Source organism: Lissotriton helveticus, chromosome 7, assembly GCF_964261635.1.
Source record: "Lissotriton helveticus chromosome 7, aLisHel1.1, whole genome shotgun sequence".
NCBI lineage: Eukaryota > Metazoa > Chordata > Amphibia > Caudata > Salamandridae > Lissotriton > Lissotriton helveticus.
Window position 1 is genome coordinate 174,555,384 of NC_136068.1, and position 72,089 is coordinate 174,627,472.

Consider the following 72,089-nt stretch of genomic DNA (forward strand, 5'->3'; position numbering starts at 1 on the left):
ATTCAGTTTACCTGCTACCACTTTCCCAATTAGTAAAATATCCAGGCCAATAATGGTGAATATGGCTTTATGAAGCAGACATTAGTTTATCAAGCCTTTATGCGACACTCCTTCCTACAAATGCCTGTTGATACAATGAGACAGCCACATTGAAAACACTAACACATCACATAATCCACAACTTGAAAATAAATAAATATGACCAACTCATATTTTTCAGGGCCGCCTCAACTTTTGAAGTTGTTGCAGAACAGATGAGATCATTTTCACCTACATTACTCAGCTTGTTACACAGGAAAATGAAGTGTAATAAAGCGGTTCTGTTCAGCACGATGCCTCCCAGTGAGGGCACAATTTTTGAGCTAGATGCTCTATTTCTTTATTAGAACACTGTCTTCTTCACATCGATGTGTTATGAAGATATGACATAGTAATGTTAGGATAATTCGGGTTGTCTCAGCTTCTGGCTATGATTCACCTTGGTAAATATTGAATATCAATATTAACCTGCTGGGAACAAGTGAAAAATCAGCATTTTACATTTATATATATGTATGTATATATATATATATATATATACTGAAAAAACCATAGGTTATAGACCATATATAGTTAGGAATTAGCATTTACAAAACCTTGAAAATTCACTGAAAAAACCATAGGTTATAGACCATATATAGTTAGGAATTAGCATTTACAAAACCTTGAAAATTCACTGAAAAAACCATAGGTTATAGACCATATATCGTTAGGAATTAGCATTTAAAAAACCTTATTTTACTCACACAAAACCATTGAAATTCCATATATAGTTAGTTGCACTAACTATATATCGTGCACCCGCAATCCACTGCTGATGATGTCACATATTACATCATTCATGACATGGTCAGTGACATCACTGATGACATCACTGATGACATCTCAAATGACATCACTGATGACATCACTGATGACATCTCATTTGACATCAATGACCACATCACTGATGATATCATTCATGTGACAATACAATGCATCTCCTCACACTTTAATATATAGCAATGTGTATGTACATGAGCGGCGTTCATTTGTGTTCACAGTACCCCTTGTTGATTGTTTGAATCGAGCATTGAATTGTTCGAAGTTGGTTCTCTTAAGGATCTTCTCTGCCTGCAAACGAGGAAGAATAGGAATATTCTCTCTCCCTTTGCAGATAGTGAAGGGTAGGTAACGCAAACCTTTAACACGTCGTGCCTATTTCGTTCCTCATTGATTGATTGTTTGCCCGAACATTGACTGTTTGGGAATTGGTTCTTTTTGGAGGTATTCCCTGTTTGCAAATAAACGTAGGAAAATCTTTGCAAGTAGTGAAAGGGTAGGTAATGCGGACCTTTCTCCCCTGTTGTAATCTGTCATGCCTATCTACTCCCCACTGATTGATGCACCTGTTTCACCCGGACCATTTACTAGAGATAGGTCATCTGGCCCGACCAGAGAGCACCCCTAGTGAAAAGGACATATGCAATAATAACGAAGTGATCACTGTATCCTGTTAACAGAAACTTTAGCATGAAACAACCTGGAAAGAAAGGAATAGGAAAACGAAAATCAGTAGGCCACTAATGAACTTTTTATTAAATAACAAACAAAGAAACGATAACAATACGTAATGATAAAACCTATTATTGTCCTAGAAACAAGAAACGTTAGAAGTAAGCCCGTAATAAGAAACCTGAAAACAGTAAGAGAAACCAAGTGTGACATTGCAACGGCCACAAGGCAACGAGGCTTCATCGCCCCTCACTGCCCCAAAACGTGTCTGTCCCACCGCCTGCCACGGCCAAATAACGGCAAACTGGGAAAGATACAAGTCAGCAGACATCCGCCCCATTCTGGAAACTTCCAAAGTGCAACAGGTTTCCGGCTACGCCCAGCCGGAAGCAACACATATAAGGCGGGTCCTGCTGCCAACCGTCGGCAGAAGATCATCACGTAGGGTGTAGCCGGAGGAAAGGCCGAGGCCAGCGGGACCCGGCCAGGGAATTGACAACACTGGAGAGTTGCAGGGGGGGGAATGTCTATGTCCTCGACCCTCCCCTCTCTCTCCCAGTCCGGCCGCGGTGGCACTTGAGAGTTGCAGGTTGTCCCCCCACTCTCTCTCCCGGTCCGGCCACCAACGGCTAGGGGCTGGAGCCGACGGGATCCGGCTGCAGCCGATGAGCCAAGGAACCCGTTCATGGGGCCAGAGCAAAGGGCGTCCGGCCGCCATCCACCGGAGGTCCGGCCCAAAGACGGACGGGACATTTCTTCTTTCTTTTATAATGGCTGCGACAACACTGGGGGGGATGTCTTGCACATGCCTCCGACCCCCCCCCTCGTCCTCATCGCCTGGTCCGGCCATAACAAATGTCAAGCGAGACGCCGTGGGGTGCACTGGGTGGGAGAGACGGTGCGAACAGGCCTCTCCCGCCTCCCCAGGTGGAGGCTTCCCAGCTGCACCCTCAGCGCTCCAGGCGCCCGGAAAAGGGTTCTTCCACTGTGGCGATGCTGCAACGTCTCGCCCGGCAGGGTGGAGCCCGTCCGCTCATTTGACCCCGCGATCGCCAGTAGCTACCGAACTCTCAAAATGGCGGTCGACCTGGCAAGAGCGGGCCCAGCATAAAGAAATGGCCCGGTCGCTGGTTGACTCCACCACCGTAGTCCTCCACGACCTTGAAGATTCTAGAGGAGCCGCGGGAGTCCCCGACCCCCGCAGACACCCCCGATGGGGAATGACTGCCATGATCGCCCGTGGAGTGATGAACCTGTAGCCACGGGACGTCGGCGCTCCCATGCTGGCGCCAGCCTCAGTTTGAATGACTAGAATCCTGCAGACCTCAGTTCCGGTGAAAGCACGGTGTGACCCGGTAGGAAAAATTGTTGCACCCCCTCCCCTTTTTGACTGATGGTTCAAACCACCGATCCTTTCCTTTGCCCTTTTAACGGAACTTTGGACTGCCTCCCCCCCCCCCCGCGGCGCCCCACGCCGTTATTTGCTGGGCGGCAACTTACTAGACATCACCTTCGTGCCATCTAGATTTCAGCGCGTTCTGCTGCCTTGGAACTATTCGCACAACAGACCGCTACTGACGACCCACCCCCAGGCAACATCTTCTGAATTTTCATAATTTTAAAGAACTAGTAACATGTCCTCATCAGGAATTTCCTCTTCAATCATCTCATCAGGAATCTCCTCATGAAAACTCTGCAATGATGATTCTTGTAACTCTATGGTCTCCAAACATTCGATAAATTCGCCATCAAGAGATAATTTCATTAAATGTAGTGGATAATTCAAAAGAAATTGCCACGGTCTCTTCATTGTTTAAATGTTTTTACTGTTTTTGTTTTGTTGTATATATTTATAAGTTATTAAAGTTTTATATTCCTACTACTTTGTTGGAGTGCTATATATTTTTAATGTGACACATAATTGTAAAAACTTTGATGTACAAAGAGTCATCCCTGGAATCTTCCGCTTCAGGCTCGGTCCCCTCCCCAATCACAATACAGGATGGTTTTCAGATAGTAGGAACGCGTGTGGTTTGACGGATCTCATCGGGTGTGGGCCTTGATCTACTATAACTCCTTTGAAGAGGGGTGATTCTTTACAGCTGGGGCCATAAACTACATCTGCAGGGCTAGCTGATAGCCTGGACAATCGGACACAGAGGAAGAGGAGTGTCAGAGGGTGCGGTAGTGAATAGGGCGAAAGGGAGGTGTCGGGCGGGCACAGAGTGTGATTCTCAGGGAAGAGCAGCGCAGATGGGGGGAGGTTTATTGCCGATGCATAAGACAGAGAGCGGGGGTGACCAGTGCCTGGGGAAGATGCTTGCGAGGGTGGGGAGCCATACTACGGATCAACAGCGTGCAGAGAGTGGGTCTGGTCAAGGCATCTAAAATGGCTGCCGTGCACGACAAAAGTGTGGCATTTCAAAAAAGGCAAGATGGCGCAGACAATGTTTTTCAACACTTCCTCATTTCCTTCGAATCGAACGTTAACAGACGTTGGTGCATATTACCAAAGTTAAGCGATATTTATCGCTAACGATGCTTAGCAACGAATTTTTTACCGCTAAGCATCGTCAGAAATTATCGCAGATAAACCTTGCTATTATCAAGGTTTATCGCAAATGCGATAAAAAACGGCCGCAATGCATGAATATCGCTAAAAAGTCAGCGATATTCATGCATTACCGAGCTAATGCTCTTAGCCATGTTATCCACCTCCCATTGGATAACATGGCTAAGAACTGCTCAGGGCAGGTGTTAGTTTTTGGAGATATTCGCGCTTGGCGCGAATATCTACAAAAGTTGGTAATAGGAGATAGATATCTTGCATGTTGTAATGCAAGTTATTGTGGTATATGGAACTCATACCATAATCTCTCAGGAAAACAGAAACTGATCCTTTTGGGACCGCCTGAGAAGGCCTAGGGGGTGAGGGGTACTCTACTTTGCCCCCTTTTCACGTTCCGAACTATTTTATTTTACTTCTATAATTACACAAAATGGCAGCGATAAGATGCATCAGAGACAGACAGTGAGAGAAAGGAGGCCGGAGATGAAGAAGAGATGTCAAATACACATTGGAGATAATATAGTGGGAGAAGGGAAGTAAATATGAGTAAACTTACCATGTAACATAAAAATGTTGCACTCTATACTATAAGTCTCATTTTATACTACAATCACTTTGCTACAACCTCATAAATTAAAAATAAAAATGAATAATGTCTCAACCAATTTTTGATTTCTAAATATAAATTTATTCTTCTGAATTTTCAAAATTTGAAAGAACTAGTAACATGTCCTCATCAGGAATTTCCTCTTCAATCATCTCATCTGGAATCTCCTCATGAAAAGTCTGCAATGATGATTCTTGTAACTCTATGGTCTCCAAACATTCGATAAATTCGCCATCAAGAGATTGATCCAAAAAATCATTCAAGTCATCTCCTCCTTGTGAGAATACTTCATTATTGGTGCTGTCAATTTCAATAAATGTAGTGGATAATTCAAAAGAAATTGCCACGGTCTCTTCATTGTGAGCCATTTTATTTTGAAATTGCTTGCTGTAAATTGCAGAAAAAAATAATCACTTTCATTTATCGTTTTTAGTAATACATAATATAAAACTAACTTTATCAAGTATTTAGTATAACAGAAGGACTGTAAATAAATAACAGAAAACATTTTTCAAATTATCTTAAAGTGTACAACATAGTTCCCCTTACAAATTAACAACTCACCTTTTTAAAAGTAGGAGAAGTGTTAGTACTGTGTAAACCAAACACCAGAAATTGAGCACCAAAAATTCCTCACAAATGTACCTCAGACAGTAGTATCACAAAATGGCTGTGGTTTCCTCTCATTTTAGATATATACATAACCAATTAACTTTCATCACACACAAATACAAAACCAAAGTAACATTTTAATTGGTTCTAAATTTCAACACTTTCAAATGTGTTTTCCCCATGCAATTTTCCATAGGACATTTAGATACGTCTACAGCCTGAATGGCTGAACGGAATTACACCAAACTTGGCAAAATGGTACATCAAACCTAAGAGGTCAGGTAGGATCTACTATGCCCCCTTATGGTCATTTGCCCCTTCGCTTTGGCCTCCTCTTGTCTCTCGATCCTACCGAGAGACAAGATGGCGGCCGCTACGGACTGTTTGGAATGTTTACAGACGCCGTAGAACCAATCAGCTTCGCAAAGCTCCATAACGCGAAAAGTACGCGAAGCGGAGCGCTGTTACAGATATATATCTTTTTTTGAACGTTAATTTCTCAAAATCCACTGGAGCACATATATTGAGACCTAGCAAAGGCACATCGGGCTACCAGTCCCTAATATTTTGCCAAGTTTCGTGCAAATCCATTCAGCCGTTCGATTATTATTATTATTTTTTTTTTTTGCCCCGCGGGGCCCTTTTAAAACCTCCACATCAAACCTAGGGGGTCAGGGAGGATCTACTATGCCCCCTTACGGTCATTTGCCCCTTCGCTTTGGCCTCCTCTTGTCTCTCGATCCTACCGAGAGACAAGATGGCGGCCGCTACGGACTGTTTGGAATGTTTACAGACGCCGGAGAACCAATCAGCTTCGCTTCACAAAGCTCCGTAACGCGAAAAGTACGCAAACTGGAGCGCTGCCCGGTCCGCTGTTACAGATATATATCTTTTTTTGAACGTTAATTTCTCAAAATCCACTGGAGCACATATATTGAGACCTAGCAAAGGCACATCGGGCTACCAGTCCCTACAATTTTGCCAATTTTCGTGCAAATCCATTCAGCCGTTCGGGCTAAAAGTGAGGCCAACCGCCCTATGGAAAACTCAATGTTAAAAACACGTTTTGGGACCCCCCTTTTTTCTCGGCCCCCCCTTGACGAACCCCCCCCAAATTTTCAGGGGCTGCTCAGAAACAAAATGTTCCATTTTCCTGAAAATTTCAGCCAATTCTGTCCACAAACGCCAAAGTTATTAGACATAGAATTTTCAAAAATCCCATAGAGAAAAAATCCTAACTATAGATACCTACTGGCGACCGCCAGTAGGTAATATATATATATATATATATATATATATATATATATATATATATATATATACATACATATATATAAATGTAAAATAGCATGGCATGGCGAAGATTGCAGACCTGTCAAATGAAACATTTTGATAAATGTGTCAGAACTCCAGACTTATCCCTGCAGGAGTACATTGGGAAAGTATTTGTTATGGGGGACATTTGTAATGTAATATTGGTGTCACACATAAAAAGTTATCAGGATATTTAACTTGGCGAATTTAGTAAAACAAGAAGCAAGACCAAAAAGGCATAAACCCACAATAAATGGAAGAAGCAAAAGGCCGTAAGGTGCATGGCCACTCTCTAGAATCATATAGGATTCTACAAGAGCAAAGAAACAACAGGTATAAAAACTGTCAAATGTCAATTATACGCTATACATTGCAAAATGCTTAAAATGTAGAAGGCATCAAATTATGTGAAAGGTATGATGAATAAAGATAACAAATGAAGAGACATGAACATCTATATTCCCTATTATAATTTCCTTCTCTTTGCTTTGAGAAAACCTTACAATCTCCCTGCAACTATGGGTTGAACTGTCCTGTTCTATTGAAAACAATTTCCACATATTGTATGAATGTTTACAATCCTTCAAAGACCTGGTCAACTTTATGGTTCTCTGGCTTAAGATAGAATATCAGCCGCGCCCCGTGGAGGGAGTTACGTTGGGGCAGGAAGGCAGGGCGGGGGAGGGGCAGGGTGGGGAATGCTAAAAACCGAAATATGGAGAATTGGAGGTAAGTAAACAATTTTATAAATAAAACAAATTTCGTAGTGTGCCCTGCATCGAAAAATGTGATGCAGTGCGCGGTACGAAATTCGTTTTATAATTAAATTGTTTACTTACCCCCAATTATCCATATTCCTGTTTTTAGCACCCCCCCACCCTGCCCCTCCCCTGCCCCGCCTTTCTGCCCCACCGGAACTCCCTCCACTGGCCGTGGCTGTAGAATATCCAAGAGATTGAGGTGAAGGACCAGTCCAACCCCTGAAAAATGCCCTTCATTGTGGAGCTAAGGCAGAGGGTCTTTGCTGGCATGTATGACACAGTATCAAAAAGAACAAAATTGTCCAACTGTTCTATTGTAACCAAAGTATTGAGTTCAAAAGAATTGTGTATTTTTAAGTCCTATGTAAAATACCAAAATGACTACAATCAAAATATTGTCAACAAGAATATCATCACCATAACTATATTGTACCCAAGACATCAACCACTGTAAAAAATGTCCAACTACATAACAAAATGTTTTTTATATTTAAGAAACCTTACCTAAAATGCATTTAAATTATTTAAAAAAATGGACATCTCACTAATAATACAAAAGAACTGTTTGCAAAACTATAGATCAATAAACAGTTAAATTAGTTAACTAAATCAACACCAACAAACTAAAATGTAAAAATAAAAACGAGGAAAATCTATAAATTGAGAACAGAAAATGTCCCCTAATTTCAAAAGGTACATTTTGAAGGACAGGACACATTTTACTGCTCTAACAATTAAGCAACAGAGGCATCATTTATATAATTTAATTTAATTAATTGCGTGTTTCTAAAGCGCTAGAATCGACTCCCGAAGGAGTATCTCTGCGCTGTAGACCGCTGAGGAACCCGTCCTGGCTTTCCCTGTGAGATGGTCCCTACTGGGTATCTCCAAGGTGAAATCAGGCATCCCCGGCGTATGTGGGGGGCCGTTGTGGAGATGAGGCAAGCTAATGCCCAGAGTTGCCGAGTGTGATCCCTAGTTAGAGTAGGCACCGAGGCGAGAATTATCGAGTCCGTTGACCCTGGTCCAAGACCCTGCCGCGTCGGGAATCGAACCCTGGTCCCGGGCCATCCTCTGCTCCCGGGTCTGCCGCCTCTAACCAGTGAGCCACACCAATCCACATACAAAGGTAAAGGCCTTATTTAGAGTTTGGGGATGGGATACTCCATCAAAAAGTGGCACCAAAATTAGGGGTGGGCTCACTGAGCTCTGGCTACTCTGTATTATACACGTAACGTGGAGTTCCGGCCAAATTCCACCAACTGCCGCATGACAATGCTTTTTCTCATGCATGGCTCGCCAATGCTAAGTTGGCAAGCACGAGTGAGAATTGCCATCCCCTAGCGCTATTTTCGGGCACTAAGAGGGCACCCGCGATCTGGGGCGGAACGGAATTCGGTGGCATGAGGTATTAAACACCTCACCAGGAAGCACTTACATCTATTTTTTCCGACCTTTTCATCGTGCATGTACACTCCAACATGACGGTCGTTTGTTGATTTCCATTCCAATATGGCGGCAGATTACAGGCGTACTCTATATAGAGACTCGGTCTAGTTTTGTGTCTCAGCTGCAGCGCATTTTTCGAGTCTTGGCGCGCAACTTCCGTGTATTTAACTCTGTCGCCAGCAGCACCATTTTACAGCCCTCTATTAGGCGAGGAGGAGCTTGTATCTCCCATCAGGTCCCTAGACGCTGGTAAGCCTTGCCGCAGTCAGTGTGCGTTATTGCATGTTTTTCATTTAGTCCTTTACCTTACTATGGTGTTCTGAACTTTGTATTTCTGTACATGGGGTGTCTTCTCGCCTACATGAGCAGCGCAGGGGCCTCCCCTACTTGTTGTCCAAATGTGGGCACCTTCACGGTAATTTGGGGACCATGGAGCACACCTGCAAGAAGGCCCCCGTGTCTCATATTGAGAAGGCAGAAATATTGCATTGGGGACAACAGCAGATCAGCATAATCGCGTCCAGCTGCCATTTGATGATCAGCACTTACTGATTAGCCACTAGAAAGTACTCCAGCTGAGTAGAGGTAGTGCGCAAAACGGTGGCATCTTCTTGGATAAATATGGAGGGCAGGATTCTTTCTGTCACGATGCTTGTCTGCCCCTGAGACCCTGCATAGATTACGACAGGTGCAACAAGAAATCTCTGCGAGCATGCGGAATTCTGCGTGCTCGTGGAGATTTTTTGCCGTTTCTCGGAATTTTGTGTAGGGCAACTCCGCAAATTCCACCCACCCCTCGAACAAAGCAAACACAAGGAGGTGATGGCCGGAGCGCTGAAACTTTTCAGACACTCACCCCCAGTCACTGATCTGGGTTGAATCCATCATCGTTCTTTAGCTCACTTCGCCACCCCAGTTCAGACACAGCTGTATGCAAATCAGTCTTGACACTGTGCCTCATGTGAACAGTCCAACCCGAACTGCCAAGCCATATCTTCCCTGGACCAGAAACAAGCATCCTGGGACCACTTTCGGGCTAACAGCTCTCACCAGCCAGGCTAGCTTTAATTCAGTGGCAAAGTGAGGAGGGGACCCATGTCTGGGCATACCCTGCTAACTTAGGGCGAACAAACCAAACATAAGGAGATGATGGACGGAGCCCTGAAACTTTTCAGACACTCACCCCAGTCACAGATCTGGGTTGAATCCATCATCGTTCTTTAGCCCACTTCGCTACCCCAGTTCATACACAGCTATATGCACATCAGTGTTGCACCTGTGCCTCATGGGAACAGTCCATCCCTAACTGCCAAGCCATGTCTTCCCTGAACCTGAAACAAGCATCCTGGGATCGGTTTCGGGCTAACAGCCCTCATCAGCCAGGCTAGCTTAAAAAATGTCTCAGGAACAAGAACAAATAAATTACCATTTAAGGAAACCTATTAAAGTCCATTCCACAAGGCTATGAAATAATGCAGGCTAAAGAAAAAATCAATTAAAATGCTTTTTAAAGTTAACATTTCTTTTTTAGTAAAATAACTCCTAATTAAGTTCAAGCATGTTGAAATAAATCAAACACATCATATATGAGCATTTTATGAAGTTGATATACATTTGTAGGTAAGGCACGCACCGTAATTTTAATGTGTCAGTTGAGATAAATGGCAAGTTGTCGCGTGCTAGCCAGGGCTTCGCTGTCTGAACAATGCAGCGTTGAGATAAATACAAAAAGTAGCAAGTTCCCAATGGGAATTGTCCCCCAGCGCACTGCGTTAGATGATACCCGCAGGTATAATAAAGTTCAAGCAGACGAAAGTTTGTTTCCAAATTATTCTGTTATTATGATTTTCAAAAGGTGTATAATCACTCCATGCTTTAAATGTAGTATTTCTTCAACATCAGAAAATTACATCCACACTTTTTTTCATCATCAATCCCATCAGTCCCTATGCATTTCGGGCTTGTGCAGCCCTTCGTCAGGGGAGGGGTCTGTAAATTAAACAACACAAAACGAACTAAGTACCGAGAAGAATTCTCTGATTGCTAACATATTAATTAAACATCATAATTCCCATATTCTGTGTAAAGTTGCAAATTACTTACACATGCACTGTGTATCACAAATGACCATGAAAATCGTGCTACTGTTAAATTAATAGTCACATAAAAAGAAAACCGTAATCCAGAAAAAGTGTCCATAAGTGAAAAGACAGGATAAAACCGTGCTGAAGTTAAATCGTGGTCTAAACCCGTGTCCGTTCAAGGGTGCAGGGTAGCGTGAGTGACGAGGTATACAGTCTGGGCGTGCTCGTTAGACTATAACAGTGAAGACATCGGACTGTGATCAGTATAAAGCCAAAGTGGCGTGCCTCGAAAGGTTCAAGGTTTGTAAACATGCAAACATTAATTGCGATAAACGCGCCGCCCGAAGTCGGTACTTACAGGAGATTAGAGTGCGGTCCTGATCGAAGATTTCAGTGTGCATCAAGGTTACCGGTAGGCGGATGCTTGTATTAAAAGCAACCCGGTCGGTGCTAGTGGTGAACAGAAATGACGGACTGAAAACAGTCCGACATGTGGTGAAAAAATATTACAAAACGGCCGCCATTATAGAAAGGTAAAATCCACAGTGAAACGAAGGTAATTAAACTCCGTGAAGTAAAAGGAAAATGGTGCATATATTTAAAAGGAAAATATAAAAGAATCAAAAAAGGGGAACAGATAAAAATACATGTAACAGTCATCAATTAGTATGTCATGAAAAACAAAACGTTGTAGGGTCATCAAGAGTGATACATTCATGATTAAAGATAACAAAGAAATTCCATGCGATCCTTCAGCCCTGTGGGCTGCAACGTGCTCAGGTAACGTATCCAAAAGTTCTCCCTCTGTAGTAGTTTGTTCTTAGGGTTCATGCCTTCCTGGTTCATTACATTCTCCAGGACCATAAATTGTAGCTGGGCTACATTGTGTCTTCGTTCAAGAAAATGTGTGGCCACCGATGACTTGGTATTGACTGTTCTTATATTACTTTTGTGCTCCAGGATTCTGGTTCTTATTTTCCTCTCGGTATATCCAACATAACATAGGCCACATTGGCATTTCAGTAGGTAAATTACATTAGACGTGTTGCATGTTGCGTTAACTTTAAGTTTGATTTTGTAACCTTTCATCGGATGATGTAACACGTTGCCTTTGATCACATTGTTACAGTTGCTACAATTGTAACAAGGCTGTAATCCATTATATCTCAGTCGTGGACTGACAGGTTTAGAGTTAGTTAACAGTTCCTTGATGTTTGGACCACGGGTATATGCAAAAATGGGTTTTTCTTCAAAGAGTCCCCTAAAATCAGGTTCCTTGCTCAATAATGGCCAATGTCTCAGTATGATATTTCGATATTTGTTGCTCAGGGTAGAGTATTTTGTAACCACGGTCATACGTTTTTGATTGATTTTGGGTTTGGACTGCAATAAGTCTTCTCTTTTCATTTGTTCACATTTGGATCTAGCATTATTAACAATGGCCTCAGGGTATCCACGATCTTTGAATCGTTGACACATGACGTCCATTTGTTGTTCACCTTCATTGTCGTCAGATACAATGCGTTTGATCCTCATCAGTTGTGACAAGGGCAGATTGTTCCTGAGTTGATATCTGAGTTCAAGATAGCATTTTCAATAGCTTCAATTCCCAAGTCGTGCGGAATGGATGTATATAACACCTTTACGTCAACAGTACACAGCCAGTATTCTTCACTGTCTGATAGTTGTAAGTTCGCAAGTTTATTGAGAAAATGAGTGGTATCTTGTATATATGTCGGTGTTTTAGTCACTAAAGGTTGAAGATGTTTGTCGAGCAATTTTCCGACAGGTTCGTGAATACTGCCTCTCGTAGAGACAATCGGCCTGAATGGAGGTTTCTTGGAGTCTTTATGTACCTTCGGTAACATGTATAACAAAGGTGTTCTCGGATGTTCCTGGGTTAAATATCGTTTGGCTTTTTCTGTAATGATATTATCTTCCAAAGCTTTGGATAAGATGGATTCTAATGTTTGTTTGAATTCTTCCGTGGGGTTTCTGTCAAGTGGTGCGTATGTAGTAGAGTCTGTAACGTGAAGATATACTTGTTGGTTATAAAATTCACTGTCCATTATAACCAAGCCTGTTGACGTAAAGGCGTTATATACATCCATTCCGCACGACTTGGGAATTGAAGCTATTGAAAATGCTATCTTGAACTCAGATATCAACTCCGCACTTCAACCATTACTGATGGAACTACTAGGTTTCACCTTATACCAAAGTTACTTTACCTGGCGAGACACATGCTACCTTCAACTCAATGGAACGTCGATGGGCAATTGTGCTGTCCCTGTCTATGCGAACCTTTTCATGCATTACTTCGAACAGAACAACATTTTGAATCTACCAGAGTGGGCACAATTTGGTAAATTGTACATCCGTTATATTGATGACATTTTTTTGTTATGGTCTGGATCGGAAACCAGTTTGGTATCTTTTTTGGAACTATTGAACGCCATTAACGACCGAATACAATTGACATGGGTCTATGATTGTAAAAGAGTAAACTACCTTGATGTACAGGTGACGTTGGAGAACCTGAAATTTCGTACCATGGTGTACAGGAAAGACACGGATCACAACAGTACCCTTCATTATAAGAGTTTTCATAGGCAAAACCTCAGGAACAATCTGCCCTTGTCTCAACTGATGAGGATCAAACGCTTTGTATCTGACGACAATGAAGGTGAACAACAAATGGACGTCATGTGTCAACGATTCAAAGATCGTGGATACCCTGAGGCCATTATTAATAATGCTAGATCCAAATGTGAACAAATGAAAAGAGAAGACTTATTGCAGTCCAAACCCAAAATCAATCAAAAACGTATGACCGTGGTTTCAAAATACTCTACCCTGAGCAACAAATATCGAAATATCATACTGAGACATTGGCCACTATTGAGCAAGGAACCTGATTTTAGGGGACTCTTTGAAGAAAAACCAATTTTTGCATATACCCGTGGTCCAAACATCAAGGAACTGTTAACTAACTCTAAACCTGTCAGTCCACGACTGAGATATAATGGATTACAGCCTTGTTACAATTGTAGCAACTGTAACAATGTGATCAAAGGCAATGTGTTACATCATCCGATGAAAGGTTACAAAATCAAACTTAAAGTTAACGCAACATGCAACACGTCTAATGTAATTTACCTACTGAAATGCCCATGTGGCCTATGTTATGTTGGACATACCGAGAGGAAAATAAGAACCAGAATCCTGGAGCACCAAAGTAATATAAGAACAGCCAATACCAAGTCATCGGTGGCCACACATTTTCTTGAACGAAGGCACAATGTAGCCCAGCTACAATTTATGGTCCTGGAGAATGTAATGAACCAGGAAGGCATGAACCCTAAGAACAAACTACTACAGAGGGAGAACTTTTGGATACGTTACCTGAGCACGATGCAGCCCACAGGGCTGATTGATCGCATGGAATTTCTTTGTTATCTTTAATCATGAATGTATCACACTTGATGACCCTACAACGTTTTGTTTTTCATGACATACTAATTGATGACTGTTACATGTATTTTTATCTGTTCCCCTTTTTTGATTCTTTTATATTTTCCTTTTAAATATATGCACCATTTTCCTTTTACTTCACGGAGTTTAATTACCTTCGTTTCACTGTGGATTTTACCTTTCTATAATGGCGGCCGTTTTGTAATATTTTTTCACCACATGTCGGACTGTTTTCAGTCCGTCATTTCTGTTCACCACTAGCACCGACCGGGTTGCTTTTAATACAAGCATCCGCCTACCGGTAACCTTGATGCACACTGAAATCTTCGATCAGGACCACACTCTAATCTCCTGTAAGTACCGACTTCGGGCGGCGCGTTTATCGCAATTAATGTTTGCATGTTTACAAACCTTGAACCTTTTGAGGCACGCCACTTTGGCTTTATACTGATCACAGTCCGATGTCTTCACTGTTATAGTCTAACGAGCACGCCCAGACTGTATACCTCGTCACTCACGCTACCCTGCACCCTTGAACGGAGACGGGTTTAGACCACGATTTAACTTTAGCACGGTTTTATCCTGTCTTTTCACTTATGGACACTTTTTCTGGATTACGGTTTTCTTTTTATGTGCCTATTAATTTATCAGTAGCACGATTTTCATGGTCATTTGTGATACACAGTGCATGTGTAAGTAATTTGCAACTTTACACAGAATATGGGAATTATGATGTTTAATTAATATGTTAGCAATCAGAGAAGTCTTCTCGGTACTTAGTTCGTTTTGTATTGTTTAATTTACAGACCCCTCCCCTGACGAAGGGCTGCACGAGCCCGAAATGCATAGGGACTGATGGGATTGATGATGAAAAAAAGTGTGGATGTAATTTTCTGATGTTGAAGAAATACTACATTTAAAGCATGGAGTGATTATACACCTTTTGAAAATCATAATAACAGAATAATTTGGAAACAAACTTTCGTCTGCTTGAACTTTATTATACCTGCGGGTATCATCTAACGCGGTGCGCTGGGGGACAATTCCCATTGGGAACTTGCTCCTTTTTGTATTTATCTCAACGCTGCATTGTTCAGACAGTGAAGCCCTGGCTAGCACGCGACAACTTGCCATTTATCTCAACTGACACATTAAAATTACGGTGCGTGCCTTACCTACAAATGTATATCTATTTCTGACACGAAGACACTGCACGTTGAACAAAATGAATTTTGATAATATAACAAACTTAACAGATTCAAAAGCTGAAACCTTTACTTTCACAACTGATGATGCTACAAAGATCTACGAACTTATCAGAGAAGACAGGACTCCGTTTTCTAACAAAAGTAGTAAAGAAAACAACATCAAACAACTGCTATACCTGCTCAAAAAAGAAACCAATCAAAGACTCCATGCGAGCACCCTGGTGAGGTACCACCGTGCTCAACGTATTCCCAGGGGCTTACGAGTCCCACTAAAACCATTACTTTGGAAGAATAACACCCGTTTTGTTGAACGGTGGTATGCAATCCTCAATAAATGCTCCCTTGACCTCATCTTGCTGATTGTGGAGGAATTATCCAAAACTTTAGAGGAACTGAATGAAGAGATCAATAACACCAAAAATGATTTGTTGTTAATGATGGAAACAATTGACTACTCTAAAATGTTAGAGGATTTGAATATTCAATTGGATAAATACACTCAAGAAATTCAGGAAAGAAAAATCCGGAAATACAAAAGGGACACTATAGATTATAAGCTCGGCGAGGTGTACACCTGGGCAGAGGTGTACGCCCGCCGACGCCAACCGAAAGCTTATAATCCCTATTCGGCCACAGAAACCTCTTCATCTGACAGCGACGCACAATCTAGCAAACAACCAGCTAAATCATCAACCGTACCGGAAGATACCACCACTCCCGAATCTGCGGTCCCTTTTTTAGAAAGAGGCCAAGGAACACAGGAAGAACCCGGAGGGGAAAGAACAGTCGAAAAAACAAAAGAACCAGAGAAGAAGAAAGGCAAAAGGAGATGACAGAATTGAACAACTTAGTGATTAACATTTCCTCACAAACATTAACCGAACTGGAAATAAAAACCCTCCAAAAGGGACAATCATTTGTACCCACAACCAACTCTAACACCCTTGAGCTAGAGGTTAGCTTTTTCAAACTGATGAGAAACATTCGACTTCGTAATTTTTTTGAGAACATTGTTACGGTTGAGCCACAACCTGATAACACACTACTGGACTTACGTCCTCGCAGTACCTTTATGGCTCCCATCAGCCACAAACTGATAGACAACTTTGAAAACCTGGTGAAACAGGATATAGCAACCTTACAGTTTCAGACGAAATTGAAACATAGCAATTTGACCATTAAAAAAAGAGCCTTATTGACCAAGATAGCTGGTAACAAAGACCTAGTTTGTCAAAATGCGGACAAGGGCGGCGCCTTGGTTATAATGGACAGTGAATTTTATAACCAACAAGTATATCTTCACGTTACAGACTCTACTACATACGCACCACTTGACAGAAACCCCACGGAAGAATTCAAACAAACATTAGAATCCATCTTATCCAAAGCTTTGGAAGATAATATCATTACAGAAAAAGCCAAACAATATTTAACCCAGGAACATCCGAGAACACCTTCGTTATACATGTTACCGAAGGTACATAAAGACTCCAAGAAACCTCCATTCAGGCCGATTGTCTCTACGAGAGGCAGTATTCACGAACCTGTCGGAAAATTGCTCGACAAACATCTTCAACCTTTAGTGACTAAAACACCGACATATATACAAGATACCACTCATTTTCTCAATAAACTTGCGAACTTACAACTATCAGACAGTGAAGAATACTGGCTGTGTACTGTTGACGTAAAGGCGTTATATACATCCATTCCGCACGACTTGGGAATTGAAGCTATTGAAAATGCTATCTTGAACTCAGATATCAACTCCGCACTTCAACCATTCCTGATGGAACTACTAGGTTTCACCTTATACCAAAGTTACTTTACCTGGCGAGACACATGCTACCTTCAACTCAATGGAACGTCGATGGGCAATTGTGCTGCCCCTGTCTATGCGAACCTTTTCATGCAGTACTTCGAACAGAACAACATTTTGAATCTACCAGAGTGGGCACAATTTGGTAAATTGTACATGCGTTATATTGATGACATTTTTTTGTTATGGTCTGGATCGGAAACCAGTTTGGTATCTTTTTTGGAACTATTGAACACCATTAACGACCGAATACAATTCACATGGGTCTATGATTGTAAAAGAGTAAACTACCTTGATGTACAGGTGACGTTGGAGAACCTGAAATTTCGTACCATGGTGTACAGGAAAGACACGGATCGCAACAGTACCCTTCATTATAAGAGTTTTCATAGGCAGAACCTCAGGAACAATCTGCCCTTGTCTCAACTGATGAGGATCAAACGTATTGTATCTGACGACAATGAAGGTGAACAACAAATGGACGTCATGTGTCAACGATTCAAAGATCGTGGATACCCTGAGGCCATTGTTAATAATGCTAGAACCAAATGTGAACAAATGAAAAGAGAAGACTTATTGCAGTCCAAACCCAAAATCATTCAAAAACGTATGACCGTGGTTTCAAAATACTCTACCCTGAGCAACAAATATCGAAATATCATACTGAGACATTGGCCACTATTGAGCAAGGAACCTGATTTTAGGGGACTCTTTGAAGAAAAACCCATTTTTGCATATACCCGTGGTCCAAACATCAAGGAACTGTTAACTAACTCTAAACCTGTCAGTCCACGACTGAGATATAATGGATTACAGCCTTGTTACAATTGTAGCAACTGTAACAATGTGATCAAAGGCAATGTGTTACATCATCCGATGAAAGGTTACAAAATCAAACTTAAAGTTAACGCAACATGCAACACGTCTAATGTAATTTACCTACTGAAATGCCCATGTGGCCTATGTTATGTTGGACATACCGAGAGGAAAATAAGAACCAGAATCCTGGAGCACAAAAGTAATATAAGAACAGCCAATACCAAGTCATCGGTGGCCACACATTTTCTTGAACGAAGACACAATGTAGCCCAGCTACAATTTATGGTCCTGGAGAATGTAATGAACCAGGAAGGCATGAACCCTAAGAACAAACTACTACAGAGGGAGAACTTTTGGATACATTACCTGAGCACGATGCAGCCCACAGGGCTGAATGATCGCATGGAATTTCTTTGTTATCTTTAATCATGAATGTATCACACTTGATGACCCTACAACGTTTTGTTTTTCATGACATACTAATTGATGACTGTTACATGTATTTTTATCTGTTCCCCTTTTTTGATTCTTTTATATTTTCCTTTTAAATATATGCACCATTTTCCTTTTACTTCACGGAGTTTAATTACCTTCGTTTCACTGTGGATTTTACCTTTCTATAATGGCAGCCGTTTTGTAATATTTTTTCACCACATGTCGGACTGTTTTCAGTCCGTCATTTCTGTTCACCACTAGCACCGACCGGGTTGCTTTTAATACAAGCATCCGCCTACCGGTAACCTTGATGCACACTGAAATCTTCGATCAGGACCACACTCTAATCTCCTGTAAGTACCGACTTCGGGCGGCGCGTTTATCGCAATTAATGTTTGCATGTTTACAAACCTTGAACCTTTCGAGGCACGCCACTTTGGCTTTATTGATCACAGTCCGATGTCTTCACTGTTATAGTCTAACGGGCACGCCCAGACTGTATACCTCGTCACTCACGCTACCCTGCACCCTTGAACGGACACGGGTTTAGACCACGATTTAACTTCAGCACGGTTTTATTCTGTCTTTTCACTTATGGACACTTTTTCTGGATTACGGTTTTCTTTTTATGTGACTATTAATTTAACAGTAGCACGATTTTTATGGTCATTTGTGATACACAGTGCATGTGTAAGTAATTTGCATCTTTACACAGAATATGGGAATTATGATGTTTAATTAATATGTTAGCAATCAGAGAAGTCTTCTCGGTACTTAGTTCATTTTGTATTGTTTAATTTACAGACCCCTCCCCTGACGAAGGGCTGCACGAGCCCGAAATGCAGAGGGACTGATGGGATTGATGATGAAAAAAAGTGTGGATGTAATTTTCTGATGTTGAAGAAATACTACATTTAAAGCATGGAGTGATTATACACCTTTTGAAAATCATAATAACAGAATAATTTGGAAACAAACTTTCGTCTGCTTGAACTTTATTATACCTGCGGGTATCATCTAACGCGGTGCGCTGTGGGACAATTCCCATTGGGAACTTGCTACTTTTTGCATTTTATGAAGTTGTCAGTGATTGTTACACAGACATATTCAACTCTAATTGTGGCCTACTATCACAATTTCAAAAAATAGTAGCGTGTAAACTTTTTCTAAAAATCAGTAAAATAAATGTTTTCCATGAATAAATGATCTATAAAATCTTAGACACTTAGGGCCTGATTACGATTGCGGTTTTCCCGCATCCTTCGGGCCGGCGGAAGCCACCGCCGGCCCGGAGGATGCGGGAAAAACACTGGGGACTGAAAAAGACTAGGATGGCTGGGGGATCGTTTTTCAGGCCGCAGCTTTTCCGCCGCGGACGCCTTCCGTCCGCGGCAGAAAAGCTTCAACATGGCTGGCGGTGTCTATCAGACACCGCCAGCCATATTAGGATTTCTGCAGAAAGATGCCTTTACACGGCGGCATTTCTGCCGTGCACAGGCATACGGATTTGTGTTTGGGGGCCCGTTGCGGGCCCCCAGGGGTGAAGGGGGGGTGGGGGGTGCACATGGGTGGGTACCTATGGTACCCCCTTGCATTTGCCTGCACAAAGAGGCAGGCACCGCGAGGTGCCTGCCGCTTTGTGCATGCAAATGCACAACATACATTTTTATCATTGCGGCAGGTGCTGCTTCAAGCAGCACCCGCCGCAATTATAAAAATACAGGATGTGACCGCCAGGGTGGCGGTCACATCCTAATTAGCACGGAGGGACCGCCGCTGCCCCTGCGGACGGTCCCTCCTTCTCTATGGTGGCGGACGGACTCAGGTCCGTCCGCCATCATAATCGGCCTCTTAAACTGTAAATTTCACTCGCCCAACACATTGCATGCATAAATTGCACCACTGCTGAGTTTCATAGTTTCATCATTTATTTTCATGACATGTTTGTTAACATAAAAAGTAATCAGTTACTAAACATTTCAAGCACACGTTTACAGTGCTGGTACTTCAACTTTTCTCAGTTTCAGTGGGCCCAATTCACAGAACTAACTTAAGACAAAATCCTAAACTTACTACCATGTACTAATTTTGGTATTCACAGAAGGCACTTACTCATTTTGGTATTCACAGAAGATACTTACTCATTGATGAGTAGGTGCCTTCTGTGTATACCAAAATGAGTAAGTGTACTTACTCATTGATGAGTAAATACCTTCTGTGAATACCAAAATGAGTAAGTGCACTTACTCATTTTGTTACTCACAGAAGGCACTTACTCATCAGTAAGTGCCTTCTGTGAATACCAAAATTGTAGTAAGTTTAGGATTTTGTCTTAAGTTAGTTCTGTGAATAGGGCCCAGTGTTTTTTTTCTAGATGTGTGCAAAGTGCACATTTGTGTTTTTGTTGTCAAGATTGGTTTATGTGTTTTGTTAAGCTTAATCAGCTTTTACTCTGCATCAGTGGGAAAGCAAGATATTGCACACCACCGGAAGGTGAAGGCTCCACCTTCGCTACCCGAGTGGAAAAGGGGTATGAACTGGTGCATGATCAGGGAACTACCAGTCTACGAAGCCAGAGGGTGGCCTCAGAAGTACTGAAAAATAAAGAGAGCATGGACACATCATAGAGGCAACATTATCACAAAGAGACACTCAAACATTACAAAACTAGACATCGAAATCTGAACATACACGCAATTGGGGCTGCCATCTAGGAATGATTCACAAACTTGTATGTAATGCCTGGAAGGGAGGTTGTGGGGGGCCGGGAGAGCAGCGCTTACAGTGTTGTTAATTTGTTGTACCTTTGATATCTCACTCAAAACTCAATAAAATGTGCTAGCAAACAAATTTGTCATAGGCTGTAATGCATTTTGGAGGACATGGCAGACATCATGTTTGTGATAGAGTATGCCTTCTGCGAAACTCTATATAAAGCTTCAAGTATAATTAAATACATTCTAAGAAAAATTCTACCAAATAACTATATTTCAAATATTCTTATGCTTAAGGTCCCTATAAGTCATTTTGTTTCTGCTCATCTTCGTCAAATGCACTGGTTACCAGTCATTAGCCATATCAAATTCAAGGCATTAGTCATTGCCTACAGAGCTTTGGAGCAGAAATGTCCTGTGTATCTGAGAAGACGAGTTAAGGCCTATTGTCAGGGAAGATCCCTGAGATTTAACTCATGGAAGCTCTTGCACACACTTAGGGTTCACAGGGCCAAGCGGGGTTGGATCATTTGCCTTCTTAATACCGAAACTCTGGAAATCGGAATCGCTTCCAACAGCTCTCTGTTTCGCACCATCGGAAATGTTCCTTAGGAAAGATTTGAAGACATCTGTTTATTGACTAGGCTGTTGCCCAAAGTTAGTTGGTTGTTTTTTGGGTGGTCCTGCTGCTAGCACCGGGATGCTCATTTGGGATCAGCCGTGCTCTTTATGAATGCCAATTGTATTGTGTTGTATTGCATTACTTATTAGTATATCTCTAGTCATGGAAACATTGGCGGAAATGCAAAGGTACAGGAAGCAAATGTGTTTTTCTAAGTAAAGTTCTATAGAAAATGTGGACCCCATCAATGTAATTGAACAAAACCTTATTTTAACCCAAACCTAAAAACAAAACCAAATGTATTCCGGAAATCCAAAATAAAACCAAAACTACCATTGAAAGAACTAACATAACTCCCACATCAACTGAATAACCCATACTAAAATAAAGCTAAACCCAAAGACATGCTATCAGCCAACCAGAATACCACTCTAAGCCTCAATAGAAGCCAAAACCTCCTACTTGATTCCTAAAATACACTTGAGCCCCAACATAGATAACAAACCAAACAGTATAACCTACAACTTAAAAAACCTATAATGAAAAGTGTGGCTAAATAGAGAAAAGTATTTTTAGAAACCCATTCATGATTATAGAGACAAACTCTTTTGTTTCTAAGTCTTACTACAGAACTACCCTTTAATGATTATGAACTCATATTTTGTCACATTCTGTTATTCAATCAGAGGAATGGTTAGGATGCTCAGAACTTCAAAGACTCAGTACCTGATTTACATCATGGTGGTCGAACCGCGGGCCCCCCATAGTGGCTGATTCCAGTGCTCCATTGGGTGGACAGAGTCCCGCCAGCCATATTTAGTTGTATACTTAATAAATAGAACAATGCCGTGGCAGTGGTCTTCTGTGCTGGCGACCCACTCTCCATTGCCATCCTGACAGCAGGGTCCCGCCGAGCCAATTTGGATGTTACGGTGGGCTAGTGGTGTTCTGTTGGCAGAATGGAGACGGGCCGATGGCAGTGGTGGGGAGACAGATAAGTAGCATTTTATTTTTTACGTATTACACATATATGTTGTGTATATGTCCATATGTGTATGTTGGTTATATGTAGTGATCCCATATTGTACATTCTGCACTGCATCCTGCCAACATACACACACCAGGCACTGTATACCTGCACACACCACATACACTTACCTTCGAGTGCATCAAAACAGGGTGCCGGTTGTCGCAATAAAAGGTGCACCCTGACAGGGGGGACCTGGACGAAGGTGAAGAGGAGAAAACCACATCCTGTACCCTGACAAAAGATTCGTTTTCACTCCTTTTCATCCATTCCTGCTGACTCAAAGTAGAAGGGATTCCCGTTAGAATTCCCTTTGAAACAAGCCAGAACCAAATACTGACAGCGGGAATCCTGGCTGGAGTCCCGCCGCCGACGGCTGAGGCCCCCCTCGCCAAAGGGTCAGGGAGCAAAGTCTTGAAAGAGTCGGTGGGACCACGGCGGTCTTCTCGCCCATTGCATTCCAGCATCTAAATTGGGCGGGCATGTAGACCGCAAAAAAAGCCTACTCCATCACGGTCCCGCCAAGATCTAAATCAGGCCCTTAGACAAAAACGTTTTACTTTGATCTACATTTTGTATTAATGTAGCGATATAGGTTGGAGAAGGGACTGCTTGCTATCCAGGTAAACATTATTGATGTTAATTGTGTTTGTTGCACTGTAGTTTATGAAACAACTACATTGAGTATATTTCTAAATCAGGTAGAGTGTTCTATTAAGAAGCAAGGTAGTTATTTACAGTGAGAGATTTAGGAAAATTGTAATTACTTTAGACATCTATTTCATATAAAATATTTAATTATTAGGAATACCAATAATTCCATCAAATATTAGAGAATCGGAAGCACAGAGATATTCTGCAAATATATATAGTATGATAGATAATATAAGATGCTATAACAAAGGTTTACATTTTTTTTATCTCTGCACTTCTCCAGTTTAACGCAGTGCCCAGATGAATGTAAAATTAATATTTTTGTTTCTAGGGTCTGTGTTTTATTTCATTTATCATTTCACATTCCCTGGATCTACTTTACTTTCTTGCTTCTAGTTGAGTGTAGACTTAGAGAAGTATAGAATCATTCATCACTCATGTTGGGTCCAGTTAAAGGGTAAGTTATTTCAGACACTTGAATTACGTTTATAAAGGTGCATGGGTTCCCCATTAGGTTCAGGGGTCTTATTTCTTGGGCTCATGTTTATCACATTGATTACTTCTTGTAAAGAGAAGATGAGGAATGCTTCTGAATAAACCAATACAAGGTTGATATCAGAACTGGATCTATATAAAATGGGAAAGTGATCCACATATTGGCCAAAATATTTATCTTTAGAGTCTTCTTATCTATCATTTATAGAAATGACAATTAATTAACAGGTTTACAAAAATCATAGAATTTCCGAATGTAGAAGCGTCAATCAGTTTGGCCCAGGTTCTTCTTTATACTTCTTTATACTCTTTGTAGCAGTAATACAAGCTTAATATTTATTCTGTAATAAGAAATTATTACCGAATCATGGGGGTCGTGGTTACTGGTGGGAGGGGAAAAAAACAAAATAAAAATCACTTACCTTGCCGCCGCCCAGTCCTGCGTCGCTGCTTCTGCTCTTCTGCTTCCGATTTCAAGAAGAGGAAGCAGGCAACCACGCTCCTTCCCCTTAGCCAATCACAACGTGGCAATTGCAGCGTTGTGATTGGTCTGAGCACCGTGACACGGCGCTCAGGCAGGGGCTGGAGGGGTGGCAATTGCAGCGTTGTGATTGGTCTGAGCACCGTGACACGGCGCTCAGGCAGGGGCTGGAGGGGTGGGCATGTTCTCCATGCAGACTGGGGGGGGGCGACCAAACAGTCACTGGGCACTTTTAGGAGTGGGCAAACCACTCCTCCATTGCCCTGCTCGCAGAGCAGAGCAGTCCCGCCCACCCGCACGCAAAGCAGCAAAACTGAAAGTTATTATCATTTTATGTTTTTGCTTCTGCACTGCTGGAAAGCAGTGGGGTGACGCTGCTTGCCGTGCATTACTTTTCCCTTTTTTTTTTACAAAGCCATGCAAGGGCCGCAAATTAGCCCTTACATGGCTTTGTATGAATCTATTAACATTTTGCATCATGACTACACCAAAAAAGGGGCGCAGCCACGAGGCAAAATGTTAGTAAATTTGACCATCACTCTCTCACAGACATCGATAAATCTTCTGCTCCTATGCACAGTTTATTGATCTGCGCCCGTCTCACAACAAACCCCTCTCACTGTCAACATATTTTAGTAGGTTGTGTTTCAAGACAGTGTAGCTCCTTTAACTGGCATACAATTGGCGTTTCTTTACATTGCTATAACAGTTTCTCTTCTAGCCCTGCTGAGACCTACCTGATTCAGTGTAATCTCTCTTCAACCATCCATTCACCTACTGGTTCGTTCAACCAACCATCCATAAATGAAATGAAATGAAAAATAAACTTATAGAGTGTACTAATACCCGAGGGTGTCTAGGCTCTGATTCATACACTCGCTCATTCAAACATTCATCTCTCCATGTACTCTTCCATTAATCAATGACTCAGTCGCTCATTCATCCAACCGTGCATGCACTTATCTCTCCAAGAGTAAATAAATTCTCCTAATCATCCACTCAAACACAAACCTCAAAGAAGGAACAATTTCATTAAGCAAATAGCAAGGCCCACTGGCTTTGCCGAGGCTTGTTTTCTTTTGTTAGTTTTGCGAAAGACTTTTAAAAAATATACATTTTACTGAGCACTGAAATATTTATAGATGATGGGAAGCTGGTAATGGTATGTCAAATTATTCATTGTATATTTTCTTGCAAAGACATACATTTATATTACAAACCTGAAATGGTAGAATCGTTAGCCTATTGTTCTGTTATTTTGGAAACTGATAAGAATTTAGCTTGACAGGCCCCTAGGCGGTGTGGAGAAATGAGTAATAGGAGCTTAGGCGAGGAAATTTAAAATTAAAATGTAAGAAGCCCTGCACATTATATTTAAGAAACATGTAACAATTCTTAGGGTTGTTTACAAAACAAACAAAGTGACCAGGCTGGGTGTGACATTCTTTGCATTTTTACACCAGTTAACCCCAGAAAGCCTAATCCCTGGGTAATAGTGTTTTAATATAAGTGGTCAGTACTTGGGTGGATGTTTAACTGACAGCTTGACGGACGGGGCTCTAACACTTTAATCCTGGCTGCAGGCTGACCGTCTACCAAGTGGGCTTTACTTTAAACATGAGCTGAGTGAGTGTATATCAAAGCAGTCTGAGGAAATGGAGGCTCCTGCATGGAATACTGCCCTGGACCTTTCCAAGTGTGAAATGTCAGAGGGGTTATTGCTCCCCAGGAAGAAAAAAACCCACTAATGTTAGAACCTATTTTGGATTTCTCGTTTCCATCTCTCCAACGTCTGGATGAAATAAATGGGATTGATTGTGAACGCCTCGACATATTAGGTAAAATGGATGTGCCAGTCACACTCTGACCTTGAAGATAGTAAATGACATAGCAGGTATTGCTCCTAGCCCTTCTTATGCACCATTGCTTGTAGTTAAGGCCCGTAAATCATATTAGAACCAATATGTGGTATTATTGACTGACTCAGGAGTCAATAATGCTTTAATAAGCAAGATGAAATTCTGCAGCCGTTCTTCTCACTGATTCCCAAATACAATTCTGGAGCATTGGCACATTCTATCAAATAGACATCTGCTTTATTGACCACATTCCGGATTTTAGACTTAGTACATATGGGTAGTAATCCCAACTTTCCTATTTTACCAAATACATATTTATCCTCAACAAATCATATTTAGCTTTGATCCTTAGCTACCGAAACTAGCCTTGCCTTAAAACAAATAACAAGACCTACATGTAAAACATATGAGTCCTGATTATGAGCGAGCTACATTTCTCCGACCCCTACACAAACCCCTGTTGATTGTGAATTGCTTTTATATCAGGCAACATGGCTGTGCCATTAACACATTCAAAATATTGACAATTGCAAATGACTCACTAGTTATTTTCCCCTTACCATTCTTATTCATCCATGCCTGTAGGTAGGGCCCATACATCATATTAGGACCAATAAGTAACATTACTGCCCTGCATCAAGTCAATAATTCTTCAATACCCAAGATCACTCATAACACGCAAGGGAGAGAAGGAGGTAAGCTACCGCACATCCTCCTCAGAAAATACAAATAACACAAATAGGTGCAGCAGCTCAAGGACGAATACCTGATACTCTATTCCCACTTCAAAGCAGGATAGATGAATTTCCAGATTGGATAATCATAGAATTCCTGTGCTAGAACACAGGCAGGGAAGGTCATCCTTGTGGAAGGGAAGCCTTACACACGAGTGTGAGGATTTTTCTTCCATAAAGGAAAAAAATCAGGACAGATCAGTGAGAAGCAATATGCTTCATGTTGTAAAATGTATGGGAAACAACACCACAAAAAGTTAGATTTAATTATTTCTAATAACTTTCACAAATTTTCAATGTTTCCTCTGCTATTACACTGATAGAGGTGGCACTTAAAACAAGTGTAAACTTTAGAAAGCAATGATAACCATCGATGAATTTCTCCTAATGATACTTAGCCCAAATTTAGGGCCTTATTACGAGTTTGGTGGTCCTGTGTACAGCCGTACCAGTGGTGGCAGTCTGAGAATGGTGAGGTTGGCGGTCTGACCGTCATATTACAAGTTGTGTGGATTGGCTTTCGAAGACCACTGCCGAACTGCTGACACCGCCAGCCTACTCCGAGTACTGCATCCGTGGAGCAGGTGGATGAGGCTGTGGGAGATTCTTACCACCAGTGAAACTGCCCGCCCATTTACGAGTTGCTTTACAGCCAGCGTGACCGTAGCGGTCCAACCACCACATCTGAGACAGCGCAAAGGAAGGGATACAAGCCTCAAACCCACCTATACTCACCTTAACGTGTCTTCTATCAACATGAAGCCCATCGTGCAAGTCCTGCCATTGCTCTAGCTCCGCGACCATCTTCAAAACCCAGTCCATCGTGGTCGAAATAAGCACTAAGTCATACAACTACCTGTTGCATAGACACCTCTGCAAAATGGTGCACCGCCATGGACCAGGCAAGAGAGGTGGGGCCCTTAAGTAATTTAAACATATAAAGGAACCCTGTCTGGAATTGTTGCATATCAATCTTCTAACACTGATAGTGATGTGTGCATTAGATGGTGTTCCACAACACCATCCCCTCAACAATATCTCTGTCACACATAACTTTTGCCCTTTCTCACTTGTCTGCCATGTTACTACTGATCTTCGCTAGTCATACAGCCTACCGTTTCTTAAGTGTTGCTAAAGTGACATTGAAGTGACCACAACTACCATGAGGCCTTGTGACTGCAACTCTAACCAAGATGATACACTCCTTTGGCCCTTTCTCACTTGTCTGTCATGTTTCTACTGATCTTCACTAGTCATACAGCTTACCATTTCTTAAGTGTTGCTAATGTGCCATTGAAGTGACACCAACTTCCATGTGGCCTTGTGACTGCAACTCTAACCAAGATGCTACATTCATTTTCCCACTTCTCACGTCTCCCAAGTCACTACTGATCCTCACTTATAGTGCAGGTTATCATTTGACAAGTGTTGCTAAAGTGACATTGAACTGACTACAACTACCATGAGGCCTTGTCATTGTAACTCTAACCAAGATACTATACTGAATGTGACACACTCACATGATTGCACACATTCCAGGATCTGTTCTGATGTTAAAGAAACATCTGAATGGATGTGTCAGTAAAGTCACACACACCTTCTCTGCTACAACTCTGTATTAGACTCTCACACATCGCCCACATGAAAAGGCAATTTCAGTCAATGGGAGTACATAGAATCAGTTTGAGAACCATTTTAAGGGCACAACGGAAACACTCTGCAAGCTAGTTATGCCTCTATTAGGGGGAACCCTCAAAGGTGGGGCCATGAGGCACAGTACGTTTTGCACATGCCTGACAAAGTCCATGTTCACTGGACCTGGGAACTGAAGCATATCAGGGACAACCAATTGCAGAACCAAGTGCCATGCATATGTAGGCAATGGGCAAGTGCAACGTATGAAAGCAACACACCACTAACAGCATGTGGCTCACATCTAGATGAAGTAGCTGTAAGGTACACACTGCAAAATGGACACATGTCCATGCAGAACTACCCAAAGGTATGACAAGTTGACATCCTCCATGTGTGGATATGCAAATATCTAACTTTAACACATCAAACACATGTCCAACTTACATCGTAGGGAGAAGTGCAACCTAAATGATGTTGGGAGTGGCCAGGCCAAGCTGAAATACTTACCACACCACATGTCATTCAATGCAATGTCTACCCCATTTGGATGTCATCCCACATAGACACCCATCCAACATTTACCCTTGTCCTGTCTAACTCCAGCACTGGCTCCAAGGGCACATCATAATAACCACTTAAACTGTATCAGCAATCAGGGATCAAACAAACACATCTGTACTCACACATCACTAACCATACAATAACATCAAATAGAAATGAAATGGCAGGACCAATGTCTCCCAAAAGAAGATATGTTTATTCAAACAACCCATCAAGGAAAACAAAGGCTAGTGGCCAGTCCATATTATCAAAATGTGCCACATCTCAAGGCTTTGAGAAGTAATTTCCCCTTAGTGACACTGCCTGGAAACCTTCTCACAAACGGGCATCCATTGGGCACAGGAGGCACCTTGAAGATGGTACTTGGGAATGGGGGGCAGAGGTTTAGGATGAGTTTCTCCCTGGGAGGGGGGGTAGTAATGTTTTCCATTCTTTCCCTTTAGGGCTTGGTTTAGTGGGGTGGGGAGGCTGGAGTGGGAAGTGAAAGGGATGGTTTTGGTTGTGGGTGAGGTTTTTGGGACGGGGAATCAGGTTTCAGAGGGTTAAGGGCAAGGGCAAACAAGAGAGATTCACGGGGGAAATGGGTAGGCTGTTCGGGATGGAGTTCGGATTGAGAGGAACAGGGAATCGAAGTGGGTGCTGGGTCTGCTGTTTGCACTGTGTATTGTGATGGTGGCTGTCGTGTGGGTGACTGCGAATGTATGTGTTTTTTGGGTGAAAGCATTGTGGATGTGCCGGGTGCTGTGGAGCGTGTGCCTCGTCCATGTTGGGAGGACTTCCCCAGCTGGACCTCCATGATATTCTGGCTCCAGTGCTGCAGGTCTTCCCACCTCTTCCTGCACCAGGCACTACACCGGTTGTAGGTCTCCTGCTCTTCTGGAGTGAAGAGTCAGGCCCTATCCCCTGTACAATGTGCCATGATTGCTCCCAGAGGTGAAAAACAGCAGCTAAAATGGAGGAGGTGTTGACAGCAGGAGTGTCAGAAGGCACATGAACAATTTTCCAACTGCCACTTACATGTACACAGTCATCAGCATTGGCACACACAGCCATTGCGCTGTGACTGTCACTGTACCAACGTTAGTCTATGACTGTGACCACCATGAATGCGACCGCCCACTGTACCGCCAACTTGTGCTGGTGACCAACGTTCAACATGTCCTTTTAGCGAGGGCAGGCAGCCGCCATGTTAGTCGTTGGGAAAACTGTACATAGGCCAAATGGGCACTGCACACTGTACACAGGACTGTACACCGGCGGTTGGCGGTATTTTCACATTACTTGTTCTGCTACCCTCATTATAGTGGAACTGTACACTTTTCTGATCGGATAATACGCACAGTTCTGTTACAGACCTCTGAAGGCCACCTTGGGGGTGACAGGTGGATGTTCAAGATTTGACAATGATAATGTAAAATGTGTTCTGCTTCATGAAGTATTGATGTTCAGACACAAGACTTTCACCTAACTCTTCACATGTGTTACTTGGCACACTGTGACCAAAGTAATTATTTTGAGTTACTCCTTTCATAGGAACCCTGGGAAAGGCAGGAGACACCAGCCACCTGTGTACCACCCATTTCCAGACTTACACACCATGGAATATATATGTTTAGCACTGTTCATCATGTGAGAAGTGAGGTGTCAGGAGTCACCTGGCACTGCTAATCAGCTGAGTGTTCTTCATGGCTCACACATATTAGGGGTACACTGATGAGTTCAGGACAAAGCATTCATACTATAGCTGTTGGCAACATGCATTTGGAGTGGACCATACATTTACATTTTAACACAAATCATTTATTCTGGATAGATATTTTAATCAAAATTCACTTACAACACGGGATTGCAACTTGTGGCATGTCGTGGAGTTGGATACATGTGCTCTTTTATGCACCAATACACATTGCCACAGACATACCCAACATCTCGGATTATTTGAGTATTGCATGCTAGGAAAGCAGAAAGAGAAGAGAATAGGAAAATCAGAGTTGAGAGCAAAAAAGAAATTATGATATTGTGGCAGTTATTGAAGTGTAACTTACCAAAGTCTACTCCCCCCTCTATTCCTAATAAGCCGTCAGTGTGCAGGATGGCCAAGACCTTCTCCTCCCAGGGTAAGAGTTGTAATGGTGTACTGGGAGGGCCACCACCAGTCCTCTGAGCCTCTAGGTAGTGGCTGTTGTACTTGGTACGAAACCTCAGCCTGAGGTCGTTCCACCTCTTCCTAATGTCTCCCTATGTGATCAGGGAGTTACCAACAACATTCACTCTGTTGGCTATCCTGTCCCACATTTCTATTTTCGTACTGAAAGGAGTAAGCTGGACGTGGGACCCAAAATGTGTGGCTCTAATTTTTTTTTGCAGCAGGCATGGCGAAAAAACTAAAATGTGAGTGAGTATGTGAATTGAAAACAAACAGGTGATAGAGGTAAAAAAGTGCAAAAATCAAAATTACTCTTAATAAAGCCCTAACTATAATTTTGCTTCTGGTTTGCTTAACTTGAGGGTGCAGCACTGAACGCAAAATAATTGTTGTCATTTACTAAGCTGTGAAAATCTTTTTATGTGGTATGCGGTGCATATCACTGCCTTACCTTTCTTTGCTTGCAGCGGGTGGGTGTTACATAGGTGGAGCATGGTATTTTGACACAACCCCTAATCTAAAAATACTTGTAAACCTGGGTTGTACCAAAATGGTGCGCCTAACAGCCAGAGGATTCTGCAGCACACATAGAAAGAAACATCTAAGGATTTTTTTGTGTGCAGAAAGTGTCCCAAGCAATCTTGCCTGTAACCTGCATTGGCGCAAAGCAGCACACAGTAGACCAGTGCAGGGAGAGAGCAGAAATGCTCCATATATTTGTAAAAATGAAGCATGTCTGCTCTTTTCCTTTCACACAAACTGGTGCAGCAAGTTACCTACTGCATGACAAACTAGTAAATGGGCCCCTTAATTTGTACATTTTCTTAAATATTTGAAAACATTTTGCACATTACATTGTTGATGTCTTTTAATTAGATGTTTAGCACATTCGATTTACAAACAAAAGAGATTATTCACTGTCCAGACTTGTCAGCTCTGATTTTGGAAATCCAAGACACCTTATAAGCTGTGTCTTAGATTTTGGTGATATTTTTATGTGCTAGGTTAATACATGTGAGTTGGGCCGTGATCATGTTTGAAGCATAACTTCCTCTATATTGGAAACCAGCCCAGCACTTGATATGGAATGAGTTGGAGAATATTAATGTTTCAAGGCGGATGATATGTCATGTACACAGCCAGTTACCCTTTTTTGGGCCCGATGTAGGTGGCTCATTACCGGTCGGTAAACCCGAAATTCGGTAAATTTCAGGCTTACCGACCGGTATTGAGCTATTTCCAATGTAGGTGATGATGCGGTAAATACAGAATTGGTATTTACCAATTCTGTATTTACCGAATCGGGTATGTAGGAAGCACATTTAAGAGTGCATATGTGCTTTAAGAATTCGTTATTTACCACCAACTACAAGTTGGTGGTAAATATAGAAAACCTTTGAAAAAGCAACTTTGTGCTTTTTCAACAGTGCCCTGTGGCACACATACATGCCCTTAGGGCATGTATGTATGCCTCATGTGCACACATGCACGATTCAGGGGTGCAACAGGGTGTCAATGTGACACCCTGCCACCCTTGAATGTGATCCCCCTATTACTGATTCGGTATTTACTGAATCGATAATAGTGAATGGCTTCCCATTCATTCCTATGGGCCTCCAGGCCCATAGCAATGAATGGGAGTTACCGAATCGATAAATACAGATTCGGTAATACCGAATATTACCGAATCGGTAATATTTACCGAATTATTAGCTACATACCATTTACCGATTCTGAAATACCGAATCGGTAAAATTCGGTATTTTAGAATCGGTAAATAATATTTACCTACATATGGCCCTAAGTGTGGTAGCATGCTCGCAAAGAATAAAGATTTTTAGATCGTCAAAGCAAGCTCCAAACAAAATACCCACTCATAATCTTGCAAAAGGATTGGTCTTACACACAAATACACACACACACACCCCCAAACCCCCCCGTGGCGATTGCCACTGGGTAGGTATAGTTAGGTATAGTTAGGATTGTGTTTACATAGGAAAAGCCTTTTTTGGGTTGCTAATAAGTTTAGTCCCTTTTGATGAATCTACACATAAGTTACAAAAAAAGTGCTACTTTGTGACTAGTTTGTGCATGGAAATTTTCAAGGTGATCCCACAAGTACGGGATGTTATAAAGGGGGAGTCCCAAAACTCTTTTTCCCCATTCATTTTTCCATAGGAACTTTATACACCGCAACAGGCCAAACCGCTGAAAGGATTTACACCAATTTTGGCTGAAAGGTAGTCCTTTGTCCAGAACAGCTTCTTTTGTGTTTTGGTGTTAATTCGTTCAGTAGTTTTGCAGAAATTAAGGTTACAAAATTGTAGATATCACACCGTAGAAAAAGCGCATTGCTGACAGATGTCAACCTGCGATCTGACTGGCTGCCACCATATCAACCAGGAAATGGCGGCAGCCATCTTAGGACTTGGAACTGAGAATGGTAGGGATACCCTGAAGTATCTGCGAAACCACAGCATAACAAAAAAAAAGGCAGACTCTGTGCTTGTATACAAAAACAACCCCAGGGAGGGCCAGGGTCCGGGGTGATGCATGAATTTATTTTGGGGGGGGGTTGGTGGTCACCCCGCCCAGAGCCTAATTAAGCCCCGTTGGGCCCCATCACCCGAGGCCGAAATGCATTACAAAGAAGACGGGCTGCTTATCCCTCTCACTGAGCCTAAAAAGGCCCGGGGGTCTTCATCCTCCGGGGCCGAAGTACATAACAAAATGGGAGGGGGCTGCACATCCCCCTCACTGAGCCTAAAAAGGTCCTTGGGACCTCATCCCCTGGGGCTGAAATGCATAACAAAAGGGGAGGCACAGCCCCCTTCCCAAAACTTCAAAGTCCTCAGGGACCCCATCCCCTGGGGCCGATTAGTTTAAAAAAAATGGAGGGGCTTGCGCGGCTCCCCTCCACGAGCCATTGTAGGTCCTGGGGACCCCAGCTCCCAGGACCTAAACGAAGGTTAAACAGAGGAGGCCTCACGGCCCCCCTCCCTGAGCCTTAAAAAGGCCCCTGCAACCCCTTGCCCTGGGGTGGGGTCAGTTACTGTGTCCCGTAAGCCCACCTCCAGGACACAATAGTTTCCCTGCCCCGGAGGGAGCAAGCATAGATAGCTGCTCCTTCCAGATGGGAACAATGGCGGCTCACAAATTCAGTTGGGGCCACGGGGGCCCTGGTCCTTCCCCTACAGCTCCCAACTTGTTATTTGTGGGTGTCCCGGGTAGACACTGGGGCACTCACTTGTGTTCCAGAGGATGGGATTCCCGCAGCCCAGAAGCGTCAGGGAGGGGGGGGATACATTGCCCGCTCTCCTTTTAAATAAGTAGCAGCCCTGGGGATGGGGTCCCCAAGGCCTATGAAGACTTGTGGACCCCCTCCCCTTTTTTGTTGAATTTGTTATCGGCTGAATGAGTCTTGGGAAGATGACTCTCGCACCCCTTTCCCCTATTTAATTGAATTTTGCCCCATGGGATGAGGTGCCTGTGGCCCAATGAGTCTCAGGAAGGGGGGGCCATGGGGTCCCTTCCCCCTTTTTTAAATTGATTTTAGTCACTGGGGATCAGGTTCCTGAGGCCTAATGAGGCTCAGGGAGAGGGTCAGCACAGCGCCCCTCCCCTTGTATGATCCATACGGTCCTGGGCAATGGGGATCCCGAGGTCTATGAAGGCTCAAGGATGGGGGCCCTGCAACCCCATCACCCATTTAATTGAAATTGGGCCCAGGAGATGGGGTCCCTGGGGCCTAATGAGGCTCAGTAGGGGGGTTTGCACCCCTTCCCCTTAATCTAAGTGCTGCTTGGTGTATGCCCTGGGTGGGCACTGGGGCACCCACCTATAATTAAGAAAGGCCCTAGGGGATGGATACCTTGGGGCCACAATAGGCTTGGGCAGAGCCACTTTGCCCCCTCCCATTTTCAATGAAATTTAGCCCTGAGGATAGGGTCCACAGGGCCTATCAAGGCTCCATTCCCCCTCCCCTTAATATATATCTTTTGGTCTGAGAGATATAGACCCCGGACGCAAAGGCCAACCCTACGCTGTGCATGCCACGGCTGTGTGCATCTTGGGGTTGGCAGCCTGCTGGGGGGGGGGGGTGGTTGGCCACAGGCCCTGGCTGCATACCAAGTCCTGCATACAACCTCTTGCAACAGCGTGGGGTTGGTTACCTCTAGGTAGTTTGGCACAGGGCCTGATCCCAGGCCAGGCCATGTGGTCAACCCCCCACTGAGCATGACAGAGGGCTTGACGCATGGTGTGGTTGGCTGTCTGCGTGTGGTTGGCTGTCTGGGGGTCCAGGCCCTGGAGGCATCCTCACAGCATGGGGTTAGCCGTCTGCAGTGGGTTGGAAGCAGGGCCTGTCCGCAAGCCCGAAGGTAAGTATAACTCGTGCCCTTGCCAAGTACTGCTAATTACCCCACATATTACATCACTCATTACATCTTCTAGATGTCATTGATGATATCACTGCAATAAATGCAATTTAGTTATTGATGCGAAAACTGTGCATGACGGGGCGTGAGCTATAGTTACTTTACGGCAGGAGATATAGTTATTTACGATAGCTATGAATATGACTGGAGAATTTTTGTGGTTTTTAGAGTCTAAAATGTTACGTTGTTTCTAAACAGTTCACCTAACTATAACTTTACTTTAATTAAGTATATCCCCTTCACCGCGAATTTCACCGTGGTGCGGGGGGGGGGCGTAGCGAAGCGATGCTAATGACGGCTCCCGGCCATCATGAGTCAGGGTAGGCGTGTGCTAATGACGGCCTGGAGACGTCAGAACTCTGCCCACTGATTAATTTGCCCGTACAGGCGGAGAATTAATCGTGCATGGGCGGAGCGGCAACGTTCTGCCGGCTCCAGGCCATCATGAGCACTCGATTACCATGACTCATGACGACCTGGAGCTGTCATGAGCACCGAAGTGGATATAATATGTGCCTATTTAAAGTAAATATCTAAAGTGATAGAAAAACACAGGAATATGACTCAAACCTGCAATGAGATAATAGGAATCATAACTGTTGTCGGATGGGGAGGCCCTCTCCTCTGTCAGTGGCACAGCATGCATGGACACATCATGTGCATACAGACACACTCAGCATAGGTGGTCTATATCAAGTGTGTGATGGGGAAGGTGTTCATCAGCAGAGGGCACTACTAACATTTAGATACAAACAAACATTGAACAAACATAAACAGATACTCGGCAAGAAACAAAACAACAGTCTTGTGTAGCATTTACTTGCACTCTAAACTTCTTGCTCTTGTATACCTTGTATCAGTGAGTATTGATGTCGGTCAGTTTAGCTTAGGTGGCGGTATTAGGTGTCCCACTTATGGGTGATTGTAGATTGCACGGAGTCAGCTTTTGCAGTGACGGTTGTTCAAGCTCTGGGAGTTGAATGGATATCCTGTCATCATCCTGTCATTGTCAGATAGTTTGAAGTGAGATATCATTCTCACTTGGGGCTTGATGCTGCTCTCGCTCTGCAGTTGCTGGAGTTAGTTTCTCGAACTGTGTGATGCTGAAAGCGATCTTCAGGCCTCCTAGAGTGGTGATTATTATGGTCCCTTTTGCTTCCATGTCAGGGATCAAATTGAGAGTTGAACTTGCTGCTTCTCTGCCAATTCTTTAGCCGTACTGGGTCATATGGGTTGCCTTGTCTCTCTTTTGCTTATCACTCTCAGCGTCATAATTTTGCTTCTGCTGTTCGAGGGTATCTTTGTCGGGTTCAAACAAGGCTAATCAAGATGGCTTCATAATTTAGCTTCTGCTGTTCGAGGGTATCTTTGTCGGGTTCAAACAAGGCTACTCAAGATGGATAACTTTTGATATTAGCAGCTATTATCCTCTTGAACATCGGGAAAGCCAGATACATTCTTCATTGATAAATGCAGTGTATTCCTCTAGTAATAGAGGAATTTGTAGATCACCCATGCAACATGTCCTCCCCCCAATTCTCCAATGCGAAGTACTTTGTTTAGCGTTCGCATGAAACTTTGTTCTTCTCTGTTGGCTTGCAGCCACTTGGTTAGATCTAGCATTGTTTTATGTTAAGGGATACAAAGGCAGGTACTACTTTGCCTTTAAATAGTAGCCTGCTGCCTGTCCTGCCTTTTTGCAGTAACACATGTGATTCAAACATTTTCTCCAGTTTTAGGATGAACTCTTCATCGACATTGTTGTTGCCATTTGTACTTTGGGGTCCTTTAGTCATCAGTCATGACTACTAGGTGCTGATTGTTCAGTAGTGTTGCAAAATGAGTGTTCAGGTGGACCCATAGGTGGATTGGAAGGTCTCTGATTGGATGGCCACATTTGGGTCATGCTGGCCTACCGCATGGCAGGCACTTGTGGATGGTTTGCTTCACCACCACATCTAGATTTGTCCCCCCAACTTTTTCTCTTAGCCTCATCTTTGTTTTCACAATGGCTTGGTGTGTTTGTCTAGAATACAGTATTCATTAGCTGAGGAACCAAATGTAAATATTACCCACACAATAGCAAGGCCCTAGTGACTTTCTTATATACAGATAGCTGTGTTGACCGCTACTGTGAACACTTTGGCTTATATTTAATCTTTTGGCCCTCGCTTTAGTTTAATAATTGGAGATTGATTTTGTCTTTTTGAATAAACTGAAAGCATTAAGAAAGAGATAAGTCATAAAACATGGTCCATGACCACAGCCAATCTGACCATAGCCATTTGACTATGAGGTTATTGGCAATTCGAGCTTGGCAAAACCTGGACCCCATATCCTTGAAGAACTCCTAGTGCCTGATTTAGAGTTTGGTGGATGTAAGTTAAACTATTGATATGGTGGAGTGCTTGAGTTTACAAAGTCTTCTGTCCACCAAATTTAGAGATGTCCGCTGGCCCAGCTAACATCTCTTAATGTTGGCAGGGACCTCCATCATGGCGGTTCCTATCAATGTATTAAAAGTGTGCCAGAGGGTTCTGAAAGAGGACCTTTGTTGCTAAACCACTATTGTATAGTCCAGGAAGATAGCCAACTCTGCATTCTCAATTTTGAATCTTCTGGCTTCCCGAACTTTTTGTAGTATTAGGTCTCTATTCCTGTAATGTAGCAAGTGGGCAACTTGTGGCGATCTTTGGAGCTTCTCTAGCTTGTGGCCATCTTGGCGTGCAGAAAGCCATTCCCCCCAAACAAGATTTCTTATTATTAATTGTATTTATCACTTGTACACACTTTTTATACATAATATATTATCTTTATGATTTGCAGACTGTGATTCAATGTTATATTATATTAGATTGTGCACTTTCACCACTTGTCCCGTTTATCTATCATTTAAAGGTCGCGATATTCTTTACAAACTCTGATAATGGTTACAAATAGAAGAAACTGGCATTGCTTTACATGTTCCATATAAATTGCGTAATTTTGCACATTTGCTATATTTGCACAGGCCTTTTGCTAAGATTTGCACGGGGATTTATCCCACAGTTTTCAGCCTTATTGTGTAATTATTATTGCTTGTATAGGCATTAGTTAAAATCTGCACAGGGATTTATCCCAAATCATTAAGGAATGGACACTATATATGGTTACAATGCCTTGATATTCATTGCGTGATCTTGCATGACAGCCAGTGTTTTATGGATTTATCCAGGAAAATTAAAATTAATCGATGTAATTTTTATATTCAGAAATATATGGATCTAATTAATCAATGTTAAAAATAATTTATTATTTTTATATTGTGATTATGCCAGTACATCGTAAATTAAGTATATAGAAACTATTTTGTTTATGTCTATGACCATGTGACCTGAAAGAGAAATGGCGGGCTAGCACTGCATTATAAAAAAGAAAAAAAGACGTTGAATCTATGCATGTGAACAAGGGCTTTGGCAGCCCGAAACGCGTCTTGCCCTCGCTATTTTCAACCCCCTGCACATTAAACAGCTGTGTATCCAGTTCGTGGTCCGTCTCCTTATTGCCTGGAGGGTTCTGATGCTCACAAGAACCAGTAGTGGCTGTTTTTGGAGTTTGCGCTGATATATATATATATATATATATATATATATATATATATATATATTAAGGTTCACAAGTTGCCACATGCGGGGTGCACTCACATTAGGCGTACATAGGGTCAAGGAAGCTCTTTATCACATCCTGCGTCCGCAGCACCGGACGCTTTTCAAGCTCCGCCCTTCATCAGAGGTTTTGCTGCTACAAGGAAGTGCCAACACGTGACTTGCCAAAAAATTCCCTTTAATGTTGCTTCAATCAAACTCAGGTGAGTATCAACAAAAAGTATCCTGGGATTGGTAGTCCAAATAAAACTCAAGTGAGCTGGCAGCACTTCCTTGTAAATAAAGTTACTTTTACACAGGTGTGGAAAAGGTGGCTTCCCCCATTCTGCCACTCGCCTGGTAGTCCCGTTGCGCTATCATTGTGTGACAGCTCCAGAACCGCTCGTTATGCGGCGGTGCTTCCCCCGACCTGGCTAGGCCGGAATAGATTAAGGTTCACAAGTTGCCACATGCGGGGTGCACTCACATTAGGCGTACATAGGGTCAGGGAAGCTCTTTATCACATCCTGCGTCCGCAGCACCTGACGCGTTTCAAGCTCCGCCCTTCATCAGAGGTTTTGCTGCTACAAGGAAGTGCCAACACGTGACTTGCCAAAAAATTCCCTTTAATGTTGCTTCAATCAAACTCAGGTGAGTATCAACAAAAAGTATCCTGGGATTGGTAGTCCAAATAAAACTCAAGTGAGCTGGCAGCACTTCCTTGTAAATAAAGTTACTTTTACACGGGTGTGGAAAAGGTGGCTTCCCCCATTCTGCCACTCGCCTGGTAGTCCCGTTGAGCTATCATCGTGTGACAGCTCCAGAACCGCTCGTTATGCGGCGGTGCTCCCCCCGACCTGGCTAGGCCGGAATAGATTAAGGTTCACAAGTTGCCACATGCGGGGTGCACTCACATTAGGCGTACATAGGGTCAGGGAAGCTCTTTATCACATCCTGCGTCCGCAGCACCTGACGCGTTTCAAGCTCCGCCCTTCATCAGAGGTTTTGCTGCTACAAGGAAGTGCCAACACGTGACTTGCCAAAAAATTCCCTTTAATGTTGCTTCAATCAAACTCAGGTGAGTATCAACAAAAAGTTTCCTGGGATTGGTAGTCCAAATAAAACTCAAGTGAGCTGGCAGCACTTCCTTGTAAATAAAGTTACTTTTACACGGGTGTGGAAAAGGTGGCTTCCCGCATTCTGCCACTCGCCTGGTAGTCCCGTTGCGCTATCATCGTGTGACAGCTCCAGAACCGCTCGTTATGCGGCGGTGCTCCCCCCGACCTGGCTAGGCCGGAATAGATTAAGGTTCACAAGTTGCCACATGCGGGGTGCACTCACATTAGGCGTACATAGGGTCAGGGAAGCTCTTTATCACATCCTGCGTCCGCAGCACCTGACGCGTTTCAAGCTCCGCCCTTCATCAGAGGTTTTGCTGCTACAAGGAAGTGCCAACACGTGACTTGCCCAAAAATTCCCTTTAATGTTGCTTCAATCAAACTCAGGTGAGTATCAACAAAAAGTATCCTGGGATTGGTAGTCCAAATAAAACTCAAGTGAGCTGGCAGCACTTCCTTGTAAATAAAGTTACTTTTACACGGGTGTGGAAAAGGTGGCTTCCCCCATTCTGCCACTCGCCTGGTAGTCCCGTTGCGCTATCATCGTGTGACAGCTCCAGAACCGCTCGTTATGCGGCGGTGCTCTCCCCGACCTGGCTAGGCCGGAATAGATTAAGGTTCACAAGTTGCCACATGCGGGGTGCACTCACATTAGGCGTACATAGGGTCAGGGAAGCTCTTTATCACATCCTGCGTCCGCAGCACCTGACGCGTTTCAAGCTCCGCCCTTCATCAGAGGTTTTGCTGCTACAAGGAAGTGCCAACACGTGACTTGCCAAAAAATTCCCTTTAATGTTGCTTCAATCAAACTCAGGTGAGTATCAACAAAAAGTATCCTGGGATTGGTAGTCCAAATAAAACTCAAGTGAGCTGGCAGCACTTCCTTGTAAATAAAGTTACTTTTACACGGGTGTGGAAAAGGTGGCTTCCCCCATTGTGCCACTCGCCTGGTAGTCCCGTTGCGCTATCATCGTGTGACAGCTCCAGAACCGCTCGTTATGCGGCGGTGCTCCCCCCGACCTGGCTAGGCCGGAATAGATTAAGGTTCACAAGTTGCCACATGCGGGGTGCACTCACATTAGGCGTACATAGGGTCAGGGAAGCTCTTTATCACATCCTTTAAAATATTTAATATATTTAAAATAAAATGAGTGCGTAACATAAAAATATTTTTTCGGAATTTGTTTTCAACTTTTCTCTATACTTTACCCTAGAGAGATCACTGTCCTAATTACAGAGGTCTCTGACAAGTGTGCGTAACATCAAATATAGTCATTAAATCAAAGGGAGTAGAAACTTTACAGTCATATTTGATGTTTTTGCTGACTCCACGCCCTATTTCTGAGGGCTAACATTTGTAAATATCACCTCTGTGTAACTTTGCACTCATAAATGGTGATTAGTCGAAAGCAGTAAAGGTACTCAAAAGTGTAAGAGTAAATTTACTTGTAGTAAATATGCATGTGTAGATCTACCTTTGTGTAAAGACTGCTTTGTTTTATGGCATATGACCGGAGAAGAGTATTTCTTGTTCCTGAATATTCAATGTGAAATGAACTCTTGAAATCTGTTTATTCAATTTATTGACAACATGTTCCAATTGATTTTTTTTTTGCTAAATCATAGAACTATCATTACTGTACTAGCTATAGTGTACAGAGTTTGTTAAGCACTCAATGTTCTGTAAAATATGTATTCATCTAAAGATTAGCCGCTGGTGGTGCTGCTTTGAAGCCCATTGGTACTGTTGCTGTTTGTATATAGAATTTATGCTTGCACATGAAATAAGTGTGAGCTACTAACATTTTCAATAGCTTATGTGGTTTAAAGGTCACCCAATGAGCAAAAAGAACTCCCAGATATTTATATGCAGTTATCTGCTCCACCTGGTTGTTTCCCAAATACCATTTGTACTTTATTTTCCTGCTAACTTCCATATATATTTTGTGTAGTTAAGTTGGCTGTCAAGCCATTTCCTATGAAATATATAAAGTCTCTGTAAGCCAATTTTTGTCTAACTTAGTAGTATGACATCATCTGTATATGAAAGATTAAGGGCCATATGTAGGTAGCTAAATACCGGTCGTTAACGGCCGAAAATCAGTAATTATGGCGTTACCGACCGGTATTTAGCATTTTCTGATGTAGGAGGCAAGTTTTAAGGATTCAGTAATTTACCGATTCCTTATTTTAAGGAATCGGTAAAATACTGATTCCTTATTTTAAGGAATCGGTAAATTACCAAATCCCTAAAAGCTATGCAGGAGGCACTCAAGTGAGTGCATTTTCGCATTCAGGATTTGTTATTTACCACCAACTACAAGTTGGTGATAAATACCGAACACCTTTGAAAAAGCAATAATTTGCTTTTTTCAAGGTGCCATGTGGCAGACATACATGCCCTTAGGGCATGTATGTGCGCCACATGTGCACTTATGCATGATTCAGGCGTGCAACAGGGTGTCAATGTGACACCCTGCCATCCTTGAATATGCTCCCCCTATTACCAATTCGGTATTTACCGAATCGGTAATAGTGAATGACTTCCTATTCATTCCTATGGGCCTCCAGTCCCATAGGAATGAATGGGAAGTACCGAATCGGTAATAACGAATATTACTGAATCGGTAAAATTAAATGAATTCTTACCTACATTCAATTTACCGATTCCTAAATACCAAATCGGTCAAATTCGGTATTTATGAATCGGTAAAATTAGATTACCTACATATGGGCCTAAATATGGGCATAGAACCCAAATTTGGGTGATGGGAGTTTACATTTTCATAGATCTGTTGAGAGATCCGCTAGAAATAGATAGAATATGTATGGTTCAAGGAAACAGCTCTGCTTTAGGACCCACTGTGTCTCTCTTTTCTTTGATAGGCTAGTTCCATCTCCTATTCTTACCCTCATCTAGGTATCTGTGTATAGTAGCTGTATTGCCTTTAAGAGAGTAGGCAGTATACCCCAAAAGGATAGCTTGTGCCATATGAGATTTTGATTCACAGAGTCAAAGGCAGTCTTGTAATCCATATAGCACAAATCAAGTGGCTGATTCTTGTTTTTCATTCAATCCATTATTATTGATACCACCAGTAAATTGATTTCTGTACCTTGAGATTTCGAAACCCTGTTCAGTTAGGAGGGACAATATTGTTGTCATATGACCATTCTAGTCATTCAGTAAGAAGAACATTAGCAAAATATATAGCCTCAACATTTTCCAGGGTAATTTGGGGATAATTCTCCAGCTGTTGCCTATTACCCTCCTTGAAAATTGGGTTTATTATCACTCCCCTCATGATTCAGGAACCATCTCGCATAAAACCAGTTAAATTCTGCAGTTAAAGTTGCTTGAGCTAACTATAACTTACTCCCCACAAAGCAATGCTTATGACCTCACATATTACATCACTCATGACATGATCAGTGACATCACTTATTAACTCAACTGATGCCATCTCAATTGACATCATCAATTAACATAACTTGTGTACTACTAATGAGTGATTCCTTTTTTTAACATAGTTTATGTGAGTCGCTGTGTGACTGTGTGTAATTGTGTGTGAGTGGGTATCTGAGTGACCGTACAGGTGTGTGAGTTGGTGTTTGAGTGGCTGTATTGGTAAGGGAGTGGGTGAGTCAGTGGCTGTATGGGTAGGTGAGTGAGTGGCTGTATGATTGGCTGAGTGGGTGTATCAGTGACTATATGGGTGAGTAAGTGGATGTCTGAATGGCTATATGAGTAAGTGACTGGGTATGAAAGTGGCTGCATGGGTAAGTGAGTGCCTGTTTGAATGAGTGTTTGGTTAAGTGAGTTGGTGTATGTGTGGCTGTATGGAAGAGTGAGTGTCTGTAGGATTGGCTGTATGGGTGAGTGTTTAGCTATGTGAGTGGTTGTATGGATTTGTGAATGGTTATATAAGTGGTTGTGTGTGTGTGGGAGTGTGTGTGTGGTTGTATGGGTGAGTGAGTGGGTCGTTTAAGAGGCTATAAGGATGAGTGGGTGTAGAGGTGAATAACTGGGTGTGTCAGTAGCTGTATGGGTGGAGTGTATGGCTGTGTGAGTGGCTGTATGGGTGAGTGACTGGTTGTATGATCAGGTTCGATGAGTGAGTGAGTGTGTGAGTGGCTCAATGGATAGGTGAGTGATTGTTTAAGAACGTGTATGGGCCTGTGAACGAGTATGTGAATGGTTGTGTGGGTATGTGAGTGGACATATATCAGGTTGCACATGGTATGAGTGGGTGCTTGAGGGGTTCTGTGATGATGTCATCTGTGATGTCATTTGAGGTGTCATGAGTTAAGGTAATCCTTGATGTCACTGACCATGTCATGAGTGATGTAATATTTGAGGTCATAAGCAGCGCATTGCGGGGGCATAAGTTATAGTTAACTCAGCAAGTATAAGTGCTGAATTTCACTGGCTTTGCATGAGGGAAATCTGAGCCTAACTATAATGCCCCTGTAACCTTTATTTTTTACATTGATTTCTAAGTTTTTTTAAATTTCATTTACTAACTATAATATCCCTGTAACCTTAGGGCTTTTCAATGAATTTCTATGGTTTTCTAAACTCTATTTCCTAACTATAACGTCCTTGTCACCTTTGCTTTTTTAAGTGTATTTGTAAGATTTTCCTAACTGTAACCACTAACTTTTTACACTGAGTGTTGAAGTGAGTACATGAGTGTCTGAGTGGTTATATGAGCGTGTGAGTAGGTTTGTAAGTGGGTGTGGGAGAGTATGAGTGGGGCTGTAACTGGGTATATGAGTGTCCGAGTGGGTCTGTAAGTCTCTGAGAGGGTCTATGAGTCAGTGTGTGTGAGTCTCTGAGTAGATCTGTGTCGGTGAGAGAGAGTATGAGTGATTCTGTAAGTCATGCATGAGTATCTGAGTCTGTGAGTGGGTGTACATGTCTGAGTTCATCTGTGAGTGGGTGCATGAGTGAATGGGTCTGTGAATGGCTGTGAGCGTGTCTGAGTTGTTTTGTGAGTGGGTGCTGCTCATCTTCTGCTCATTTCTATAGGCCTGGGTGGAGCTTGTGGAGTTTCACCCCATGAAATTTCACAGAGTTAGCAAGAACTCTGCCAAGTTCTGAAGAGTTCCATGAGTGGATGGAGTATTGTTCGGCCACTCTTAATAAAGTCCCCTTGGCTGCTGAGGGTTGTTGGGGGTGAAGTACCTCCATTGTTGCCACCAGTTACTTCCACACAGCGGGATTGCTGAGACCTCATCGGAGGCCCTGCCCCCTTTCTCAACCACTCTGCAAACGCAACTCCTGGCGCATTACTGCTTGGGTGATGAATTCTCCTTGCCTGCTGAGGATCGTTGGCAGCCAAAAACCCCTATTGTTGCCACAAGTAAGACCTCCACAGTGAGATTGCTTGGACCTTGTCGGTGGTCCCATCCCCTTTCTCAACCACTCTACAAACGCGCCTCCTGGCGCACTACTGGTTGGGTGATGAACTCCCCTTAATGAATCCCCTTGGCTGCTGCGGGTTGTTGGGGGCCAAGAACCCCTATTGTTGCCACCAGTTACTTCCACACAGTAGGATTGCAGAGGCCTCATTGGAGGCCCTGCCCCCTTTCTCATCCACTCTGCAAACGTACCTCCTGGCGCACTATTGGGTGGATGATGAACTCTCCTTAGGTGCTGAGGATCGTTTGGAGCCAAGAACCCCTATTGTTGTCACAAGTAAGTCCCACATACCAGGATTGGTGAGACCTCGTTGGAGGTCCCGCCCCTTTTTCAACCGCTCCTCAAAAGAGCCCCCTGGCTCACTACTGGTTGGGTGATGAAGTCTAGGGGTCAGTGCACCGGTAAACTCCAATCTGCCGACGGTTGGTGGAGTTTTTACCAAAGTCTGAGTTCCAAGCAGTGTGTGGAGTGGTAAAGCTCTGCAAACTTTGCCGGCAGAGTAGAGATTACCGCCTACCCTAGTTTTGTGGTTTTTCTGCTCACATCTGAAGTTTATTTTGCCTCTCTCTGCTTGTTTCTGACATTCTGCCTCTTTCTTCTCATTCCTGATCTTTATCTTGCCTCTCTCTACTAATTTCTGACCTCTGTTTTGCCCCTTTCTGCTCATTTCAGTCATTTATTTGACCTCTTTCTGCTCATATCTGACCTCTATTCTACCTCTTTCTGCTCCTTCCTGACCTTTATTCTGCCTCTTCTGCTCTTTGCGGACCTTTATTCTGCTCATTTCTCACTTTTATTTTGCCTCTTTCTGCTCATTTCTGACCTTTATTCTTCCACTTTCTGCTCGTTTCACAGCTTTATTTTGCCTTTTTCTACTAATTGCTGACCTTTATTCTGGCTCTTTCAGCTTGTTTCTGACCTTTATTCTGCCTCATTCTGCTCACTTCTGACCTTTATCGTGCCTCCTTCTGCTTGTTGTGGACCTTTATTCTGCCTCTTTCTGCTAGTTTCTGACCTTTGTTCTGCCTCTTTCTATTCATTTCTCACCTTTATCGTGCCTCTTTCTGCTGGTTGCTGACTTTTATTTTGCCTCTTGCTGCTCTTTTCTAATCCTTATTCTGCCTTTTTCTGCTTGTTTCTCACCTTTATTGTGCCTCTTTCACCTCATTGCTGACATTTATTCTGCCTGCATTGCAGCATTGTGATTGGCTATGGTGAGCCTGGGTGCCTACTGGTACCGGGACTGCTAGAGAAGTGGAGGAGAGACGCGGCCCATGGAATGGGTAAGTGTTTTTTATCTTGTCAACCCCCACCACCTCTCCTCCCCCCACACCCCTCCACCCTCATACCTTGCCAGCCGCTACTGTTTGACCTACACGAGCTGGCTCTGGGGAGGTGGTGGTTCCCGGGACAGTATATGGCCCGGGAAGGTGCCACACAGGCCCGCTTCCATTTTCTTTTTAACCCCTTCCATGCTGGGCCGATTCTGCTCCTGTGCTGCAGATTTCAGAGCGGGTGCGGTCATGACGGCCCCCAGCCGTCATCAGCACACGAGCACTGTAGTTCATGATGGCTGGGGGCCGTCATCAGCATGCAAGGGGTTAATGTTTGGCCCTGGCGAGGTGGAGCTCCACTGGGCTCAGGGGAGTCTGTGTGCCCCCCCCCCCGCATCAATCTTTCTTTAACCCCAAGGAGGAGGTGATACTTGGGGTTAATAGGGTCCATGGATGAGGGTCCTGTGTGCCCCCATCCTTTTTATCGCCGGGAAGGTGGTGGTCACCAGGGCTCAATGAGCCTTAGGAGGGTTGCCCCATGTGCCTCTGTCCTTTTAAAAAACAATAAATGCTCCCACGACCTAGCCCATCGGAGGCTGTATTCAAAACAAGCGCGGGAGCCCACACTTTTGTTTTCTTGCTGCAGATTTGTGGCTCAGCTCCGTCACATATTTGCAGCAATTTGTTTTTCTAAAACAAAGGGATTTCTTGCCATGTCAGGGTCACAGGGGGACCCCACCACCCACCTAGGGGTTATAGGTATACCTACCCTGCCCAATTTTCTTTTTCTTTAAATGGGACTCTGCTGAAGTCAAGTGCCAAGATCGCTACTCATGCTAGTATTGGGTGTCAGAACACTTTACATCACATACACATTGCTCAGAGCCAATGAATCATATGTGTTTCATTCAGCCTATAGGAAATGTCACAGAAGACAATGAGGGTTATAAGGTGTAGGAATCACATGTCATCCATATTAGTATCTAGTATATTTTAAGTGTGGTTGGTCAGGATAAGCACAAACTCAGGATTTAAGACGTATCACAGTAGTTGGCTTTACTAATAAAAATGTATTTCTACCAAAATTAACCCATTTTAACAATATTAGGATAATGAAAGACTGAGGGGAAAAAACATAACATTCATACAGTTTGCATCCAGCTCTTTCATGCCAGTTCATTGATCCCTCTTTTACATTAGGGCTGTAACATATAAGCTGCAAGTAACAGAAGGATCTCTTTGACAAAAGCCGTAACTTACTGAGAGATTCCACATCAAATTCAGTTGAGTGATTTGCATGGTACGTGTATTTTGCAGCAGGCATATTAACCCTTCGCACTACCTTATCATGAGTTGAAACTGCCAGTAGGCAAAACCCAATCTCTCTCCAGCAGGAACATTAATCGCCAGAGTTATCTTGACATTTTTATTATTACCTGCAAACTGCTTGACAGACAAGGAACTCTGCAGCGGGCGCTTGTAAACCTAGGAGTTATTTATAAACAACATCCCTTATCCTGCCCGCGTTGGCGCCACACCCTAGAGCCAGCCTTGACCATGGAGACACTGACTGCTTAATGCAAGCCCATCAAGCAGCTCTTCCAGAGTCACCAGAGTTACCTGCATCTGTTCTCTCAATTGCCCATTTAATCTGATGGCAGCAACAAGCGTCTGGGTCACTGGGCATGAATTTGGACCGTGATGGGGGAGACGTTTTCACCGTGGGTGACTCATAGCAACATTTCAAAAGAAATCCTTATCATTTTGCATTGCCAGTAATTGTTTATAGAAAAGGTTTTGTGTAGCATTACACATTCTTCTGATTGACGGCTTCTAAGCACTCTTTCTTTTAGTATAGCGGTATGTAATACACACCTCGAATGTGATCAATAAAGGATTATTAAAAAGTGTGTACTTTTTGCATTAATTTCAAGCTTTACATGGGAAATTAAGCATCTTTCAGACGTCAGGTGCTGTGTACATGATGGCTCTTGAGTTACTCCGGGAGAAGTGAATTTCTAACGACTGTTTGAAAATCCTACAGATGTGCCAAGTTTTTTCCTTTGTTTTTTGTAGAGATCAAGCTTCTGACACACTTTGACTTTTAGCACAGATTGTCAGTCAGTTTTTCCTCACAACTGCGTACTATGGGGCATATTATGATTGCGGATAATCCGCATCCTCCGGGCCGGCGGAAGCCACCGCCGGGCCGGAGGATGCGGATTATCCGCTGCGGACTGAAGAAATACCCCCGTCAGATTAGGATGGCGGGGGGATATATTTTCAGTCCGCAGCTTTTCCGCTGCGGTCGCCTTCCGACCCGGCGGAAAACCTCTAACATGTCTGACGGTGTCTATCAGACACCGCAAGGCATATTAGGATGTCTGAGGAACTATGCCTTTCCACGGCGGCATTTCCGCCATGGAAAGGCATACGTCTTTTGTTTGGGGGCCCGTTGCGGGCCCCCAGGGGTGAAGGGGGGTTGCACATGGGGGGTACCTATGGTACCCCCCTGCCTTTGCGTGCATGAAGCGGCAGGCACCACGCGGTGCCGGCCGCTTCGTGCATGCAAAGGTCAACATGCATTTTTTAACCTTGCGGCGGGTGCTGCTTGAAGCAGCATCCGCCGCAATGTTAAGGGTAGGGGATGTGACCGCCAGGGTGGCGGTCACATCCTAATTGCCATGGAGGGACCGCCGCTGCCCATGCGAACGGTCCCTCTTCCTCTGGGGTGGCGGACGGACGCAAGTCCGTCCGCCATCATAATAGGGCCCTAAGTTTGGCCTCCTGTGGCCACTTGGGTGCGAGGCCACTAATGCTCATTACTGTTTGATGGCCATTTAACTGGAATCATTAAAGCTTGCCACTGGGCAGAGCCACTAATGTTCATTACTGCCTGGGGCCCTTAACGTTTGTCATTGTTAGTGGCAATTAATGTTCAAGTCAAGTCAAGTCAAAAGGCTTTATTTCGATAAAAGTTATCATAAAAGCTGCACAATAAAAAGACACCAATTCATTTGATTACAATTTGATTAAAATACAGCGAGTTAATTACATTCAACTTTAAAAGTCTGGGTTTTTCCATTGAAAAAGAACACGTATTAAAAAGTTGTAGTTAAAAGAGAATTAAACATTTGCTTTAAGCCTTTTACTTCTAATACACCAGGCCCACGATAAGAATTTTGAGAGGGTACAAACATACAGTGGTCGTGAGTCTGACATTAAAATACGTAATGCCTCAACATGATGCCTGGTCCCCAGCAAGCGGCACAGTTGCTTAAGCCATTTTCTTCTTGGTCGGGCATACTCCTGACACTCAAACATAAAGTGTGCCACTGACTCCTGTTTAAGTGGGCATGAGGGGCAAAACTCTGTGGTCTGAGCTGGCGTTTTCCACCGTGATGTAAAAGTGTGCAGAGGGAGAGTTCCAGTTCTAAATTTAAAATAAAGGGACCTATCAAGTGGTTTCTCAATAATGTCTAAATAGAGTTCCCGAATTGGTAGGTCCTTAAATCTCAGGAAGTCCTCCGTCAATCTGCCCAATGTACGATTTGTACTCCTTTTAGTCAAAATCCAGTTCCAGTACAAACTCTTGAGTGTTGCCTTTGGTGGGGATGCCTTGTTTATCCAGGCTTCGCTTAAGCCCAAGTCACACAAGAGGGATTTCATGTCTCTTAGCCATTTAATTCTGTGCCATCCTGGTAGTGACATAATCTCAGAGAGACCTTTCGCATAGTTGGCGAGCTCCGGAACTCGCCACAAACGGACCCATAGGAGTAGGGGCCGGAACTTTGCTAGGTCTTCAATGGGTCGACAACCTAAATCAAGCATTAGTGGGGTCATGGGAATGCCTTGGGGAAGTGACATAATTGCCCTGCAGAACTTCCTCTCGGATCTTGACAGTTCGTTTATGTTGCAGTGACCCCATAGCTCTGCCCCATACAGAGCAGAGCTAACTCCCTTTGCTATATAGATGTCGATGACAGGGGCTATAGGTCTTATAGCACAAGAGCGTTGCTCCTTCAAAAGGGCCCCAGTTACCCTCTTATGGGCTAGCAACATTTTATCTAGATGGGGGGCCCACTGCATATTGTGCGAAAAACGGATGCCTAGGTAATCAAATACTTCTACCCTCCCCAAAGGTACCCCATTCAGCGTGGGGGGGCGTACAGGTTTTTTGGGGGGATTCATCACAAGATACTTCGTTTTATCGGTATTGATTACCAGGCCCCGTTCAACACAAAAAGTCTGGAAGTTGTTAAGAAGTTTTTGGAGACCCATAGGGGATTTGGACAGGAGGAGCGTGTCATCGGCAAATAGAAGGGTGGGGACACGCTCCCCCACCAGGGATGGTTCATCTGAAGGATCTTTCAGCAGATGCTCAACCACTCCGTTGATGTACAGGGAGAAAAGGGTGGGAGCTAGAACACATCCCTGGCGAACCCCTCTATCCACCGGAATGCTGCTGTTTTTTTCTCCCCCTGTGCCCCATCTTATCTGGGCAAAGCTATTGTCATGGAGTCTTACAAGTAGCGATAAGATGTAATGCGGTATCCCCATATCAGTAAGAACTCTCCAGAGGGTCTCTCTAGGTACTAGGTCAAAGGCAGTCTTTAAATCTATAAACGCGAGATAATGACTGCCTTTGCCTATGACCACCACCTTCCAGTACACTAGCATCAATCTAAAGGCTTGCTCAATTGTGCCAGTGCCCACTCTAAACCCAGCCTGATAGTCAGAAAGGATATTGTTATCATTGATCCATTCCAATATTCTGACTAGCAGTACCTTTCCGGCTACCTTTTGGCTTATGTCCAGCAAACTTATAGGTCTGTAGTTTGACGGGTCGTCCCTGGCACCTTTTTTAAAAATAGGGACGACCTCCGCCCCCTTCCAGGATGTGGGAATCGGCGCACCCCTGCAGATGGCGATGACCAAGCAATGGATACATTTCCCCCATAACGGGATGTCTGAGCGCAGTAGATCCCCAGGGATACCATCCGGGCCAGGCGCCTTTTGAGGCATAATGGTACTGATGGCATACTCTACTTCTTTTATTGAGAAGTCTGAGTCTGGGTCTATTCGATCTACATCCCAGTCCTTTTTGGTCACAATTGGAGCCACTTCCCATCCCTGTTCTTCGTTGGGAGTATCTGAGATGTTATGACCGGATTGACGGGTATATAGTTTAGAGAAGTGGTTGACCCACTCTTGGCTAGTGATGTTGCATGTTATGAGGTCACTATCTGGTCTGTTTCTGATTCTGATTGTGTCCCAGAAGCGCCTGAGTCTTTATCAGCACTTGCCTCTTTTAAAGTGCACCAGAACTCTACTTCCCACTAATTTTTTACTGTAGCCAATACTCGCTTGTACTCTTTCCTAGCCTCTTATATCTGGTGTTGTGATTTGGCTTTAACAGCCTCGATCAGGAGGGATTTGGCATGTCTACATGCAGATGTATACCAATCGTGCTTGCCCCGGGGGCTCCGGGATACCGTATTCCTCCCCGCACTCCCCTTTTTCAGGAATATGTCCCCTATGGATCTAAGTGTGCCCTCAAAGATAGATGTCACCTTGACTGTTGCCAAGGATGGGTTGATGGTATCCAGTTCCCTTTGTGAGGTCAAGAATAGTTCATTAATTATTTTAAGTTTGGCTTCGTCAACGGAAATTTCATTCCACTTTAAGCGTCTCCCACAAGAAGAGACGGAGATTTTGTGGGCATGTTTAGGGGATTTTTCAGCTGGGTTATTAGGCCAGGGGTTCGTTAAAGATAGGGAAAGCGAATTGTGATCGCTTTCTACCGTGGGTAAAATAGCCATATCCTGCACTAAGCCCCATAGCGTGAAATCCAAGAGAATATAATCGATCCTCGATGTATGATTGGGTCTATTATATGTGGCAGCACCCAAAGGATCAGATGGTGTACGACCATTTGTGGCTCTTAGGCCAAACTCCAATGTCAGCGCATTTAGCTGAATTGCGCTATGGGACCATCTTTTAATCGGGGAAATAGTTAGGGCTGGAATGCTCCTTCTGATGTCATCCTCACCCAAGTCCAAGATATCATCTAAGGAGAGTGGCTCATAGGTGCAATTAAAGTCACCCGCAACTAGAATTTGGGCACCCCCAGCATTTTCTCTTAGTTCTGCTTCAAGGGTGGTTACAATCGGGGACATAGACCCATGTTTAGTGCCTCTAACATATATATTAAACAGATCTAATGTTAGTCCCCTGCGAGGACCTTTTAAAGAGAGTCCTAGGATATCTGGACTATTGATCGGCTTGAGTTTTATGCTACAATTAAGGGAGATGCTTACCCAAGTGAGCAGACCCCCTGAAGGGCGTCCCTTACCTTTTGTTTGTTTTTCCGCAGGGACAAAATATGTGACATAGCCAACTCGATGGAGAGGTACTAGGCTCCAGGTCTCCTGGAACAAACATATCTTATGGTCCTCCACCAGAGAGTTCCACTCTGGTGACCCCAATTTCCGATGGATACCTTCAAGGTTCCAACTAAGGATCGTTAGAGGATCCTTGCAATCATAGCCATTGCTTTTTTGAGGGCCCAGAACTGAGCTTGGAGGTATAGCCGCTGATAAGGGTATGACCTGGGCATTACTAGGCACTAGTGTATGGATAGGGTGGGGGCATAGGATTGGAGTTTCCATTAAAGTATTCCCTACCTCATCTAGTCTCAGATTTGGTTGCAGTGTATTGGATTCCTCAGGATTGAGTCAATCCACCTCATCCAGTGCGCAAAATCTATTCCAGTGCGCATGCTGGGATAGAAAAGGATCAAAGTCAAGGTCAAGGGTACCTTGCCAAGGGGAATGCCACTGTGAGAGTCTTTGCTGGAGAACTTGCTGGGGAACTTGCTGGTATGCCCTGCTCATAGGAATTCTATTCCTTGGCATGTGCCTTTGATGTGTGGTAGGATAGAAATATGAAAGGTGTAAAGGGTGGATTTGTGTGTTAGTTCCACTAGGGGGTGCATTACATATATATTCTACTGCAGCCATATCTCGAAAGTTAATAGTTATGATGTCCCCTGCTATTGTTTTAATACTTCTGCCTATCCATTCCCCTCGTCTAACCGTTAATATTTCTCCAGAGATATTGGGAGGTAAAGGTCTGTTTAGCTGTAACCATTGTGCACATTTGTTCCTTAGTTCAATTTGTGTTTCCTTTTTTCCCTCCTTCATGGGTGGCACTCCTGTTAATACAACAACAAAAGGAAGGGCTTCAGGCGGAAGATTGATTGTCTTAAAGTGTGCCAACCTTGCCTTGTCTGCTTGATTTTTTATTTGGGCAGTGTCTGTGGTTGTACTTTTGATGGAGTTTTGTCCAGTTTTGTCAGCTGGGGATGGAGCATTTCCAGATCCTTGCCCTTGCCTCGGTTGGGCCTGTGGGATGGTAGTAGATACACTAGGGTTCAAGGGTGCCAGAGTTTTCTTCCCAGTTGGAGTATTATTTTGGGTTACATCCTTAGATTTACTGGCCAAGGGTTGGTTAACTATTGCAGCCTTATCATTTGTTATGTTATTGGCAGGACCCCCTTTTGTCCCCCCTTTAGTTAATATACCATCAGTTGCCACCTGCCTGGTAGGGCCCATCCCTTTGTTGTTTATTAAGGACGTCAATCTGTCGATTTTTGACATGAGTGGTTTGATATGGGCAATGATCGTATCTTCAAGGTCCGCTTTGAGATCAGCTACCATATTTGCTACCCAGCATGGTATTCCTGATGTTGAATTAGGCATAGGGGTGACTAGATTGTGGTTTGGCGTAGAATTCTGACCCTTTTTTTTCTTTTTGTATACACAAGTTTCACTAGCTTTTTTTGCCACTAGATTTCTTGGGTTCGACTTCTCCCCGTCCCGTGAAAGGCTCGAGTTGGGCTGAGAAATTTCAACATCCCCTAATACCTCAGTGGGGGCCTGAGCACACGGGAGCTCAGCAAAGGAAGAGGTAACACCAATACTTAGATCTATATCATCCGTGGCATCTACAGAAACTACCAGAGGGTCAGTTGCAGCATCTTGTGAGTCATGGACAAGTATTGTCGGTGGTAAGGACAGCCTCCTTTCTTAGTTAGCTATTGCAGTTGATACTGCCTCTATAGTCTGCTGCAGCATTATATCAATTGCTGTAAGTGTGGAAACAGATTGAGGGGCAGGCTCCTTCTGTTTGGTGTTAGATCTTAAAATGGGCATCCTGGTAGATTTAGTAATCTTCCTCATGTTACTTAATATCAAAAAGGAATAAGTATCCCCTAGAAAATAGCTAATCTTTAGATGGTACTAAGATGGTATTAAGAGCGGACCACCCACAAGCAGTAAAGAGAGATTTAGGCAGACAATAGTTTTGGGGGAAAGCAAATTACCTTCTTCAAAATAGCAGTGGAGTTAGGGGGGTGGCCCAGCCCAGACTCTTCTGGCCTCGGAGGGCCGTAGAGGGCCCGCCCTTTGCCCGGGCTTTGCCCGGCGCTCCCGCGCTGCGGGGGCTTCTGTCAGTTATGTAGTGAGAGTGGTGGGCGGGTCCGAGCTGGGGAGCGCTGACCAGGAGCGGGTGCGGCTAAAAGTGGGCACAGTCCCTTAGTATTCCTTCTCTGAAGACCTTTCTTAATCAAGGGTCCACGGCTAACAACGGCTTCCCACACGAGTGCAGAGAGCGCCTGGTTTTTGCAGCGTGGTGGGCGGGTCCGAGCTGGGGAGCGCTGACCAGGTGGTACAGGTCACGCAGGGGCTCCTGGATGTTGGAGTCCCTGTAGCGCTCGCACTCCCCGTCTCAGCCTCCTTCCACTGCCCACAACACAGCGCCCGCAGTCCGAACACTGTCCCCAAAGTCCTTGCTCCTGAAGCGGCACCCGCCGAGCGGGTGCGGCGAAAAGTGGGCACAGTCCCTTAGTATTCCTTCTCTGAAGACCTTTCTTAATCAAGGGTCCACGGCTAACAACGGCTTCCCATTCCCATTGTTAGTGGCAATTAATGGCAATGCTGCACTGAGTCATGAAAGTGGCTCTGCTAGTCTGCTTTTGAGTGGGGATGCTAATACTCATTACCGTCTCGGAACACTGATGCATATCTTTGCCTGTGCATTGATGCTCACACATTACTGTCTGGGAGGATTAATGCTCATTACTGTCCAAGGTCATGAACTCCTCCTGCATATCCACCAGTCTTTTTTCTCAGACTCAGAGAAGAGGGGACCAGTGCAAGGGAACATAAAGAATCTGTATGCTAGTGTGCATGCTTAGCCAGCCCTCTCTCGCAGACCCAGGACAGACAAATATGGCAGCGCCGAGGTTTTGGAGGAGGATGACCAAGGTCAAAGTTCAATTGTAAATGCAAAATACAATCTGGAGGGACTGAAAATTAACACTATCATGGCTGTCTGCAATGTGTACCCAGGCCAAAGAGGTTAAATATAGCCCAACAAGTACACATTAAGTTGAATTTGGTGGGGTGTGAATTTGTTATGGTTTTCATTATATTTTGACAAGCATGATGTGTTTAGTTCTGGTATCACATAGTGTGCTGTTTATTGTAGCATAAAAAATATTATAGTACAATTATCTTCCCTTGAAGCTTGTAAAATGGCTTTCTTCCACACTATCATATGTACGATAGTTGAGTGGGCTTGTGTGCATGTTCCATATGTCTTTGACATCTGTGAGTCGAAAACTGTAATTCTGCTGGGTAGACTCAGTACATCTTACTTTGATAGTTCAAAAAAGTAGTTATCATTGGTTTGGCAATCTCCAGCAATGGATTGGTGTCACTACAACGCGGGTTTTTACAACGCATTCCGTTACATCGGAATTTTTACAACGCAGGATCCATTACATCGGATGCCATTACAACGCATGGCATTACATAGCAGATGCTATTACAACGCATGGCATTACATCGTAAGTATAGGTAAGTATATCTTTTAAAAAAAATTGTAATTAAGTTAATTTAATTAATTTAATTTAATTAATTTAATTAAAATACATTTTAAAATGGTAATTAATTTAATTTAATAAATTTAAATCTATTTATTTAATTTAATTTTAATAAAAATTGTAATTAATTGTAATTAATTAATATAATGAAATTAATTTAATTTAAATATTTTTAAAAATTATAATTAAAATAAATTAATTAAAATATTTTATTTAATTTAATTAATTTAATTAAAAAATGTAATTAATATAATATAATTAATTTAATTTAATAAATATATTTTAATTAATTTATAAATGGTAAATATAATTTAATTAGCCCTAAGCACAAACCCAACCCTGAACCCTAAAACACCCCTGTACCCCAAAACCCAAACCCTACCCTGAAACCTAAAAACACCCCTGTACCCCAATACCCAAACACTACCCTGAAACCTAAAAACACCCCTGTACCCCAAAACCCAAACCCTACCCTGAAACCTAAAAACACCCCTGTACCCCAAAACCCAAACCCTGCCCTGAAACCTAAAAACACCCCTGTACCCCAAAACCCAAACCCTACCCTGAAACCTAAAAACACCCCTGTATCCCAAAACCCAAACCCTACCCTGAAACCTAAAAACACCCCTGTACCCCAAAACCCAAACCCTACCCTGAAACCTAAAAACACCCCAGTACCCCAAAACCCAAACCCAACCCTGAACCCTAAAACACCCCTGTACCCCAAAACCCAAACCCTGCCCTGAAACCTAAAAACACCCCTGTACCCCAAAACCCAAACCCTACCCTGAAACCTAAAAACACCCCTGTACCCCAAAACCCAAACCCTGCCCTGAAACCTAAAAACACCCCTGTACCCCAAAACCCAAACCCTACCCTGAAACCTAAAAACACCCCTGTACCCCAAAACCCAAACCCTACCCTGAAACCTAAAAACACCCAAACCCTACCCTGAAACCTAAAAACACCCTTGTACCCCAAAACCCAAACCCTACCCTGAAACCTAAAAACACCCCTGTACCCCAAAACCCAAACCCTACCCTGAAACCTAAAAACACCCCTGTACACCTGTACTTATTTTAAAAATTACTTTAATTAATACAATAAATAAATAATATTAAAAAACATAAATAAATATATTTAATTATAATTAATATTAATAAAATAAAAAAAGTTAAATACTTACCTATACTTACGATGTAATGCCATGCGTTGTAATAGCATCTGCTATGTAATGCCATGCGTTGTAATGGCATCCGATGTAATGGATCCTGCGTTGTAAAAGTTCCGTTGTAAAAGCCTCCCGTTGTAAAAGTTGCGATGTAACGGTGCATCACCCCAGCAATTGTTATTTGACAAGCTTCAGCAACTGTTATTTACTATTCCATGCTGGTTGTGCTTATTATAAATAGTGTAATTTGTCTCCTACAGCACTTTGTGAAGACAGCTAATTGGTAGGAGGAAGAATCAGTGGCTGTTCCTCCATAAGGGCGGAAGAGCGTGCCCCCACTGCTGCACAGAAAGCGTGAAAAATAAAATGGTAATAAAATGATTTTATTAGCATTTTATTTTTCACTCTGTTAGCCGAACCAGTGTGAGTGCGAGTGGGGGGAGAGTGTGCCACTGCTGCTGATTGGCAGCAGTGAGAAGTGGCCACTTCAGTTTGAAGTGAGCATGCCGGTTTGGCCAGCTATCTTGTGATGGGCAACCTGACATGCGCAATTCAAACCTCTCCAACCCAGCTGTCTAAGGGCCTTAGAATGACTTTACCGGTCTTGGAATGGGGCGGTGATGCCGCACCCCGCTCCAAGTCTGCTAAATACAAAGCACCCGCCCACCAGATTCCGATTTTTTTTGTCTCTGGCTGGCGGTTCTTTGGTTGTCCCACTGGGTTGTATGATGTCACAACGCATCTTTTACAACGCAAGTCGTTACCATGACTTGCGCAGTAGGGTGCTGGACTTAGGAATAGTAAGATTTACTATTCCAACTCCAGCCAACGTACAGTAGGGAAGGTGTTTGGAATAGTAAATCTACTATTCCTTTGTCTAGAGCGCCCTCCAGCGCACGTCGCGGTACCGACTTGCATTGTAAAAGATACGTGGTAATGGCAGCGCGGTGTTTTGACCACGTTGTCATTGATGTTCCCTGTCCCACTGCGGTACCTATGAAAAAGGCACGGCAATGAGAGCGTCAAAGGCAGTTCCTGCAGGGCATGGATTGTCAAGGCCATTCTCAGCACGAACTGGGGGCGCATGCATACAGGGGAACAGATAGTGTGCTCCCCTGCATGCACCCCCTTGCGTAGAGGCAACTGGGGGGCCCCCTTTGTTTCCTCACCGCCACATTTTTCATGACAGGCTCACCACCATGAAAACTGTGGCAGTGAGGAAACTCCTAATATGCTTGGCAGTGACGCAGTGGCGCCACCAGGATATTAGGGGCTTCAGACCACTTCAAGACCACCAGGGGTTGCAGATCGCTAGCGACAGCAGTGCTCCTGTGGCGGATCTTGCCTTATCTGCCTTACTTTTATTAGGGTGGTCAAACCACCGGTTGTGGTGGTAGCTGCACCACCACCATGGTCCATCAGACAGCCAAAGTCATTATAAGGCCCTTAGACAGCTGAGTGGAGAGTAGACACAGACCTCCATTGCCTTTAGAAGCACTGACCCAGCACGCCCCAGCTAATCTGGGTGCTTCACTCATGCTGCTTAACATTGTTCACAACATGAGCGCAGCGCTTGGATTGGATAAGGCAGTGGACTGTGAAACCTTACTCTCAGAGCCAGGGACTGGAGGACATCGAGGATGTTGTGCAGGCTGCTACGGTAAGTTAAACTTTTAAACATTGAATTTTTCTGTTAGAAATGTTTTTTTAAATATTTAAATCATGTAATGCGGTTGGTGGTCACGTAATTTCTGCTGGTATTATGCCCTACCCTTTTCGCATTTTACCAACCACCTCTGAGGAAGATATTATTATTGCCTAATTTGGTGACATTGGGTGGTGTTAGTGTGCAATAACTTTAATCTGTAGAATTGACACAACCTGAGATTTTCTGTTCGCATTGGCTCAGCTCTAGGCAATATATTATAACAATTGTACTCAAGTACTTTATTTAATATTTGACAGAGAAATGCAGAATATTAACTCTCCCAAGGTGCTGCTTAACAAGCAAGGTAGGGACAGAGATGGGAAGGTCACCAATCAGTTGTCGTTGTCCCAATTTTGTTCACTCCAGCATCCTGGGAATGGAGTGGTGATACTGACTACCAGATTTTCACAGGGCCTTGTGGGGAATGAGGATGGCTGTGGGATGGAGGCGGAACCACTGACTCTCCCTCCCTAGATCTCAGAGAGTCCCTGGCAACTCTCCTCTGAACTGCCTCCTATACTTAGCCTATTCCATGCTCATGATGGCTCCCAGCCGTCATGAGTCACGGTGGGCGTGTGCTCATGATGTCTGGGAGCCGTCAAGACCACGCCCATGATTCGGAATGTCCAGCACTGCGGCGGAATTTGCGCCGCAGTGAAAAGGTTAACTTAAGAGACAATGTGTAAAGTATTTGTGCAACACTTAAATTACATGAACTCAATGACAACACAACAAAAAGACTCCTCACAGGTGTAGGAAAAGAGAAAATATTTATCTGAGCAAAACAACAAAAATCCAATAAGTGGAATTCGAGATATTAATTTTTAAAGACTAAACCAAAAATAGTGATTAGAAATCACTAGCAGTCAAAAGGTTAAGATGGGGAACATTCTCCCTTCATCGAAAAATCACAAAGCAGCATCGTAATCATTTGGGTTACCAAAGCGCCTTGTGTCTCCTGGGTACGTGGGATCTCTCCCCGCCTACTGCTGTGCAATCCTGGGGATTCCCACTGGCCTGCAGGTATAGGGTCCACTTCTGCACTTCATGCCGATATACAAAGCTTGAAGAGAAAGGAAATAACTATAATTCACCCCAACAATGGGAAGAAAATAATGTACATATTAAACGGCATCAATCTCACCAAGTTATTTTCCATTATGCATGACGAGGAATTGCTAATTTAATTATTCATTAATGCCGGAGTAAAACATTGCCGGCAGGAAATTTATTTAAAAAAGAAAAGAGTTTACCTGTAAACTCATTAATACACTCAAGACAGTTTCATATTTTCGAATAATTAATTTTATAGAAATATGCAAATGTGTTTTGCAGTTAACAAAAGTCCCTTTAACAACCAAACAGTTTTTGAGAAGTGAAATAATTACTGTCTGCGTCTTATGTTAATTTACATTTTATATTCTTCTTGGGAAAAAAGAAGCTAAACAGTGTAAAACAGCTCCATGTAAAACACAACATGCACTCTCATGCACCATGCCTAGCACTCAACTCCAAGCCTTCCACAGCATGCTGTCGACCAGTTCTCTTGCCTAGGGGTTCTAGGCCTCAGTGTGTCCCTCAGCAGCCCCCCAGCAGTCTCTTGAGGCCTTATGATTAGTTCTAGGAACCACTGTTTATGGACGCAATTGAGATCTTGTAATGTAGAAAACTGTTTTCAGTAATTTATTGCTAGAGAAAATCTACTTCACAAGATGTTTTACATAGTTGTAAAACACTGAGTGAGAAAAAATAATAATAAAGCAAACAAATATGGAACCGCGCAGTTTGTAGCTGAAATAAAAGGTGAACATTTATTCAGCATATCTAGTTGTGCAGCATGGGCGTACTGGTTTACAGTTTATGTGCAGGAAACACAAACGTGCACACAAACATATTTTTTCCCGTTTTCTCTCACTTAAAGTGACAAACTAAATTCACCAGAAATGGCAAACTGCTCCAATAGCAACTCACCCCTCCCCCACCATGATCCGCTCATGGACTAAAACATGCTACATGACTGAAGAAGATGAACAGGACAACTGATCCCAATATCTGTAAATCTTTTAGTAAGGATCAAGTGACCCATGGCATCAAACAGAGCCGGAAGACCTCTGTCCTTTCCAGATATAATAATACCCACTGAATGTCCATGCCCTTGCCACAATAACTAGCCCTGGAAAAATAAGACTGATTTATAGTTAATGAATTACTACTATCAAGGTTACCCAGTACAAGCAGGAGAAGTTCCTATGGGTCTGATTATGAGTTTGGCGGTGTGGGGCCAGGTCTGCCCCATCGCCGCACCGCCAAATCTGTGGTACTGCCGCCCACCAGATTATAAGTGATTCTCGTGTCTGGTGGGCTTTTTTTTTATGTTCCCAAAGCATTGCTCTGAAAATGGGCACCGCAATGGGAACGCCAAAAACAGTTTCAGCACGGCATGGACTGAAAAGTCCATGCCATGAAGGAAATGGGGTGCGTGCACCCAGGGGTGGGGCACATGTTGTGCCTGCACCCTATGGTGTAGGGCCCCCTTTGTTTCCTCTCCGAAATGGCTCTCATGGAGGAGGGATAGCAATGAAAACTGTGGCAGAGAGTACATTTGGAAAATGCTTGGTGGGACCGCGGCGGTCCCGCTAGGCATATTGCAGCCTCCTGACCGCCGCAACACCGCCAGGGATTGGCAGTTCCCTGGCAGCTGCCGTTTGGCAATGGCGGTCTAACTGCCCTAATTGTAATAGGGCAGTCGGAAGAAGGCCATCACTGTGCCCCTACAACTCTGGCGGTCCAAGGACTGCTAGCCTTGTAATTAGGCCCTTAGACTTTTCATCTGTACGGAAAGATCCGTATTCATATCCATATTGACGAGTTCAGTAAAAGTGAGTTTTTTCATTTGCATTAATACAACATTAACACATAAGCAACAAATGTTATTTGAAGAGAAAACACATCATATGTGTTTAGATTCACTATCGCTAAGGTCGAACTGCATGGTAAACTGGCTACCGTAGTTTGGCATCTTGCTTTGTGGCATGTGAAAGTCTTATTTCTAGATGAAGCTGGAGTTCTAATGAATGGACAAGATGTTCTTTTTCCTTTCCCATGAGGAGAAATGTTTTCTTTTGTTTGTGATAACCATGGAATGTTTTAATGACTAGCCCATTTACGAGACATCTTCAGGGTACAGGCTGGCTCCTTCTTCTCATCATGGTGCAGATAATGTGAGTTTGAAGGACGCTGAGAGAAGCTTGTCTTTTGGAAGGTCCTGAGAACCAAATGAGCATATAATTATATCATCACACTATAACCTGATTAGACTGTCTAATGAGAACTGTCTGTAGGTGTATCAAATGTTAGAATGGTATGATTTAAGTTAGTACAATGTAGATTAGAGTCAGTGAGTTTGAGTGTTTTCGATGCAATTTAGAACAGAGAAGAATAGGAGATTTGGGGCCCGATGTATTAACATTAAGAATAGCAATTTCCTAATTGTGATTATCTCCGAATTGCAATTAGGAAATTGCTATTCCTAATGTATGACATTTTTTAATTCTAAAATAGGTATTCCTATTGGTTCGCAAATTGACCTATCTCATGAATATTAATAAGGTAGGTCACAGTAAGGGACCCACTAGGAATCTCCACCATCAAAGAGACGATGGACTGCTGGGGTCAGCAGACCACCATGTCTGCAATTGCTATTTAATAAAGTAATCTTTTTTTTTTTAAATGCTGCCTGTTTCCCTCAAAGGAATAGGGACTGCATTAAAAAGAGCATTTCTTTCTGTTTTCGTTTGTTAAGAAGACGCAGTGGTCCCTTGGACCACAGTCTTCTTTTAGACAAAGCGTTTTTTACAATTCATAAAAGGGAAGGAGTCCCAAGGGGATCCATTCCCGTAGTAGACAAAAGATTAATATTTTAGGACTTGAATTTGGTTGCATAACAATAATACATACCATTCCGATTCAGTATTTTGAATGGACGCCCCTTTCAAATATCAAATTGGTAGCAAACACAAATTATGATTCGGCAATTTGATGTTTGCACATTGGAAAAACTTTTTTTGGTCGCAAACCGCCTGATTCTGCTAATCAGCCATTGGTGACCTCAAAAAGCTTTGTACATCTGGCCCCTTAAGTACTCGCCTGTGAGATGACTGACTTGTCTTCACCTTCCCTTTGGAAAAGGTTGGTTTATCCTCTTATAATACTGACTTGATTTGAAATTCATAATAATTGATGGTCTCATATTTGATGAATTGCCCTTAGGTGGATCTCCTCCTTCCTCACTGGATGAACACAATGGACCTGCCTACCACCCTTCACCTCTGAACCCACAAACATCATCTGCAGCATCCCCAAGGGCTCCTCCCACAGCCCCACCCTCTTCAACACCTATATGATGCCGCTGGCTGACATCGTCCACACCCACGGACTCAACATCATCTCATACATTGATGGCACTTGGCTCATCCTCTCCCTCATGGTAGACCTCACCACCACTAGGTCAACTTCCGGAACACCATGCACAATGTCTCCAATTGGATGGCGTCAAACTGCTTGAAGCTCAACACGGACAAAACTGAGGTGCTCATCTTCAGAAACAACACCTCACCCTGGGACAACACCTGGTGGCTTGCTGCGCTCGGCCTGACACCTACGTCCTCTCACGACGCACGCAACCTTGGCATCGTCCTGGACAGCCAACTGGCCATGAAGCAACAGGTCAACGCTGTATCCTCTTCCTGCTGTCACACTCTTCACAACATTATGGGCCCGATGTAGGTAAATTAGATTTACCGATTCATAAATACCGAATTTTACCGATTCGGTATTCAGAATCGGTAAATCTAATGTAGGTAATTTTTTGGTAAAAAATACTGAATCGGTAGGAATCGGTATTTACCGATTCTGTAATTCAGAATCGGTATTTGTCATTGATTCCTATGGGCCTTGAACCCCATAGAATTCAATGGCAAATACCGATTCGGTAATTACAGAATCGGTAAAATTACCGAATTGCCAAGGGGGACAGGGTGTCACATTGACACCCTGTTGCACCCCTGTTTGTGGCTTGTGTGCCATGTGGCACACATACATGCCCTAATGTACACCTGTGCCATGTGGCACACATACATGCCCTAAGGGCATGCATGTGTGTCACATGGCACAGGTGTACATGCACAGATATGCATGTACACAGGTATTCGTTATTTACCATGCAATAGTATTACATGGTAAATAACGAATCGGTAAGGGCCTGTGGCACTATTTTCAGTGCCACCTACATATTCCTTTACCGATTCGGTAAATTTACAGAATCGGTATTTTACCGAATCAGTAACTTTACCGATTCGGTAAATATACCGATTCTGTACATTTTAAGGCCCCTACATCTCCATTTGCAAATATCGGTTGGTAACGGCCGAAATCGGCCGTTAGTGACCGGTATTTGCTGACCTACATCTGGCCCTATGTGATGTATTCCCCTCTCCACTAGAAAAAAATCACCCAAACCCTTGTCTGCAGTTGTCTTGACTACGGCAACACATTCTATGCCGGAACCACCAAACAGCTACTCAAGCACCTCAAGACCATTCACAACACCGCAGCCAGATTAATCTTCAACCTCCCCGAAAGAACCAGCACCACCCCACACCTCAGGACTCTCCGCTGTCTTCCCATCCACAAGAGATTCTGCTTTAATCTTCTGATTCATGCCTACAAGCCCTCCACAACATCGACCTGCCTACATCAACAACTGTCTGACATTCCACCAACCTGCCAGTGTGTTTCACTTCACCTTCCTCATCCTGGCACACATCTCCAGCATCCATCAGAGTTGCAGCAGAGGTCGTTCCTTTTCCTACCTTGCTGCCAAGTCCTGGAACGACCTCCACCTGCGAACCTCCCCTTCTTTGAGTAGGGTGGCTATTACCTAACTTAGCGTATATGTGTACCTACTAGGACAGCACAGAAATTAGAGGCAAAACATTAAATATGGATTTGCATTTGTAATTGGTACTCAATATTAAAGGTGATGGGTGTTACCGTCACTTCAATGGGATGTTGGTTCACAATGTGCCCCATGTGAGAGAAAGGGGGAAATGGTAAATGTATTATACAAAGGTAATATTATCCTTTGAACTGGATCGGACACATTAAGAGAGGTGTGTTGGAATTGCAAAGAATGTGTTTACCTGGTACATAGGAAGGGCTGTGGTTTGGCTTTTGATATTATATACGAGAAATGGATACTTTCTTACTCACCAAAAGCAATGTGATAAATGTGGGTAATATGAGGTGGTTCTCAGGCTAACTCTTATAATGACTAACATATTGTGGCACAATTCTTTGACCTAGAGGGGAAAATGGACAGTAAAATCTTGCTTTCGTGACAATTCGTATGAAGTGGAATGGGTACTGTTGGACTTGGCCCTTTTTGCAGGGTCATACCGGAACTTTTTGCCTTCCTCCTGTATTTTGTCTGAACTGTTTTTGTTGGTTTTATGACTCTGGGCAAACTGCTGATCAGTGCTAAAGTGCATATGCTCTACCCATTATAAATTAATGTATGGATTAGTGACTCCATGATTGGCTTATTTGATTTACTGTCAGACCCTAGTACAATGCACTGCGTGTGCCCAGGGCTTGTAAATCACATGCTGCTGGTAGGCTTGCAGCACTGATTGTGCCACCCACTGGAGCAGCCTGTAAAGTTTGTCTCAGGCCTGCCATTGCAGAGGCTGTGTGCAGTCTGGTACTGCCATGTTGACTGGGCAAGTGCACCCACTTGCCAGTCCCTAAACCTTGCCAGTCCCAGAATGGGCAGTTTGATTATAACATCTTGTAATCCTAACTGACTCAGGGAACATGGTGGAAATTCGAGTTTAGTATGCCTACACTTAAAATGATAAAATACATATTTTAGTGAAGTTGGTTTTAAAATTCTGTCTTTGAAAATTTCACTTTTAGAAAGTAGGTATTTTCTTGTCTAATCATCCAAGCCTGCCTCTGCTAAGTTGTGTATTCCTTGTCTGGTGTTTGAGTAACAGGGGCTGGGGGATTCCAGGAGACAGGGTGAGTCAGCACAGAGCTGAATAAAGAGATCTGCATGTAGATGGGTGGGAGGAGTTGCACCTGGGACCTGACTAGGGCTGTGCCTTCCCTCCACAATGCTGGCTCCACCTCCTGTGGTGCGTCTGATGTCCCTGGCCTGCACTGTGAAAGGAAAGAAGGAGTCTTGTCAACAAAGTGCTTCAGGACTGTCCACAAATGGTTTGGACTAGGCAAAGGACTCTCTGCCTTCAGAGAACAAAGAGAAAAAGAGGATAAAAGGGGGGACCCAGATACCAGAATTTTAGATCACTTTTGGGAAATAAGAAGAAACCTTTGCTGAAGAGAGGAACCAGAGTAACTGAGGAAGAGACTATCCCTAAGCTGAGTGCTGTTTGGGTGATTGGCCTGCAGTGGTTGCCTGACTGCCAAAGAAAGGAGAAAGGACTTTGTGCTACTTTCATTCACCTTGTGAAGGATCTCCAAGGGCTTGAGATAGAGTTTGCCTCCTTCTGAAGTCTCAGGGACAACAGACTTCACCCACCACCTCCCCTAGAGTTCTTTTGAAGTGCCTGCTGTTGTGTTGGGCCTTCTCAGGGACTGCATGTCGCAAGGAGCTGGAAGCGCGACTCACGAAGGAGAAGCGTGTCGCCGCCGCAGCCGCTGTTGTCCCATCGTTGGAAAAGGGTGTCACCCGCTGCAGTTGGCACTTGTGTGGTGTCCATCTGTAGTGTTGTCACTGTATTACTGTATGTGTTCACAAATGCTTTACACACTGCCTGTGAGATAAGCCTGTCTGCTCGTGCCAAGCTACCAAGGGGGTGAGCAGGGGTTATTTTAGGAGTGCACCCACTTACCCTGACTAGATGCAAGGGTCCCTATTTGGTCAAAGGTACCTACCTTTGCCAAATAGAGACCACCAAATCTAACAGGTACTGGTTAGAGATGAGGATGGTATGGAGGTAATATAGATTGAAAGATGATGTATTCATTAGGGAGGGGATAGACCTTGATAGTTTCATCTCCTTTTCTAGTATTATTAAAAAAGTGATATTGGAGAAGAAAGGAATCCTACAGCTGCTACTGTTACTTGATTTTCCATTACAATAGATGTAAGTAGAAATGATAAGAGCAGAGTATATTTATTGTGTATGTATGCCACATATGTAACATAGGATTTAACTATGCTGGAATTTCGTAAATTAGTCACGATGGATTTAGAGAATTCATGTTTTTTTGAGATGAGATGTCTTCCTTGGGTTCTCCTGTTGACATTGCAACATTTCCTTATGCTTGGTTTTGGATGGAAAAACCTTTTAGGAATTTGTACTTCAGTTGAAATAGAAGATAAATGGGCTTGATAACTGAAATAAGTTCAGTCCATTTAGAATTATTTGTTACCCGCTATTTTGTAATATTGATTGGGTATGTGAATATATTGGGGTTTTATAGATATTTTTATTTGTGGAAATAATTATGGGTGTCTCTTTTAGCATCCTTGATGAAGCACTGTTCAAGGGCCAAAACGCATTGTGCTGGGCTGACAATGTGTTTACATTATATTCTGAAGAAGAATGAAGAATAAAAAATTGACTATTGAATGAACTGGTCATCTTGGATACATTAATGAACTGAATGGAAATATTGTATCCTGTGATCACTGATATATTGGTAAAATATTGCAATTCTAAGAGATGAAGTGATGCAGTAACTTAATGTATATTTTTGAGTATTCCTCTTCTACTCATGTTGATTTAGCTTATACAAGAAATGAGGTTGTAGAACCTCGGGGGTTGACCACCGAGTTCAGAATCAGTTAGTGGCTACAGGCATGTCCTGGTAGAGAGGGCCATTTCTGCTTTCTGTTTGTGTTTAATTTAAAAAGACAAACCAATGTAATCAAAAGAGCGATAACAGAAAACTCATAAGAAATAACATAGCAGCGAAAAGCACAGATAAAACAAAGAAAGTAGAATGCAACAATAATAACATTATTACTGCATCTTGCGCAGGTTAAGATGGAAAACATGCCCTGAGCAAATTATTTACTCTCAACGAATGGCTACCAGTTTCTTAAATATGAGAGATACCTTTAAGTAAAGAGAGACATACTGAGCCTATAGCTCATTGAAGATGTGTGGACTAGTTCTCAGTTCATTCGAGAGACAGAGTGGTTACTCTGGGAGGTTTCATTTGGAGAACAACTGACCATAAACAATCTGCCTCTTCAACAGAAGTGAATAAAGGGAGAATGTCCAGCAAATTAAAGCCTTAGAAGCCACTTCAAACGAGCCCTGAGGTTCAGTGCTAAGGGTAACAGCAAGGAATATCACCAAGCATGTTGCCAGAGAGATTCCCACATCTCAAATTTCAAAAGGATGATTGTTTTTAAAGGACAGACGAGAAATGTACACCCAACCAACACAGCCTATAACCTTTAGTGATATTAATATTCCCTCCAAACTAACAGAAGTTTTCATTCATGAACCTGTCCTTCTCCACAATAAGGTCAACCCTAGATGAATACTAACATTTGCCACTCTCAATAACACGTGGTCCCTAGAAAATGATGAAATTTGGATGATGGGTAGGACATTCAAAATTGCACCCCATCTATTCACCCATATTTACACTATACATAATACAATTATTAACACCACAAGAACTTTTCATTTATGCTTTAATGTCAGACAATCGGCCTTTACCTATACAGAATGCTTATCAGTGATAAAACAAAAAACAATGAATAAAGGTCCGGGAAAAATAATCATTAACATCAAGGTAGTAATGATTTCACTTATTAGAAACCTTTATCATGAGGCACAAATTCAAGGATGCTGTTTCTACTTTCCACAGGCCTTTTGGAGAAAAATTGAAATATAAAAAAATTATTCTTAGCACGGACTACGTCTGAAAGCAACTGCTATTTGAGGTTAAAGAACTAAACTAAGTACCTTGTATTTTGTTCCTCATGAACATGTAGATAAACTCTTTTTTTTTTAAACACACTTTATTAAATGTTTTCACTTTTTTCTTTGTACGGTAAAGGCAAAATGAATATGTACATGCATATAGAGTTATCAGTACAGTGCTGATGGTAATACAAAACTTAGCCTACAATCAGAAATTAGTATCTAGCCATTGATGTCATACATCTACAAGTTAGGTTGAACTGCATGTATATTTTAACATTAATACCCGGTATAGTGGAATCATATATAAGTGTTTATATATGAACATAACTTTCCTACTACAATACCGCTCTCCCCCCACTTTACTGGCTCTTCCTCAGACAGGACAGGTTCACCTTAGTGTCCATCCTGTGCCCATATTGACCTATGTATATATGCCACGAAGTGCATCCAGTCAAGCTGCGTATTCATGTCATTCTGGGGTCCTTAATACTGTGAAATATGAAGGTAATCATTTGTAACAATTTTATGCATTGTCTGCTCTGGGAACTGCCGTAGGTTCTATGGCTGTAAATGCTTCCATTAACAGGTCCCATTCCATCGATATTGGGATCTTACATAGGCCTCAAGCCTCTTCTTGCCTATTGGCAGCACCTTCCGCACCTCCTCAACATACCACCTCATCATGCCAAATGCATACCAATGGGGCCGTCATCGATTTCCATCGCACAGTGATGGCACTTTGGTAATCACTACTGCCAAATCAGTAAAACAGATTTGCACGTTCTGTGACTTAGGGCGGTGCCGCAAGCCAAGTACGCAGCCGTCTACTGTCCGCTCTATAGGGACGCCGGTTGCAGTTTTGAGGCTCTGGATCACCTACGCCCAGAACTCAGCCAGTTTTGGGCATGCCCGTAGCATATGAGGAATGTTGGTGTTTGCTAGCCAGCATCTAGGCCAGTGGTGCTCAGCATCAGGAAATATTGTAACTGGTGTTGGGTAACATGTAAATTAACTCTACACTGCTATTATTCGATCTAACTATTTTTTCCAAAATGCAGAAAAATTGGAATCCTTGCGAAATCTCTTAGACGTAAGCTGGATTGGACATCTGAAAAGTTTCCTGAAACTGAGACAGACACAATCTTTTTGCAGGTACACTGTAGCTCAGAGTCACCAAAATAAAAATGGAGAAAGGAAAGAACAACTTATTTTAAAATTCTGCAATTAGAAGTGTTTGGGTAGACAGACTACCTATAAACTATTGCATTCATAGGACATTACTAACAATTTTAACAAAGAATAACAGCTAACAATCTAGTTGAACATTAGTCTCCTGTTTTAACAAAACATAGTTGTCTAACCTCAAACTGACTGCTCCCTCTTTCATAGTAAAGAAAACCCCATACCCACCCTAGCAATACCTTACCAAAAAACTCTATGCTCAAAAACTTTCTTTGGAAATTCAAAAAGCAAATGGTTGCTACCTGGAGAACCCGTCTTTCTTCAGGTGTTGGTAAACTTTTTTGTTCTTTCACCAACACCCATGGAAATCCACATGTAAATCCGAAAATCCAATCTTGAATTCCAGAAACTTGTACCAATACTTAGAAATACTAACCAGGTTTACAAAAGATAACCTTTTTGTTTTTCCAAAGTCCCAAAAAAAAACCAAAGTAACTTAAATCCAAACGAGGTACCAAAAGGGCCATTTTGAAAATATATATATATTTGTAAATAAATGCCATTCCTAAAGGGTAAAAAGATGTCTGGATTGAAATTAAGTCAAGTAAATAATCCAACAA